The sequence below is a fragment of the Pagrus major genome, chromosome 12 (genome assembly GCF_040436345.1).
Source record: "Pagrus major chromosome 12, Pma_NU_1.0".
NCBI classification, from domain to species: Eukaryota; Metazoa; Chordata; class Actinopteri; order Spariformes; family Sparidae; genus Pagrus; species Pagrus major.
This window is the reverse complement of record NC_133226.1, coordinates 16,975,801-17,045,483: the sequence shown is the minus strand read 5'-3', so window position 1 is coordinate 17,045,483 and position 69,683 is coordinate 16,975,801. Positions and strand designations below refer to the sequence as shown.

At 40.9% G+C, this 69,683-nt stretch overlaps 8 protein-coding genes across 9 annotated transcripts in view; 6 read left to right on the top strand and 2 right to left on the bottom strand.

Moving 5' to 3' along the window:
• The window catches only part of coq4 (coenzyme Q4 homolog (S. cerevisiae)), a 10,740-nt gene extending 9,919 nt beyond the window's left edge, over positions 1-821 (top strand). The window contains exon 7 of the mRNA XM_073477436.1: positions 293-821. Coding sequence (XP_073333537.1) covers positions 293-476 — 184 coding nt within the window. The 3' untranslated portion in view covers positions 477-821. The remainder of the gene's footprint in view (positions 1-292) is intronic.
• Positions 822-5,045: 4,224 nt separating this feature from the next.
• bspry (B-box and SPRY domain containing) lies at positions 5,046-10,040 on the bottom strand. The gene is made up of 6 exons (XM_073478423.1): positions 9,681-10,040; positions 8,708-8,806; positions 7,177-7,407; positions 7,026-7,051; positions 6,808-6,932; positions 5,046-5,701 (listed from the first exon to the last, which is right to left on the bottom strand). Exons 1-6 carry the CDS (start codon positions 10,038-10,040, stop codon positions 5,166-5,168), a joined length of 1,377 nt encoding a protein of 458 aa, XP_073334524.1. The 3' UTR covers positions 5,046-5,165.
• A 3,364-nt stretch (positions 10,041-13,404) lies between these two features.
• zmynd19 (zinc finger, MYND-type containing 19) lies at positions 13,405-19,099 on the top strand. The gene is made up of 6 exons (XM_073477354.1): positions 13,405-13,678; positions 15,524-15,583; positions 15,686-15,792; positions 17,063-17,203; positions 17,706-17,886; positions 18,032-19,099. The coding sequence occupies exons 1-6, from the start codon at positions 13,628-13,630 to the stop codon at positions 18,173-18,175; spliced, it is 684 nt and encodes a 227-aa protein (XP_073333455.1). The 5' UTR covers positions 13,405-13,627; the 3' UTR covers positions 18,176-19,099.
• Positions 19,100-23,673: 4,574 nt separating this feature from the next.
• On the top strand, positions 23,674-26,316 carry tmem141 (transmembrane protein 141). Its single transcript, XM_073478082.1, has 5 exons — positions 23,674-23,814; positions 23,975-24,041; positions 25,521-25,604; positions 25,737-25,847; positions 26,091-26,316. Exons 1-5 carry the CDS (start codon positions 23,761-23,763, stop codon positions 26,150-26,152), a joined length of 378 nt encoding a protein of 125 aa, XP_073334183.1. The 5' UTR covers positions 23,674-23,760; the 3' UTR covers positions 26,153-26,316.
• Positions 26,317-32,356: 6,040 nt separating this feature from the next.
• Positions 32,357-44,634, top strand: sapcd2 (suppressor APC domain containing 2). Of its 2 annotated transcripts, none has more exons than XM_073478164.1 (6): positions 32,357-33,373; positions 36,877-37,010; positions 41,328-41,474; positions 42,015-42,116; positions 42,867-42,986; positions 43,094-44,634. In XM_073478164.1, exons 1-6 carry the CDS (start codon positions 32,584-32,586, stop codon positions 43,220-43,222), a joined length of 1,422 nt encoding a protein of 473 aa, XP_073334265.1. In that variant the 5' UTR covers positions 32,357-32,583; the 3' UTR covers positions 43,223-44,634. The 2 variants fall into 2 exon arrangements, with proteins under 2 accessions (XP_073334265.1, XP_073334266.1); XM_073478165.1 differs by having other exon boundaries at positions 32,438-33,373; positions 42,870-42,986; positions 43,094-44,626.
• Positions 44,635-49,846: 5,212 nt separating this feature from the next.
• On the top strand, positions 49,847-50,737 carry hcar2 (hydroxycarboxylic acid receptor 2-). The gene has a single exon (XM_073478422.1). The coding sequence runs from the start codon at positions 49,847-49,849 to the stop codon at positions 50,735-50,737; it is 891 nt and encodes a 296-aa protein (XP_073334523.1).
• A 1,450-nt stretch (positions 50,738-52,187) lies between these two features.
• LOC141005960 (uncharacterized) lies at positions 52,188-56,586 on the bottom strand. The gene is made up of 2 exons (XM_073478028.1): positions 56,327-56,586; positions 52,188-55,242 (listed from the first exon to the last, which is right to left on the bottom strand). The coding sequence occupies exons 1-2, from the start codon at positions 56,523-56,525 to the stop codon at positions 53,633-53,635; spliced, it is 1,809 nt and encodes a 602-aa protein (XP_073334129.1). The 5' UTR covers positions 56,526-56,586; the 3' UTR covers positions 52,188-53,632.
• A 3,021-nt stretch (positions 56,587-59,607) lies between these two features.
• The window catches only part of LOC141005958 (uncharacterized), a 10,364-nt gene continuing 288 nt past the window's right edge, over positions 59,608-69,683 (top strand). Inside the window, exons 1-16 of the mRNA XM_073478027.1 lie at positions 59,608-59,728; positions 60,055-60,781; positions 61,097-61,178; positions 61,354-61,693; positions 61,835-62,842; positions 66,046-66,126; positions 66,219-66,331; positions 66,433-66,491; positions 66,580-66,669; positions 66,762-66,805; positions 66,891-67,063; positions 67,397-67,467; positions 67,584-67,729; positions 67,810-67,954; positions 68,866-69,012; positions 69,100-69,683. The exon at positions 69,100-69,683 is cut by the window's right edge and continues 288 nt beyond it. Coding sequence (XP_073334128.1) covers positions 60,212-60,781; positions 61,097-61,178; positions 61,354-61,693; positions 61,835-62,842; positions 66,046-66,126; positions 66,219-66,331; positions 66,433-66,491; positions 66,580-66,669; positions 66,762-66,805; positions 66,891-67,063; positions 67,397-67,467; positions 67,584-67,729; positions 67,810-67,954; positions 68,866-69,012; positions 69,100-69,384 — 3,354 coding nt within the window. The 5' untranslated portion in view covers positions 59,608-59,728; positions 60,055-60,211 and the 3' untranslated portion in view covers positions 69,385-69,683. The remainder of the gene's footprint in view (positions 59,729-60,054; positions 60,782-61,096; positions 61,179-61,353; positions 61,694-61,834; positions 62,843-66,045; positions 66,127-66,218; positions 66,332-66,432; positions 66,492-66,579; positions 66,670-66,761; positions 66,806-66,890; positions 67,064-67,396; positions 67,468-67,583; positions 67,730-67,809; positions 67,955-68,865; positions 69,013-69,099) is intronic.

Here is a 69,683-nt window from a genome sequence, read left to right as displayed (position 1 = left end):
GACTACAAGTGTAGTAAAAAAGCATTATCTCAACTCTGAGAACAATGCAGAAACAAATGATTAACATGTTGTAAACATTCCTTATTGTTTTGTGGTCTAGTGATAAGAGCAACCAACTGTAAATCCTTTCTGCCGTTGTAAAAAATACCTGTGAAAATGTGAATCATTAACCCTCATTCAATAACTGACCTTCCCTGTGTTTTGGGGAACTGGGCTGTGGTTTATTTATTCAGAAATACAATATGATCTATTTATTGTTGTTTAATGCTGAAGTGTTCCTTCTTTCACCCAGCCGTTTACAGTCACTGTTCACCTCCCTGGGTCCGTGGGCTCTTCAGAACGGTAGTCGGTCACGCTGTATCCTCAGCATCTTCTACGAGAGACGATGGGAGCAGAGCCTCGAAGACCTGCGACAGGAGCTCAACATAGAGCCGCCACCTGTCATACCCAGTGCCACCAACAAGAGGAGCACCTGAGGAAGACGACGGGAAGATGAGTGACTCAGGAATCACGGGACAAAAGACTTTTGATTGCGGACAAACCCGAAATATTTCAAGTGTTGCACTGTGGACTTTTTGTATGGAGGAAGGAGGAAGGAGGAAGTTATTAATTACGAAGGAACTGGGGAAGTTGGAAACATTGGCTTCTCCCTTCTTGCATCTCCTAAGTCTTTCTACATGTTTAGGCAACTTTTAGTTTGAAATGAATCTTTTTGAGTGACGTCATTTCAACAGGTCACGCTCACACACTTTGTTTTTGAGAATGTGACAAAAAGTATGTATTTTTTTTTATCAGGACAAAAATAAATTTAAAGAACTGAATTATGGCTGTTATTGAATACTCACCAACACACTGAGGAGATATTTTGTCATTTGTTAAATCGGTGTCTTTGTGGGTAGCTTTCTAATTTTATACGGTGAAATTATCGAGAAACAGGACAGCTGTTGCAGGTGCTCGGTACTAGCACTTCAGCGTGGGAAAGGAGCACATGTTAGCTTTAAACCATGTGAGTGCGGTTGCTTCTGACTCACTGATCACTTACTGTATTATATGTGAATCAATATTTGCCTACTTTTTACGGTAATGATGACATCAACAGGAAGTTGAACTGTGCACACTGTTCGGCAGGTGTGTGAGACTAGTGTCAAAAATCACCTTTGATTTTCTGGTTAAGAGCCTTTTCCTGCTAAGTTACAATGTAAAGGTTATTTTAAGGTAATTTCACAGCTCGAAAAACACGAAGAGAATAAGATAAAGCTTTCCCGCTGCAGCCAGGTGTCAAAGCACCTGTCGATTGTGTGAAACAAAGTAAACTTGATTTGTTTTATTGCCGGACCACCAGACTACAGAGCAGCTTCTTTCTTCAGGTCGTCAGACTCCATGATTCATCCTCAGCACTCCAGCGTTAAAAAGTATTGCTGTATTTAAATTATTTTAACATACATCATAGCTGGCCCTTAAAGAGTTAATAACAGGCTTTTATAATGAGCTGTTTACACAATGTCTGTTGAAATTACAGGCGGGCACGTGTGGGCTGTTACACTGTTACATCACATACTGTAATACTGAAACCACAAAAATTTCTGGGTTTACTACATCCTGGTATAGTCATTGTTTAAACATGTCCATCCTGAAGCCACTTCTCTTCTTACAGTTATTATGTTACCATGAAGGTAGGTAATAACCTGGACACTGTTTCTCTGCACTCTAGTGTTACTAGTAATTAGTGATACAAACAATTCCTTATTTAGATATAAAATAGTTGTCATTGTGAGTCAGCGTTGTATTTATTCCTGAGGAAATTCTTTCTACCCTCCTCTGGCATGTTGCATCATCAGGTCAGTATCAGAGGAACAGAGTGTCCGGGGTCACTTTTTACACTTCCTTTCAATTTTTTTTCATTGTTACTCAGTTCCCTAGTCACAAATGGTAGAGCCATTAAAACTCTATCCCCTTTTGCATCATTCAAACTGACAAACATTCGTTCAACAGGTACCACATACAGCATGTTTTTGTCCATTTAATTCTGATTGTAGTCAGTGCCTGTTCACTCAAAAAAAAAACCAAAAGCAATATTAATGATAATTTGCCTAAAACAGTGATTTTAAGTGTTTTAATTACATGTTAATTACATGTACATTTAATGCACAGTTTTTCTATCACATTGAGTAAATGTGAATCAATCAAATGACTTAGTCTGATCGAATTAAATAAATGTAGACTTAAACATAAACCTTGTGTGTTTATGGAGTTATTACACATAAAGTTAATGGTAACTTATTATTAGTAGTATTATTATTATTGGTATTATTATTATATGTTCATTATGTATGTGTATTTGCTCAGTTTAAAATTGTCTGTGATTGTAGTCATATGTAGCTGTCTGCGGTCCTGTCGAGACACTCTCACTTTCTTACTTAACTCATATGAGTCATCATATCTGCATGACTGCATTGGTAGGTTGTGACTGTGTTGGTTTGACGTTGCTGCCCTCTGGTGTTTTTTTTCTGCCAAAACCTCTGAGAAGACTTGGATGTGTTCACAGCCGCTCTGCTTCATACAGTATTATGAACATGAATCATAAATTGGGTTTTGGCTCAAAATCACTTCCCACTTTTACTAATGTAATAAAAAAGTTACAAAACTAGTGATGTGGACTCAAATACAAGTTTAAGAGAAGACACTACAGGTGGATATAGTACAAATACTAGTAGATGTCACCACGAAACTTCCCCATTTGATTACTTAAGTTCAGACAATAATTTTTTGTAAGACAAGTTTTCTGAAATGTTATGTTCAAATATACGAACGAGAAATTATCTAATTAAATATGTGGTGACTTGCACACATTTCCAAAGCCAGGCTCTAAATATTTAATTACAGAGGGAAGTTTGGATTAATTGTTTATCCCTCCATAAATCAGAAAAGTGATAAAAGATACATTTTCACCATTTATTAGGAGTAGAATAATATAAAAATATGATATATGTGAACAAACCCCTCAATAAAAACCTTCAGAATATAGATAGGAATAAACTGGAACGTTTGGTGTAAGTAAGTGCTACTGAATCTGAGATGACCCAAAAAAACTCCTGCACACTGTGACCTTCATCAGGTTATCTTCTAAAAGTTATCTACAAGATAACCTGATGAAGGTCGTTCTACCGAAACGAAATTCTTTATCGCAAGTGAAATGAACAGTGTGCAGGAGTATTTTGTCCTGATTTTGTTGGCCCATGATCTTCTCCTACAAACCAAAGTTTTACTCTGTGAACTAATAAAATCCACTATGAAACTTCCCCAGATAATTATGTTTTTTAAATATGCAAAATAAAGTACATATAAACTAATTTACATATATTTCCAGAACAGAAATCAGAACTAAAATGAACACTTCATTTGTATTTTGCCCATTTTCTTTCCATTAAACTGAAAGAAGACATGTTATTGAAAAACAACATTTTCAAACATAATTTTTTTTAAATACATTGGCTTAATTTTGAGATTTTGGTCTACAACATAACATGTCTTTTTTTTAGATAAGTGGAAAGAAAACAATCAAAATAGGCCTTTAAAACATCTAGGTGTTTATTTTCAGTTTAGTGTTTTGGAAGTTTATGCAGATGATCACATATTTAATCAGACAGCCTTGTGTGCATATCTACACATAAAATATCAGTTTTCATGGTGATATCTATTAGTTAAATGCATTTTACTCTACTCACCATTTTTGTCTGAAAATATATAGAATTTTACAATAAAGATGTCTCAGACTCTGAGTTAGAAGTCTGCACTTCAGCAGCACTTACATACACTTTCCAGATTAATTTTTATCAATCACAGCCTGGTTTTCATTACATTTTATTCATAAAAACATGGTGAAATTTATTATTATTATTATTATTATTATTATTATTTGTCTCTTGACAGTATTTTCTGATTTGTGGGGTGACCAAAAGACCTTTGACTCAACAAATCAACAAACCTAAACAATACTGTCGCCCACTTAAATACAATTTCGAGGCACTTTTGAGGAAGTACTTCTGATTTTTTGCTACTTTGAACTTCCAGTCCACTAAATTTTGGAGGCAAATGTTGTACTTTTTATTCCACTACATTCATCTGATCATTTTAGTTTCAAGTTATTTTTGCAGATTGTGTGCTGCATCAGAGCAGACCAAAGCAGTTTATTTTTAAGTTATTTTATTTATTTTATCAAAGAAAACACAGATTCCAATAATCAAATTTGGCCAGGTCGATTAGTAGACAGTATATATATACGTTATGTTAAAATATATAAAAGTTATATAAAGTTAGATTTTTAGATTTTTTCAAAATATTTTAAAATGTATATGAAACATTATTTAAAGTATTCTGCTCTTTTCCACCAATGCCTGGTCCCCCTTGTGGGAATATGGCCCTCGGCATGCTCCTACAATACCTATGCTTTGATTCTGCCCAGAATATATGTATAATTTACTTTTACTTGTACTTTCTCGATACTTAAGCACATTTATGCCAGAAAATTACTGCTGATACTTAAATACATTAAATATCAGATACTTAAGGCCTGTTACTCGAGTAACTATGAGTAACTTTCAAGTTAATTTTAACACAACATCTTTTCACATCTCAACACTTTTACTGAAAATGTTTTTGCAAAAGAAAATACAATATTTTTCCTTGTGCTATCTGGAAGTTTCTATTGCAGAGACAAAAAAACAATTCAAACTGTAATAATTGGTTTACTTAACATATAACAAAGCAAATGATCTGCTGTGTGTTTCTTTTCCATACAACATTTAAAACAGTCCTGGATCAACCAGTGTCTGATGATAAAAACAATCATATTAAAAACAAATTTTACTGAAAAAAAAAACCAATCATTGTCAGTCAAAACAACACTGTTATAAGGTAGCACTATTATATAGAAATCTATAAACTATAAACTATAAAGAAATCTATTAAATCACTAAAAACTGTAAAAAAAGAATCAGAAATGACTAACAGAACAGGAAACAGAATAAATAGAAATTGAGGCCTACATTAATTGCACAGATGGAGGATCATATTGTCATTAGATAAAGTCGTCTCCACCTGGCAGTTCTTCACATGTTCACTTATTTATTAAATTTTTGGCCACAGTCCGAGGCTTTGCGTCTCTGTCAGTGCAGTATGGTGATACTGCGGTCAGTCACCGCACACGCCGGCACCAGTGGTGCCTTGAACTGTTGTGTGACAGAGTACAGCACGGCACTGGAGTCCGGCTCGTAAAACATCAGCGTCTGACTCGGCCAGTCCAGCAGCAGGCCGATCTTCTGGGGTCTCCTCACCACCTGCAGGGGAACATTCTTCCCCGCGTGGCAGAAGGAGTAGTCCCCGTCGTAGTGTGACAGCACCCAGGACTGACGGTTGTTGCCCAGCCGGGCCTCGTTCCCGGAGCCTTTGCGCTCCAGAGAGGCGTAGCAGACCCCCACCTTAAATGCAGCACTCTGGCCTACATCCATCACCCAGCTGTGGGTGCCAGAGGACAGGGACAGTGAGCCCAGCGCGTTGGGCCAACAGTCGAATCGTGCTGGGTCGTAGGGAGGGGACTGGCGAGGTTTTTTATGGAGGAAGGTCAAAGTGCAGAAGTCGTCAGACAGGGAGAGGAGCGGACTCACTGTGCGCTCATCAAACTTCAAATAAGGTGATCCGTAAGCTGTGAGAAGAAGAGAAAGATGGGTTTAATGTTTTAATGTCACAAACTGCTGCTTTATGAGCAGACATGTTTTACAGTTTCAAGCTTGTTCACTCGACAGACTTCCATGAGTGACGCTCCTACGTGTGACATTCCTCTCATTTTTCTCCTATCCTCAGATTTATTACAACACAGACTCCCTTCATTTGTTAAACCAGTAACACAGAAACATTCGGCTCTTTACAATCACTGCTTCAGGACGAGATGTGGTCTGAAGGTTCTGGGTGCAAAAAAATATAGAAAATCAAAAGAAATCAAAACAACAGCACACTTATCTCAAATGTAACCATGGGCTTGTGGTTTACCGTTTTGAAGCATTTTGATTACGGACGTCGCCACTGTTTTTTGTTTTAGGCCACAAGTGACCTTATATGGACGGAAATGGAGCTGTTTCAATTAAGCTTGCAACTAATAATGAGCATATGCGTGCACCACATGACATAGCAGGCTAAAACAAAAATATTACATGAAAGACTAAACTTATTTTAAATCACATTTCAGTGTATTTCAAGTATTCTAATTCAAACTTTTTGATAGTAATAACTGTATGTTTTTAGATTAACATATCTGGGATTTCTCTGAGTACCACTAGAAGGAGCTTGCGTACCACCTGTGGTAATCGTACCAAAGTGTGAGAATAGTGGGTCAATTTTCCTCTAAATGGGACCATAATTTACAAAATGAACATCATGCTGGATTGAAGAAGACTTGAAACTAGCGATTGAGACCATCAACTCATTAGGAAAGTATTTATTTAGGTACCAAATCAAGGAAGAAGAAAGGTCATTTTCTCATAAGTTACGTACAATTAAACTTATTTTTGCAAACAGTAGAGTACAGCCCCCTGCTGGCCATTAGAAAGAATGCAAATGTAACACACTCTTGCAAAGTTCCTCAGGGTGTTTCTGTTAGCATAGCATCTACTTTGGTGCTGTTATCATATACATAAAAGTATTCAGGATGTACAAAATTAGCTTTGCTCCACACATCATGCTTTATGCCAGTTGCCATTATGAGTGTATGTTTGCATGCATGTTTGCATGAATACTGAATAAAAATCTACTGACCGTTCGGCCCCAGCAGCACTGCAGTGGCCCACAGACCTCGGAGCAGCTTGCTGTCGCTGCAGCCTGGGTTCAGGTTGAGCTGGTCTGTGTCACAGGGGTCCCCGACCCCCTCTGCCTCCTCCACCCTGACAAAAACAGCATGAGGAGAAGAGATATCAGCTCTGTGGTATGTAATAAGCAAGAAAAAAATATAAGCATGTCATGTGATAAAAGATTACCTTTCAGATATTTCCTGGACACTCGCCTGAAACAGGAAAACAGGAAGAAAGAACAGTTTAGTAGGTCATGTCCATCATCAGGATACTGTAATACATCCTTCATAAGTATCCCATAATGATCCCCACTCATCCTGATAAAAACGTCTCTCACCGCCAGCTGTGTGTCGGGAGTGTGCGTCAGCATGTGCACCAGGCCCGAGCGTGTTTGTGACAGACTGGCCAAAGCCTGGCTCCAGTGGGCTCTCTGGGTGAGGAGACACTGCTCCACTCGCTCCTCCTCTCTCTGCACCTCCTCCAAGAGGCGCTGCTCCTCCTCCTCCAGGGCTTCGCGTGCTGCGCTCACCTGAGCCAGGATCTGCTCCCTCGCACTGTTCGCCGTTGTCTGCACCAAGGAGAAGAAATATTAGACGGCATGCGGTGCAGGAGGAGAAATGCATAATCAATACTATATCATTGTGACAACAGGTTAATTGTCATGTTTCTACATTAATAAAAATCTTTACAAATTTACAAAAAAATAAGAAAACTGACAAATCTGTGTCAGGGCCCAAGTCGTATTTCTCATAATCAGCAAAGCAAACACTTGACGGTGGGCGTCTATGAAAGCACAGAGGTTGTCAGTCATTAACATTTCACGACTGAATTCCCACAACCAACCATGAACAAGGCAACGGCTAGAGGTTTGATTTGCTTGTCGTAACTTGTCACCTATAAAACTACACAAGCATGACCATACCTCTGACACCCAGTGTGTTCAGGGAGGTTAATAATTACGGGTGGGCGCACTGAGAGGGGCAACGTTTGCTTCTTTGCATGGTGCTGATTAATGGACTGAATCAGCAAAACACAAGCTCTGTTTTAAGGTGTACTTGACTAGTGAACGTACTGTGATTTATTCCCTCTTAGTAATGCATCAACAACTGCAAAGTTCCCTGTTATAGAGCTCTTTTGAGTAAAAAAGGAATACCACAGCCCTTTTTTTACTGTTTTCTCTGATCATGTAGCACCACTATCAAAAATATTTGTGTCTTTCTACTGCAGCGTACAAGCCTGATGGCTTCTTGACCTTTCCTGACACATCTGTTATTTCTTTAATCAGCTGATCTTAATCGAATCTTATATGTGTGCAAATAAAGTAAACAAGTAAATAAATAAGTATTTCTTTTTGCCTTACAGAGAGGTTGTATTTCACTCGTTCTCCTCCTGATTTGACAAAAACAATAATTGATTCATCGACGAAGGTTTTCATCAAGCATAAATCTGTCCCAGCTTCATAAATGTGCTGGTTTTACATTGTACACTGAATATCTGTGGCCTTTGGATCAGTTGGTAAGACTAAAAAAGCAGTCTGAAGACGTCTCTTCGGGCTCTGGTAAAGTATGATGGCATCTTTTTGACTGTTTTCTGAATGTAATTGAAGAAACAGTGGATCCATTAACTGTTTAATAAGTGAACATAATGCTTAGTCACAGCCCTGATGCAAACCAAAGAGATCAGTTTCCACATACACAACACGTGTCTGCAATTCACATGTGACTTTTTCATAAAGACAGCCACCTGATGTTAAAACTCTACACTGTAGGCTCCAGTGGGCTGTGTGTGGGTCAGTACTGAGGTCGGCAAAGCCTCTGTGTGATCATTAGTGTGCAGCTGAGTGGGTGGGGATCAGCGGTATATCTCACCTGAAGCTTTTGTTCTTTGGCTGTCAGCGTCTGGTCGATAAACTTCTCAATCCTCAGTGCCTGCAGCTGTATTTTCTCACACACATCCACGAGCTGGTTCTAGTGAGAAAACAAACACACACACAGAGACACACACACACACACACACACTGTGGTTTTTGAAAAAGCACATGAGCATCATCAGCTGGAGACACAACAAGAAAATCCTGTCTCTTCAAATACCACACAGATGAGCAGCGAGGAAAAAAACGACATGTGGCACACCCAAGGAGGAATTATGGAGGGCACTAATCACTCTGTCAAACACGAAAACAATTTCCACACATTATCAGCCGCCATCATCTACAAAGTTGCTGATAAACGGGAAAAATACACATTTTCTTTTATTAAAGAGGCTCAAAAGCAAAGTAGAAGGATATCTTTCCATGTAAATGAGATAAACTGAGTAAAAACACACGAACACAGAGATTTTAATCAGTAGGGAAAGATCTTCATTGCCAAAACAAACTAAATAAACAAACTCTTTGTTGTCACGACTGAATAAGCTGAATAAACACAATTTAATATTGCTTTACTTTGTTTATATTTGGCGGACCCTGCCACCTTTCTAGCTTCAAACGTGACTTTCCTCTGAGCTTCAGCTTGTTTATTCAGTTATGGAAAAACATATTTTTTCTGAGTTTGTATTATTACCTCATTAATATTGTAAAACATTACAATTCTGAGTTTGAATCTCTTCTCTGAAACTGCACACTGCCCCTTTTAAAGGGCAGATTAAGAAGTTAGATGGCAACTCCATTCACATAAAACGAAAGTAACTTCCTTGCAGGTGTCCTCATAATAAAATATGTACCTTCTAGCCTTCATTTCCAAAGTTGAAAACCACCAGTATCATGCCACAGTCCAGCCAACACATTAGAAACAGGAGAAGCCAGCTGTTAAATACAGACACAGCAGGTATATAAACACTCACCCTGACTGCGGTTACCCTGGTGGCCAGAGGGGTCACGGTGTGTCCGTGGCAGGAGCCCACGATGGCGCAGTGAGAGCAGATGAGTTTCTGCTCGGTGGCACAGAACCAGTCCAGCTCTGACTCATGCTCCACACAGAGCTCACTTTCCCCGGAGAAGAACCCGGACTCGGTGTCGGTGGTGGTGGTCGCAGCGGGGGACGTGGACGCGTCGGTGTCCGCCCCCGCCTCCCCTCCCTGCTCCTTCAACACGGAGAAAATAGGCTGCTCGCCGTCCATCCCCACGGGTTTGAAAGAGGTGCCCTCGGTGGCAGAAGGCGAGGACGGGCATGTTAAATCACACGTTATGAGCTCCTCCGTCATGGCACAATAAACGCAGCAGGTGCACCGGCCGAGCAGGAGTCGCGCCTACAGCACAGCGCAGTAATACAGGTGTAACAGGTGAGCGGAACACGGAAGTAAGGCGGACATCAGAGGTCAGAGCTGAGAGGAAAGGAAAAAAAAAAAGGTTTCTGCTCTGCTGGTTTTCACCTGTTTGAGTTGGGCGTCAGCTGTTAACTGCCTTTTACGTTTTACAGCTTGTGCCAATCACAAGCAGGTAGGGCCTTTACTCAGGAGAGTAACTTCAGATACAGTTCAAGTATTTTGAAGTAAGTTGTACTGCTGTATTGAAGTGGGAGATTGTAGTTTTTCCACTCTACTGCTTCTGATCTTGAGCATTGTTGTAAAAAAAAAGTACCCAAATGTCATACTGGAGTAAAAGTAAAGTATCTGATAGTAATTGTACTGTAGTTTTGTAGTATTGTAGTAATAGTTCCTGGTAATAAATGTAAGTATCGAAAGTAAATTATGTATGTTTACATCTGTAATGTATGTCTGGGGGCACACATTTTTTGCAATGACCCCTCAAGCAAAACATTCTTATACCTAAACGACTGAATAGGTCATTTGTCAGCAATTCCCCAAAACGACAGACAACAATACCGTTGCTGCTGACCTGATCTTAATCTTACGGTTGCAGTTTGGTTCTATTCAGGCAACAAAACTAGTTGGTTAGGTTTAGAAAAAAATCATGGTTTTGGTTAAAATCACTACATTACTTCCATTACAAATGTACCTTGGTTAGTCAAGTGCCTTATGTTATGTTATGTATGTGACGTTACTATGTTAGAAAGTACTGCTGACTTCTTGTTTCACATTGGACATGAACAGCGGTCTCCTGAGTGAAAGTCCTGTGCTTGTTTAACCCGACTTTTAACTCTTTAAACTACTTCTCCTCACATCCTCCTTTACAGCTGTAATAATGACTACAGCTGTTAGAGGTTGCTGCTTTCATTTTCAGCGCATATGGTTATTTTTCTCGGCTCATAACAACATATATGTTAGTGCGATATATTTGTGATAGGCAAATATCGACTGATGATATCAGCCAATCGATATATCGATCGGGCACTAATGTGCTCGTAAAGGTTGTGAAAACATTCAATGAGCACATAAATTTGGTGAATTGCTAAAGTCTAAACTTCCAAACAAGGTGGTCCGGCTTTAATTTCACAATCACACGTAACATTAACACGCAGCATATTAATGCATACAAGAACTGAATTTTGTACAGGATTTATTAATACAAGACACAATCAACATGAATTAGATTTATTACCATGTCAGAACAAATTATGTTCATATATAACTCCTCAGCTGCAAATGTAAAGAGACTGACAAACTTTTACTGTGAAATAAGTCTTAGTAATATGGTTTAAATTCATTCATTCATAAAAAATAATAAGAATAAGAATCTGATATAGGCTGTTTATCATTATATGCTATCTGTATGCAAAACAACACAATAATCAAATTGATGTGATTAAATGTGCTTCTTTGCTATACATCACATCAGACAAAACACTTCAAATGTAAATCTATAACTTCAACTCCTTATTTAGTTAGTTTATGATTACACTTTTATTTAAGTTGTCACTTTAGAGACAGAACTTTGTAAAATGAAAACCTCAGATTACAGTACCATTGCACTGAAAGGTGATAAAGGACTGTAGACTTTTATTTTCTCCTTTAATTTTTATTATTATAATTATTATTATTATTGTTATATTCAAAGTATTTTGGTTTGGGATTTTATTTATGTTTCCTAGATACCGTTGTGAGGAAACTGGAAGAGTGTAATTACATTTTCCAGGGTGGAATAGATAAATAGTTTCATCATATGAGGGATCAGAGATGCAGCCACACCTCAGACACAGCTCTGTTTAGCAATTGAGAAACGCCCACGGTCTGGATGGGAAAAGCTCTTCCAGATTCCAGAGAGAATAACTCCTAGGAAGACTGTATATACATTACGAAAGATGGTCTATCCTTTTACATAACCTGAGAAACTGGAAAGAATTAATCAATGTGCTTTTGATCTTAAGTTCTTCTGATGACTTGATATAATCATGTTACTGGAAGATAACTTAATTCATTTAATGTGCCCATGTGACATTGTTTTAACTGTTAATTAAGTACTTTTTAACCTATGTGCTCAGCTTTTACCAGTGGATGCCAATATTAAAAGCATCCTGATGAGTAAAATTGGTACAAGAGGTTTAAAACAAAGGAAAGTAAAAGGCTTTGTTTCCTCTTCACATCACTTTCTACCCTACCCCTTTTTAAACTGAGCTTAAATGAATGACTTTTTGTTAAAGCAATAGGTGCGTTTGGGAGGAAACAGATCAAATCTCAAGAAATTCAAACCAGCACGAGGAGCGACACACCCCCACTCCTCACAGCTCCATGTCTTTGAGTAACTGGATAGGAGTGATTGGCAGAAGAGAGTCATGCCTTCTGGCTCAGACAAGGTGGGTCTCTGCACATTTCTTTTTGAAATGAGAACAGCAGAGGCACAGGGCTGCCATTGTTTCCAACATGAGAGGATGTTTTGTAATGGGTAAAACTAGTAAACATAAGACATACAGGTGTTCACAGCATGGAACAAACAAGGATTCGCTGTGCTTTCAGGGTGATGTCAAAGAAACAGCTCAATCCTTGAATACTCACTGTAAAGAGTGGGAAACAACAATAATAATATATGAAGTCAATAATAATAAAGTCAGACTAGGATTTGTTGGGAAACACTGGCTATCATCTTTACCAATGAATCAAACTCTGAATTCTGTTGCTGTATTAGAAAAACATATACTTTTACATTATAATTGAAGATATCTCAAGTGTGCTTTTTACAATTCTAAATTATTATTCTTACATTCTTCTGAAACATGTCTTTTTCTCCAGTTCATGTAGTACAGGTCCTGATCTCCAGAGGGTGCTCAGTCACTTTATTAGGTAAACTGAAAGCAGTCTTTTATGACTGGAAGCTGTGTTGGGATGTTGGTGATGAACACTTTACATTACAGCGTTGCAGTGCCAATTCAGCTTTTCCTATATAAGTATTTCAGTGCCAGTGTTTTCCTTTTTCAGTTCAGGTTTTGTTTTCAATGGAAAATTCTTAGATCCCAGAATTTAAAGTCACATCTCTCTCTCCATGTAATCCTACCCCGCCATCAAACATTTCGCGCGAAAATGGCTAGAAGTGGTCACGAGAGTGCTATGACGTAATAACTCGAACAGGCGGCCCTTTAAAATAGCCGTTTTCTATTGGTCGGCCTGATCTGACACCTCGTATTAAAAAACGTAACGTCGTGTGTGATTGGACGGCCTGTTTAGTGGCCTGGCCTGCCCCGCCCCCCCAGCAGCTCGCTCGGCTTTCCTGCGCCAGCAGCTGTGTGTCACCGAGGCTGGGCTGCTGCCGGAGAGACCCGGAGTCAGGGCAAACACCAAACCACTTAACCCAAACTGGCATCGCAGCGGGGCTGAGGGGCTGCCCCTGCGAGTATTAAACCTGAATACCGTTAGGTTGGATCCTACGCCTCTCTCCGTCACCACCGCCCGTCTTCCTGATGTCGGATTTCAAGCTCGGGATCGTACGGCTCGGCCGTGTGGCCGGGAAGGTGAGCTGGATCCCAGGGCTGCCATGTGCGGCCGGGGAAGGGCCCGCTGGGACCGCAAAAAGGCGATGGAAAAATAGGTTTTACGGTGATGGGTTGGTACTAGTCAACCGCTTTAATGCTTATGAAGCCTTCGCCGATGCGGGAGTGGTTCAGCTTTGCTGATTTTTAGCTGCATTTGAACGGATTAGAGAAGCCGGCCGCGCCGAGCCAGACTGGTTTTCTGTGTGTTCCTCCGCCGCCACCACACAGTCTCTCTGTGAAGCTAACGCTAACTAGCACGTAGCGGGTTACGCTAGCTGTTTGCTAGCGTTAAACGGAGGAATAGCGCCTTAAAGGTAAACAGTGTGGTCGGCATTTAGTTGTTACCGGTGTCGGGTTGTGTATAAAGAAAGGAGGCGGTTGTTTTTCTGTTGGACGGCTGTGTGTGTGCTGTTGACGGTCGGTAGTGTAGTTAGCAGTGCCACGCTAGCTGTGTTATTTGGATTACACGGTGAAGTGTCTGCTAATGAGGAAGCCATTGCCATGCTCCATCAACTGATTCTTTTGTGCAACGTGACAAAGCACCAGCAGGACAGCACACTTACTGAACAGCTGTGGACACAAACTTGCATCTTTTTTTTTTGTCTTAAGTTATGTAAGTGTCGCTCCACATAGATGTGACGTTAAGCTGTGGCTGAATGTTGGTCAAGAAATGCCCCTGGCTGCTGCTCACACTCCGGAGGATAGACGCTGCACACCGTTGAGCTGTGACGAGTCAGCTGCCCACCTGCTGAGTGACAGTGCCCCTGGGCCCCGGTCAGCATACCGATAACTATTTATTACATGATGTCACCACTGTTAAGATCCACACAATAGTCTGGCAGTCGAGGTAAAGTGTCACATTGCATGTTTTGACCTTTTGGTATGTGTACAACGCCACCCATGTGGTGTAGCATGGGGCTCCCGTGCTGGTGTCTTGTCACGTGCATTTGTAAGTCCCATTTACTGACATGGACCTCAGGTAGCTCCTGACTGGTTGACAGAGTCTCTGTTGCTCCTTCCCCCCCCCAAATAAACATGTTGCATCTACAGCCAAAATAATGTCAGAATACATGTGAGATGAAACCAGGAGTTCCTCTGTTCACGTGCACACGTGCAGGCAAATATACCTCCAGCTGCTTATCGTGTGTGTATCTCTCTTGTGACCCCTGCAAACATGCCACTTTGAATATATTCTGTACATGTGGCATCTATTGCATGTCAGTCCGTCCTAGGAGGGGGGATCCCTCCTCTGTGGCTCTTCCCAGAGATTGTAAAGCCCACAGAGGCAATGTGCTTGTGATTTTGGGCCGTACATATTAAATTAAATTGATTTGATTTAAGTAGTGGTGTTTGACAAACCAGTTAAATTGTGCAGATTACACCAAAGCCACATGTGGATCTGATTAATTTGTCAGGGGGATGTGGTTAGTTAATTGCCCCGGTGACTAAACTCAACATACCTCATGTTTTGGATAACATGAGGTAGTTCTGCAGGAAATATGTCAGTATTTGCAGGGAAATTGATATTTGCTAACTAGGCTGCTGTGCGTGTCAAATTATTTTATGACTAATCACTAACTGAACTCTGAACATGTGTTGTATCTATTTATGTCTAATTATGTCACTTGTGTAACATGTTGTGATTGCTTGAAGAAGAAATGTAATGGGTCCTGCTCTCACACTGGCTTTTTATCCCCTTTGGATTCCTCGTAAAACGCTCCTAAAATGTTGGTCTTAACGAGTTGGACTCCATCATAGCTGTAAGAGTTGTTGTGGTTGTTGCAGTTTTAGGTGTTAACATGAAAACATTCTCTCTCGTTCCAGACAAAATACACGCTGATCGACGAGCAGGACATACCGCTTGTGGAGAACTATGCGTTTGAGGTAAACTACAAGGACACGACTGCAAATTATGTTCATGGCGTGTATTGCTTGTACACTTTCCTGATTGTGCCAGTGTTAAACTGTTATTTCATCTACCTCCAGGCACGCATGGAGGTAGATGCAGATGGCAATGGAGCGAAGATCTTTGCCTACGCTTTCGACATCGGCAAAGGCCGCTGGGCAGGACGACCATTACATGAGCTGCTCTGGTAAGTAATTTGTGGAATGAACGCTTCATTTCTTTTGGAGGTTTTGGTGTCAAGACTGTGTTAGTGAGCATTCAAATTGTCCTTGATGGGGTTCTCCTGATCGTAGTCAACCTGAAAGTTCTGAATAGATAAATTGCTGAAAGTTTTCTGGAGGGGCCATTTTGCAGCAGTCAATAAAACTGCATTTAACTTTGGGATGCACAGCACGTATCTCACTGTACTTCTGTATCTTAAGAAACAAGATTTTGTAATATTACCAGTGCAGACTGATGCTCTGTAGCTGACCCTACTCTCCCAAGTAGCTTCAGTAAAGCTTCACATCAGTTTAGTATACTGTACTGGTGCTGTATATCTAACTCATTTCTAGTCGACAGTTGCTTGTTGTTGATCTTTCCCATAATATCACAGTATCCCATGTTTCTCTGCATTTTAGTTAAGCCTTTTAACTCTATTGTCAGTATTGGTTTTGAACAACAGAAGGTCTCAAAGACCTGCCTGTGGCCTTTAGAATTAATGCTCTTGTAGGACGAGACTGAAATACACAAAGGAGTGGCCATCATGGCTGTACCGAATGTTTTGTCAAAAGAAGCTTTAAATGTCTGTCATATTTTATGATGTCATCGCCCTAAAAAATCCTCAATTGGAGTAGTGATTCATCGGATTAAATGAGTTAGCCTTTTTTTATTAAATCAACTTGATGGAGTGCTGAGTGCCAAGCAAATGCAGACACATAATGTGATATTTTTTGTAACAAGTTGAGTAAATTACGGCTGAAATACTGTAGAATCTTTATTTACATTATATGAATGTAATTTCTGGTGCCGTTAGATAGCTGCCAGACTGCAGGTGTGTGCCCAAGCAGGAGAGAAAACGGTTTCTTGACCCTAGGAAAATGTTTTTTAGATGCTGAACACCAACAGATATGGATTTAAGCAGAATATTTCTTTAGATGAAAACACAATGTGAATTTTGTAAATGATCATCCATCTTTATTTCCAATACACATTGACTTCTGGACTTTACAATGCACTATACTTTGTGAATAATACCCTCATCTTAAAGCTGAATTAGACAATTCTAGAGAAAGATAGTTGATTATTGAGTCTCATTCCCAGGTTGTCAAATACCACCAGGACGCTGGCCAGGCCAAAGCATCAGTATTTGATGACCAGCAATAATCAACTATCTTTCTCTTATTTGTCTACTTCAGCTTTAATGAGCTGTGATTGTTTCGTTACTGACTTATGCTCTGATACACGTCCTGACCCAGGGAGAAGCACAGAGGAGGCATCGCCCCCAGTTTTCAAGTCATCCACATCAACTCTGTGACGGTGGACAACCGGCTAGACAACCTGCGACTGGTGCCAGTGGGATGGAGCCCCAAACCAGAGGAGATTTCCAGCAAACAGAGGTACAACTACAGCTGTGTGGTAGCTAAATGCTGAATTATGATTCTGTATCTCTGAAAGAACATTTTTTGTATCGGCAAAGCACTCTGATTTACTAAGGCCCAAGGAAAACAATAAAAGAAAATGGCCATTTGCTCAGAAAAAGAAGTATGGTGGTTTTTTCCCCATATTCTTGACGTTTTAGAACAAATAAAATGAGGTTTATTGACTGTGGGTCGCAGAGAATTACCATTTATCAAGCTCTGGTTGCATTTACTGGTTAATTTCTTTTTGAATTAAAAAAACGATAATTCTTGGTTATCCGACCCTTTAATGCCATTGAGAGTAATCGATAAAAATGCTGTTTATTAAGAAGGAAATCTAGCAACACAACAGAAAAGAGCGACATTAATGGAAATGAAAGTCCACTATGTAATGCTTCTTACAGTTGACATTTAAATATTTGTTGGTAAATATTTAAAACGCATGCCTGACATTTCTTCCCATGTTCTTCTACTCATCCAGAGAGCAGTCTCTGTACTGGCTGGCCATCCAGCAGGTACCAGCCGACCCTGTGGAGGAGCAGTATCTGGAGCTGAGCCGCACACGCTACTACAACGCTAACGGGGAGCTGGTGGAGGAAGAGGAGTGCTCCTGCACTTACTACGAGTGTCATTATCCTCCTTGTTCACTCATTGAGAGGAGGGTATGTACTGTAAATTTTAATCAATTCAATGTGTAATGAAATCAAAGCCCTTTCATTCCTTTTTTTTTTTTTTTTCTCCCTCATGAAGCCATCCACACGTTGACCGTACCAAATCATAAGCCCTTCCTTCCTTGTCTTCCCACAGCTCCGGGAGTTCAACATCTGCGGTCGCTGCCAGGTGGCGCGCTACTGTGGCTCCCAGTGCCAGCAGAGGGACTGGCCCGCCCACAAGAAGCAGTGTCGCGAGCGCAAGCGGGTGCTGGCCCTCGAGTCGGAGCCCGAACGATGATCTGCCTTCATCCTCGCCTGGGAGAGGAGGAGGGAGACCGGGGGTGGGGAGACAGGGTTAGACTTGTGGGAAGGGAGCGGGGATGAAGTGCAAACTGGGGGAAATTGCTTACAAGAGACTAACGACAGAGGACAATGTTGGTTGCTTGATTGTTTGACGGATTCAGGGGGTAAGAAGATGGAGGAGGGGAAGGAGAGTAAAGCAAAAGACATCTGCCACTTCCCAGAACTGGTAATTCTCCATAGCTTGCTTTTCATGTGGATGACGGGGAAAGTTTGTTTTTGTTTTTCTTTATTTTTTTCTCGAGGAGGGAGACCCTCGAGCTCTACCTGCTGCTATGGTTTTGTATGTGAGGGGGAAAAAAGTTGTCTTGTTGACGAACTGGACAAGCTTCTTTGGACCACAATACGGACAGTTGTCGTCATCCACTTTTTGTTCCTCCACCTAGCCGCTGGGTGCGGTGACGTCTGTGCAAACGGGGGGACCCAGGGGCTGCAGTACCCATCGTTCAGCTGGTACAATGGGACATGGACCTTTTCACTGTATCGCTCCCCTCTCTGACCTCTCTGGTGCACATGGCTGCTGTCTTCATGGTCATCGACACCTTAGCCGCCTCCCTGTCTGTCGTTCTCCCCCCACGCAGCCGACCACGACACACATCAGATAGATTTCACTGATTGAATCACACTACCAGTATTGAGTGTGGGAGTGTGTGTATGCTTGTGTATGTATGTGTATGTGCTGCCAATATGTACTGAAGGACATTGACATGGTCAATATGGGTAACAGGCATGGTTAATGTATGTCTTTTCTCTTCTTAAAGGGGCCATATTACACCGTTTTAAAGCATAAATTGATAAAAATAAATAAAAATATTTTCACTGTTCTATAATAAAGTAGCTGCCAAATAAAGGCTTAAATTTCCTTTTTCTAGGCGTTTTCTTGACCCTATTATTATTATTATTATTATTATTATTATTATTATTATTATTATTATTATTATTTTATTATCGGGATGCATCGATTTGTAAAATTCTGGGCTGACACGATGTTTAAAATAACAATTTGGCTGATGGCAGCTGCTGATAGTGATTTGTTTATTGTTTTCATTTTTGTTATTTATTCCCTTCTTTTTTGAGCCAGGGAAACAAATAGATCTTCATTATAAAAACTACTCAACTGCTTTAAAGTTATTTAACCCACCGTTACCCTCTTTTTGAGTACAAATGTATTAAACAACCTTTTAAAGGTTCCGTATGTAAGAATTTTACTTAACTCAAAATGTATTAAAATTATCAACAGAATGTGAAAAACAACAGTTTTGACAACATGTCCAAGACGTCTGTGTATTTTGTTGCGGAGATATCTACTGAAGCTAGCATGTCGACTCGCTAGCCCAGCTTGTCCTCCCAACAGTCCAAAGCTCCTGTGCTAGCGGTGTTAACACCAACACTGTCCCCCAGTGCTCTGAGGACCACTATCTGCAGGGCTAACTAGCTAGTGGCAGCCACAGCTACTAGCAGAGTTAGCGGCTACTCTGGTGATATGCTGCCCTCGTTGTGTTTGGAGTTCGACAGGTGGCCAATTCATACATAGTATGAAGTAGTTGCCCACAATACAACTGCCTATTTAAGATTGAATTATTAATGAGAAATGATAACTATTAAAAAATAATAGCCCAACATGATTGATGAGACAGCAAATGAACATCGGCCACTGCCTCCAGTTAAAGGTGCAGTATAAAACAATTGGCCCCATGTCGAATTCATACTCAAAACAAACAGGGCAGCTCATCACCGTAGTAACCGCTAACTCGATCTGTCGTGAGCTAGGTAGATTTGGTAAGCCGTGCATCTAGCGGTCCGGACTGGGAGCTCAGAGCACCAGTGGAGTGTTGGAGTTTACACTGTTGGCACAGGAGCTTTGGCGCGGGACAGGCCAGACCTAGCTTGTTAGCATACTAACTTCAGTAGGTATCTGTGCAACACAATACAAAAACCCCTCTAACATAATATTGATGCTGTTATTTCTTTACTCTGTTGATACATTTTAGAATTTTTCCAACTAAAATTCTTACATATTTCACCTTTTAATGTCCTCTTATTTGCCAATAAGGCAAATATCGGCAAAATTCAGTTCAATAGGCTTTATTGGCATGACATTTCACCAAAGCACAATTGCAATTACAAATTAATTGTTCAGCCGATGTCGGTGCATCTCTGTTTTATTTTCCTTTAATTTGAACAGACTTTTGTTGTTTAAGACAAGGTACAATGTTTTAATCACCTGAAGTAACTGGATTTATAACAGCCTTTTCAAAGTTCTCAAGTTCCTGTTTTAAAAAGCCGCTTCTGGTGTTATTGGTACTTTGAAAAGCATTTTCAGAGTAAAGAAACTGCTTTTCTTGTTATCACACAATAATTATTTAATTCTCTCAAGACACAAAGTATCTGTCAAACGTTTTCCGATGATCAAAAGTAAACAACACGTGAGAAATGGTCTCTGCCAAAGTCTGCTCTGACCTGTTGTTTGGCGCTCCTGTATCAGCTGGTTTAAATCCCTCCAGTCAGTCGTAGTTCGCTGGTTTTTAACAGACACCTGTCTTTCCAACTGTATTTTTGCATCTGCAGGGTTACGGTATGTGTGTGTGTTGGGGCCGGGGGAGGGGAGGGGGGGATGATTGGGGTCCTGCTCAGTTTCTTGTGTGAGAGTTTGCTCTAAGGGTTATTTTTTTGAAGAAATTCTATCAATGGAGCTATATTTATTTAAAACATTTGATTGTGAAACATGTTTTTTGTCCTGGTGATATTTGAAGGTTATAAAAACAAAAGTGGACAATGTGGGACCTTTTTATGTCACATCTTTTATGGGCAGGGAGGGGGACTGAACACTTCAACCCTGCTACTTTTGATTTCTTTCTCGATCCCGAATGAACGAATGAGTGAGTGTGTGAGTCCTCCTCGGTGTTGCCCTTCCCAGATTTTCCATGAAAACACTGCACACCATCATTGTCACTAAAATCTTCCATGTGAGAGACGTCTGGGAGTGTAAAACTTGAATCCCCCTCCCCTTTACACACCTTTGGTAAAATTTTATTCTGGATAGTGGTTTTATGAACTGAACCATTTCCTGCTTTTTGTTTTCTAAGACAAGACGGTCCGAGTGAAATTATTCTGTGTCGACTTCTCCTCAATCGCCTGCCTTCCTTGTATTACCTACAATGCACACACCTGCTTATTGTGTCCTCTTGTGTCTTAGATGAGGAGTCCAGACACTTAGTAAGCATGTAATTCACAGATGTACATGCGACTCGTTGATTGTTTATTTTGTATGTGTGTGTGCGTGCGTGTGTGTGTGAACAGGTTTTCAACACTGCACTAAAAATTTGGCTCCCATGTTAGCGTATTTGTCCTAGACGGGTTGAAGGGAGGGGTGTGATTTGGATTTGGAGTGTACAGATTGTGTCTGAAATCTTTTTTTTTTTTGTTTTGTTTTGTAAGAATATAAACATTAATCACCTAGAAATAAAGAGCTACAATATGTGAATGGAAGAACAGTTGGGGATAACTGACGGTTGCTTTTCCAATGTAAAATGATAATAAATAAAATGAACCTCATTTGTTGGAGTTGGCGTGTGGAGTCGGTTAAGTGTGAATGATGGTGACAAATGTGGGAGTGGAGAATTAGCAGAAGAATTAGCATATTTGTTTGCTAACGCTTCGCTATATCACAGCGAGGCAACACACCGAGGGCTTTAATGAGGTGCTGATCACTGATGGCAGCAAAGTGAAAAAGGCGTTGCACACTCCTGCTCCATATGCAGCTTTATTTAATTAGATAACATGTTTGTGTTGTGTAGACTATTCACAAACGTGAAAGCATATGGAGCCAGAGTTTGCTAACACTTCGCCGTCACCTCCCTATAAGCACCGTACAAACATGGAACAAATGGTTTATAACACTAAAATGTAGCTTTAAGGACATTTTAACTGCATTTTACTGTATGCTATGTATTATCTGTTTCTACACAAGAGGAGTTACACTTGTTAACAGATACATTTACAAACATATCTGATTACAGCAATATTATAGTGGTTTATAAACTATTCGTTAAAGGAACATTTCACCCCAAAATTTTCAAAATGTCAGCAAAGTGTCTTAAATGTCTTTGTATTGTAGATAATTTAGTGAATGAAATTTTGACATGTATAGTCTCCATTTTTACACAACGTCAACAAATTCTCTTGTCGTGTTTTGGGTATTAAAGGCAAAGTTCCCCCAAAAATGAAAATTCAGTCATTATCTATTCAACCCCATGCTGATGGAAAATCACGTGAAGTTTCGTCATCCACAAGTTTTTTCTAGAGCTTCACGGCAAGACTTGACTTATGCTTGACAAAGCATAAAATAGCCCAGAGCCCCTGATTTGATTAGTAAATCATTTAGTTGATCAATAGAGAACACTTTTGTGAACACTTGATTTCCCTCTTACACCACCTCAACAGGCTGCTCAGTCAGATAACATCCTCCATCACTGCCTCCCTCTGATTTGATGGTGAGCTGCATGTTTTTTCCGAAAGATGTGAACGCTGAAGTGAAAACTTGAACCATCCGACGTGTGGATTGGCGCTTCACTGTTCTTATAGTTGGTATCGACAGTCAGCCCTCTCCCTTCATGGTTCCTGGTGGTAGATTTGACTGAACTTCAGAACATACTAAAAGATTCTTCATCTCTGTGGCTTTCATCACTAATGTCTCTGAACTATTCTTTCTTTTCTCTCTCCCGCGTAACAAGTAACAGATGTCCAGCTGCTCTGCTGTAACTTAAGCCTCTGTGTAGTTATTTGGTTCGCAGCAGTAGTTGGATTCGGTCCATCTGCCTCTTCTCCTTCTTCGTCTTCTTCCCGCTCATCTCAAGTCTTTCTGCAGAGCCCTTTACCTCATTGAGGTCACTGAGGACAAAGTTCGACAGAGGGGTCACAAAGGTCAGAGGTCAGCAGGCTGTGCTGTTGTGGCAGGCTCACATGACATGTAGCAGACATATAGAGACAGGTTACAATGATGACTTTATTTAAGCACTAACTTTCATCTGTGAATCTGTTTACTGGACTTAATTGTGCTTTAACTATGTGTTTAGAAGTACAGTGCACTAACCAAAGTAAATAAGTAAGTAAAGAAGCGGTATTAGTACTTAAAGGACTGAATAGCCGCCTGTTAGCAGCAATCCACATGCTATGTATGCATCTCATGTTAATATTATTCATTAAGTATGGTTATTAACAGTATCATTTTTATTTTCTACATTTTATTGCTTGTTATGCTCATGTTTTCCCATAATTATTTAATTGTCATATTGTATGATGACCAGAACTCTGAACTTTATAGTTGCTCGAAGCTGCAGTACCACCTCCTGTCCATCGGGTGGCGCTAGTGTTTTATACAAACAGCTGGTCCTCTCTCGTTCTGTGTGTTTCTCGGTTTGCAGCACGGAAGTTCAGTATCAGCAGGGTTAGTTATGTATACACTCAGCAGCATGAGCTGATGATATTATTTCTTTAACCTCCAGTTTCACAACAGCCAATAAAATGGTGAACATCGGTCTCACCAAAGTGGACGATGCGGTGGCAGCAAAACATCCGGTGGGTTTTTGTTTCTGTACCTTTTAAAATCATCTCTGTTGATCTCTGCTGGACACTGACAGTCAAATGAATTAGCTGCTGCCTGTTGAGACCGTTGTTATGTACTAGAAAGTTGAATGAAAGTGTTTCAAGAGGATGAATGGTGTTTTCTCACTCTCAGGGTTTGGGGAGTTACGCTGCCTGTCAGTCTCACGCCTTCATGAAGGGGACAGGGACCTTTATTCTCGGTGAGTGTTGTGTAATTTAACATATTGTTAGAGACACTTTAAATTACAGTGTCATTTTAATATTGTATCATCGTAACTGAATAATCAGATTGTAAAAGAAATCACATTGGACTGTTTTATGTATTTTCACTCTTTATTTCAGTATTTCTAAATCAGTCCCTGAACTAACCAATCTATGATTTAATAATTGAGCTACATTCCTACATGTCAATACTTTAACATTAAGTAAGAAGTAAGAAGATGATCAAATCTACAGACTAAACATGATCTGGACCAGTATACACCACAGGAGGGAGCTATATTCTGCTAATGTTTCTGGCATCAATAGAACAGGATGTTCTACTTTTCATGGTGAGCACTGAACTCATCACAGAGCTAAACGCTTAAAAAAGGGGGTTTGGTTTGACTTCTGTTACAATAAAATCTAACATGATGAACTTCAGACATCTGTGATCTGTGGTTTCACACATCATACCCAAACAGGTAGAGAAAAAATATTGACATTGGAAGGACACTGAGAATAGATTTGGTTTTGTCCATGTGGCTGTTAATCATCCCCAAAGTTATTATTATTCTTGGACACATCATTGCTGTCGGTGGGAGGAAGTACCCGGATCTTTTACTTAAGTAAATGTAACAATATTACAGTGTAAAAATACTCTGTTACAAGTAAAAAGTCCTTACTTAAGTACAAAAGTATTTGCAAAATATACATTTAGATTAATGTATCATATTATTGAATTATAATTATGGATACATTAAGGTGTACATCATTTTAATGTTGCAGCAGGTAAAGTTGGAGCGAATTTACATTACTTTATATAATAGGTAGCTTCAATCAAGCCTTATCTTTATCAATAATAATAATACACCATGATTTATTTGTTGATGATATATAGTATTATTATCTGAGTCTACAAGTAGCTAGTAAAGTTATGATATGAATATAGAGGAGTAAAAAGTACAAAATGCCCTTTTGAATTGTAGGTGAATATAGGTATGAAGTAGTGTTAAAACGAAATACTCAAGTAAAGTACAAGTACCTCCAAAGTGTATTTAAGTACGGTACTTGAGCATAATTAATTACTTACTTTTCACCACAGGATTTTTTAAACTGAAATCTGGAACTTTCACAACATATGAAGAAATATACAGCCGTTTCTCACCGGAAAACCTCCAAATTTGCTTTCTCATCTGTAGTTTCTACCTGAGAAGCAGTGTGTACACGCATCACATGCAGGTGTAAGGTTATTGAAAATCAGCATCGGTGAAAGGGGTAATGCCTGCAGCAACAAAAGAAAACCCAGATAAAGATATGGTTCGGATTTAAATGTTATCTTTGTAAATAGATTTCCTCCTCCCTGAGCAAGCTTCCCTCTCAATGAAAGCAAAGAAGTGAAAATGGATATTTGAACATTTGAATATTGTATGATAGCTTGTAGATGTGTCACTGAGGTGTGCACTGTGTTGCTTTTGCAGGTGCTAGTGCTTTATTTGTCATTCAGAAGGCTCTCCAGCGGAAGCTCCCTTATCCTCTCCAGTGGAACCTCCTCATTGCAACGGGTGAGAAATTAAATGTTTACTTCAAATGGGTTTAAACACATAAGCCATCAACAGTTGTTTACTCTCTAGGCATCCGTACCTCCTCTCAGCTTACTAGTGTTTTTATAACTGTGCCTCTGTCTTTTCTCTCAGTGGGGTCATCAGTAGGAAGTTATGCAGTGACTCGCTGGGAAACGCAGAAATGCTCAGACCTTTGGATGTTGTTAGAAACAGGAAAAGTCCCGGACAGATCGCCACCGCAGGGTGAGTACAGAGTGTGTCTGCAGATCTGCTCACCATTCTGGAAAATATTGAAATATGGATGTATGTGGGAGTAACTGTTTTGTTAGATCACCATTAAATAGGAGAAGACACCCTGTTCTGTATATACGTTTCTGTCCTGGGCTGAACAGATGTATCTGTGCCAGCTCTGTTCTTGAGTCATGTTGAACCAAATACAGATAGTTCGGTGCTTTCTGTTTATCTGTGTTTGTGTTTGTCTTTCAGTGTCTCAACCAGAGGAACCAAAAGGAACTGGAAAGACAAAATATGGCGACGTTATGGATTAAACATATAGTTTTAAACTTGTGTATCTTCTGTATATAACTACATGTTTTCAGAAAATCTATAATGGTGGAGACATTCAGATAAGCTGAGTGTGAGATAGTTTATGCTGTATTTAACTCCAGGTTTTCCTTTTCGTTTTGAACATGAATGAAGCGTCATTTTTTCACTTTGAGTTTGTGGTGTTATTTAATTTCATAACAGCATTACTGTGAGGATAAACAGAAGACTTTCCTGAATTAGAGGTCAGGAATTAGTTCAGGCTTTTTGGAGGAATTCCATGTTAAGCTTGTGATCCAGTATTTGGATGTGTTAGTTTGACATGCAACAGATTTAGCAAAGCCAGCCACTAGTTGTCACTGTAGACCTCATGGGATTTTCAGCTGTGTATTGTATTCACTGGTGGCTTGAACGAACCGGTTTTCAAGTGTACGATCTAAATTACACATTGATCATTTTAATCACGTATGCCTTGGGCTGAAGAGAGCAAATCATGATTCATCCTTTTAAATAAATAAACATTTTTGGCTATTTAATAAAATGCTCCAGGCAGCAGTGTAATCCACGTGAAATCATTTACAGCTGCTGCTTTAAGCCACTGCATGTTCATTCATCCGTCCTCAGTTCAGCAATGCTGTAATGAACCCTGCCATATCTCAAAATGACTAAAAATTAATCCGCTTTGGATTTATATCAATTTGTCGTCCGCGCCAAAAACATCAATTCCATGAGGTTAGGTGCTAATTTATAATGACAGCATGAGCAGTTTGTCAGGAAGATGAAAAGACGTGAGGGAGGCGAAATGTAGTTTGTCAGTTTTTTTAAATAAAGAAATTGTCACTGGATGAGAACTGGTGAGAAGTAAAAAATAAAAGGGACATGTTTCTATCATTTAAATTTTAGGTCTACCTCAATCCTGTTAAAAGCTGACTTCTAATGATTTTACTGAGAAATGTGTTTAATTAAGGTATAAACATATTCACAAATCCACTCTGTGTTTTATTATTCAAACATAAATAGTTATAAAAAGTGTAAAATACAATAAAAATTGGAAAAAATTGTCGTATGTATATTCTGTTGATTTAGACATTAAGATCTTGTGCTTTCAAGTTTGAATGCCCTCATTTTAAGTTTCTTTGGACAGAAGTGTCTGTTGACTGGATGTCGTGTAATGTATTTTGTCAATTATGCTGATACAAAGAGTATAAAAAGCAGAGCACTGATCCGTCTGTCCCCTCATCCGCAGTCACAAAGACGCCCACATGTTCATGTAATGAGAAAAGTAATGAGTGATAAGTAAAATAAAGATAAACTGAACTGCTAATTTGAAAAACAGGGACCTTTTCTCTATATATATATATGTACAATGATAGAGCCTAGTATTTTTCTGTACAAGCCTAATATATATATACACTTACCAGAGATAAGTAAGTGATAATATGAGCATAGCACTACATGCTGCTCCATAGACAGATATAATACCAAGCTTCGTATGTGACACAGAGGGGAATATTGCTCATCCTTGCCTGGCAAGTACACAGATTCAAAGGTACTACCATTTTGAATTTAAAGTTGCAATCTATGGATGCAAATAACCATTAATTTCATTGGCATTTAATCTCAAAACTAATTGTTTAGTCTACAAATGTCAAAAAATGTGTATCTGAGAGCCCAAAGTGACGTCTTTAAATTTCTTCTTCTGTCCAACCAACAGTCCAAAACCCAAAGACCTCTCATTTATTATCATAAATGACAAAGAAAAGCAGCAAATCCTCACATCTAAGAAGCTGGAACCAGCAAATATTTGACATTTCTGCTTTTAAAATTACTTAAGTGATAAATTGATCATCAAAATAGTTGACACAAGTGCACCGTCAGGAGAGGTAAACCAGGCAAATGTTTGGGGCCTCCCACAGAAATTTGTAAAAAAGAGCCCCCAATGGCCACCCATGTTGGCACATTTTAAAAGGTTTGTATTTCGTACATTTTTTTGTTGCTGTCAGATTATTTATAACATAATGGTGATGAACGCTGGTTGGACTGGCCCCCTGGGAATTTTTGCCTTGGGCCACAACAGACTCTAGAATCGCCACTGACAGCTGGCAATTGATTTTCTTTCAATCAAGTAATCGTTGCAGCCCTACGGCCATCCTTATATCATGTCCCCTTCTGAGAGACAGATGTTATCAACTGGATGTGATTTCAAATATTGTGTAGAAGATCGTTTAAAATCTCTGTCCAGATCCTGAGGATAACGATCCTCTTTATTCTGACTCAAATCTATTCATTTAAACATTTGGAATGAATGATGAATCTATAATAAAATGTGGGCTGTGTCGTTACAGAATCTTTTTGAATTGGTAAACACGTCCAGATAAGAGAACGTACTGCTTTTTTAAACACTCCAGTTGATTTGCATAGCTCAGCTAGTTTGTACAATAAGGTGTTAGTAACATAAATTCTGCACCACGCAGTGCAGGCCAGTGAAACAATAGAGCCTTTCAAGCACGCTTTAACACCTCGGCTGAATGAAGCGACCAAAGTCCAGGCCTTTGATTCACGGAGAACGAGCCAAAGAAAGTCCTCTAATTCTGAGAGCTGGAGACACAAGCTCACGCCAGTGTAGCAGGAAACATTTTTCTATGTATGAAAAAGAAGAACGTCTGGATTGGTGATCCTCATAGTAAAGGCAAGAGAAGATTCTGGCTTTGGTTTAATCTGAATCCACCCCCACTCATGCTTCTCTCTCGCTCTTGTCCTCCCACTGTAATTCAAATCTGATTTAACACCTCCAAGATTTGAAGGTTTTGAATTCTCTTTCTGTCTCTCTCCATCCAAAAAAAAAGGGGCTTTGTGAATTGAATAAGCTCTCAAATCCTTTGTCACATGCACACTGATGCTGCTGAAGGAAAAGACTTAGAGAAACAGAGAGCAAACAGGACATAATGAGGGAAAAGACTGCATGTGTATACAGTGTTTTATACATGAGAGGACTGACCGGCAAGTTGAGCTGCAGGATCAGTACATGTCCAATAACTAAAACAAACAGCGGTATGGACTGGGCTTTTGGCACGCTTGGCAACCACTGGAACGGTTTATAAAGCCTAAAGAGTGTGTGTGTTAGTGTCCGAGTGTGCAGCCAGTTCGTGCAGCAGCGGCAGCAGTGCATGTGCGTGACAACATGAGAAAAGAGCGATGAGGAGAGCAGGAGCGAATGCTCATTTGTCTGACCCTGTGTGTCAAGTGATGACACTGAGCTGAGCTGCGACTGGACAGTGTGTGTGTCTCTTTCTCCTCTTTCCTTCACTTTGTCTTTCTTTGGTTATATAACAGTCAAGCCTGAAATGACGTCTACAAAAGCCCTAAAAGAAATGCAATTTAGGGCATTTTTATGGTGGCCCTTAAGGTCAAAACACAACATTTCAGGAAACACAACACAATTTCACAAAACACAATAGAAAACACACTGTATGTTGTTGTGTTTTGTGAAAGGTCATTGTGTTTTCTGTATGTTGTGTTGTTGTGTTTTCTGTAATGTTGTTGTGTTTTCTGTAATGTTGCTGTGTTTTCTGTAATGTTGTGTTGTTTGTAATGTTATGTTGTTGTGTTGTCTGTAATGTTATGTTGTGTTTTGTAAAATGTTGTGTTTTCTGTAATGTTGTGTTTTCTGTAATTTTGTTGTGTTTTCTGTAATGTTGTGTTGTCTGTAATGTTATGTTGTTGTGTTTTGTGTAATGTTGTTGTGTTTTGTGTAATGTTGTTGTGTTTCCTGAAATGCTGTTCTGTCTTCTGTAATGTTGTTGTGTTTTGACCTTCAGGGCCACCATACATTTTTGTATCCCAAAAGTGAGCCACAGTTGATGTAGATCTCTACTCTGAAACACCACTGTTGGACAATTGAACATGTGATCATCTAGTTGGCCCGTCTCTCTAGCCCAGGGCCATAATCAATTCCAGCAAATTAATGTGTTAACAAGAACAACTGGTGTGTGATTGACTGTCACATTTGCTGTGAGGGCATTTATTGATTGTGTGTCCTCTCTTTCAGCCTCTCCTCTCATAGAGAAACATACAGTGTATTTGAATAACATAATGGGGAAAATATGTGAGTCAATATCTGGTCTGACAGGAAAAATAACCGTACGCATGAAGCAGTCAGTAAATTACAGGGAGTCCTTTGTGACAGAGTGACAGTATCTTCAACATTAATCGCCGCTTAAGCTTTTGACGGGATGAGACAGGACATAAGAGTTCAAGTCTGGGCAGGTCAGGGATAAACATGGGTCTGAGCAGGGACTGAGAGTTTCTCTGACTCATCGCTGAAGACAGAGAAACAGAAATGTCAGAAATGCTTGACTCTGAGAAAGTTGTGTGCAGGGATGCAGCTTTCCAGCCCAACTTAGAGAAACCCTTAATATACATCACATTACATAATATTAAAGCTGATTCAGAATGAAAGCGTCTTTTGAGGAAGAAAAAAAATCTTGAAAAAGGATTATTGTTGCCACTGTTGTCACTTTATAGAAGCCGAGTGTAACCAGGTCAAAAATGATTAGTTTTAGGCTTTAGTTTTAATTTGGTACACATCAGTGGTTGCCTAAAAGGCATAAAAGCAAGTAACTAAGATTATTTTCATTTCTAGTGTGGGATTATGAAAAATATTTAAAAGCTTAAAGGATAAGTTCACTCAATAATAAAAAATTGAGTCATTACTCACCTTGATGCAGATGGAAAGTTCGGCGAACAGACTACATTAGAGTTAGAATAGTTTGTAACTAGATTCAGCCTGTAAAGACGGACTAGTGAGTAGATGAGTCTCAGTGTTTGGCATGATGACCTTTAATGTCCCCGACAATTTCTGTCGTCTCATTTAGCTACTTGTTAGCAACCGCTGTTTTTATGACACGTAAGCGCTTTATAATTCAATTGTGGGACATTTAATGATGTATTTTATGTTGTAGAACAAAACGTGTAGGCTAAATATCATAAGCCTTTGTTAACCACAGACCTTCTTTCAGGCATTTAACCGAAAACCAATTCAGAAAACCCATTGACTTGAAACGAGGGAACCGGGATCTTTTCCATCTTTTGCTAGACAAGTCACACCCCGTAAATGAGTGAATGTTTACGTCAAACCGGTGAACCCCATGGGAACTCATTTTTGGAAAAACTTTGTATGGTAGTGAATGCAGAAAGACAAACAGTTTTTTGATCCCGCTTCAGTTGAAAACATATGATATTTGTCAGTTCAAAAGATCATTTTTCAACTTAAGAAAGTCGCAGTTTCTCATAAAACTAACGAAATATGAGACTGTGAAAATACGTAATTTTAAAGACTACACAGCCAAAAGTTGCGTGAGTGACATTGGCTCGTTGAATGCTCACCAAAACCCGTAACTTAAATACTGTAGAGCTGGTCCTGTATATTAGCAGCTCCTAAAACTGAAGAACTCCCCTTTCACATAACTGCAGTTGTCAATAAGACCAGGTTTATTGTGATTGTCATCTTTTCTGGTACCTTTTCTGTGCCGAGTTGGCGGCCATGTTGGTGTTGGTGTTGTGTATTGAACGAGATGATGTTCACTGAGCAGTTTAACACAAAACTAGATGGCATTTTATGTTAATTATGACATAATGGGACTTTATTTACTTGGAAAATTATCTCTTAAATTGACAAACAGCATATGCATATATGCATTATTCATGGCACAATTAAGGCTGGATCCAAAAATGATTTGTCTTTCTCCATTCTTAGCCATACAAAGTTTTTCAAAATGAGGTACCATGGGGTCCAAAGGAAGGGTCATGACTCTGTATTACATTGTAAAAGACATTTATTATACATAAACAACGTAAATGAGTGAATGTTTACTTCTTGAATTTACTCCAGTCACGTTGCAACTTAATTACAGAGTAAAAAGTGTATTTAAAGATGTGAAACAAAGGGATTGTGTCCCCTGCTCTGACTGTGTGTGTGTGTGGGGCTGTAAAGTGATAGTGGACACAGCTCTTTCTGATTATGTGGAGGGGGATAATATGAATAACGTCTCAGCATTAGTAATAACAAAAGCGCAACTCAAACTGGGGCTTACCTCAGGCCTGCACCAATGAGCGCCGAGCTCGTGCACACCGCATCCAATGAGTGGTCCCGGGACGCTCACGCACAGCAGTTTGAAGGGCGGTCCTGCGGAAAAAGGAAAGTATGGATCAGACAGCGGCGGAGTTTCGGTGGGAAGGTCCGGACTCCAAAATACCGTGAAATACCGGGAATATTTCAGGGTAAAAAACATTTTAAGGATATGTATTTCGCTGTTTGGTAAGCGGATATTCTTTTTTTTTATTCTTCCGCGTGCCGAGTGGTGTGTTTATATTAAGTTAGCCAGCTTGTTTTGGCGTGTTTTTGATTGATTAGTCAGGAGAGATTAGCAGAACATTCATGGCTTTGATAGCGACTGACCAGGGCTGCAAGCTGAACGGAACCGCGGCCGTTTACGGCAGAGTTGGGCCGAGAAAAGAGGTGTTTCAAGGCATGACAGGGGACTTTAAAACTGCCAAAATGCAGCCGAAAGAGACGGAGTATTCAACAGATGGCCTGCCCAAAGCCTTCCTACACAGCCTGAGGACCCTGTTTGACATTTTGGACGACGGGGGACGGGGTTATGTCCACATCTCTGAGATAGAGACCCGCTGGCAGGGCGCAGACACCCGGGAACTGCCCGGCGGGGTGCTGAGCTGCCTCAGGAGGGTCACACCACCGCATGGCTGCCTCACCTTTGAGCGGTTCGTCGCGGGGCTGAGGTACTCCATGCTCAACCCGGAGAACAGCTCACATTTCAGAGCCCAGGCTGCTGTTCACCCGCAGCAGGCACCAAAGCAGCACCAGAAACCCGCACCGCTGTCCACATGCAGCGTTGGGACACGGGTTGAGAACAAGGTCCGTCCGCTGGGGCCGAGCAACGTGACCAACACCCAGCCACACCGGTCGTCCTCCCTGCAGAGCCGGACTAGGCCGGAGGAGGGGGCCGGGTACCCCATGTGTGGACCGGCCCCGTACAGCGCGGGCTTCGAGAGGTCCGGACGAGGTATGGAGCGCAGTTCCGTGGCTCCGGGGGGCGGGTGTTACCGGGCCGAGCCGGCCCATGCCACCAAACCAGCACAGCCTCAACAGAGCCGGGTCAGGTCCATTGAGTCGCTTGCTCTGGAGTCACCGCAGCTCCACGGATCAGGTAAGTGGTACCATGAAACACACATGTAAATCATAAATGGAAATTATTCAGTGAGTTCATGTCGATAAGTTGAACCCGTGCCTGCCTAGATGGAGATTTAACAGCAACACACCCTCAAACTAAAACAAACACTAACTGCACAGCTGGGCTCGTCTGCCATCATACAGTATCTGCACCTCAAGTTATTTCCACCGCCCTTTTATCTACTTTTTATATGAATCTGTGGCCAGTAAAATGTCAGGAAACAGTGATAAACACCCATCAGGATTTACGAAAGTCCAACATAAGGTCCTTAAATAGTTTATTTTGTCTGACCACAGCCCAAAAGTCAATCATGTTCACAGAAAAACAGCACATATGAGAAGCTTTAAACAGCTATTATTTTGACATTTGAAAGGATAATATGATTAACCATTTTAAAAAATGGTTGTCAAATGAATTTTTTTATGGACACAGAGCCTCACGATACTTGATTTTTGGGGTCTAACCTGGTACTGATATTAGGTAATGAAAAATTCTGATAGTGATTTATTGGTTGCAGTAATCCCTCAAATGTGGTAATAAACTGCTTGTGACAAAGATGTGTCACAGAGGCAGGATATTTAGCAGAGTAACAATAAACCTCACTGACTTCACTAGGAATTCAATGATTATATATTCCCCTAGCATAATTTTCTGCATTATAATCTTTAAAAAAATAGTTTACATATCAGGGCATATTGGTGGCAACATATGGACTAATACCAATATATCAGTCATAGAGGATGAGTTAGATGTAGAGCTACTGTGTTGCTGTATACCTATTAGAGGACTTGAGACTGAATTCTCATGAGCAAGCTTCATTCTCATAGTCTAATTTGATTGGATGCAGTGATCTGTGTCGTACACACAAGTGCAAAATATCTGCAGAGGGAGCCTTAATAAGGTAAAAATGGTGACATGTCTTTGCATGCTTCTCAATGGGGTCAACACCCGTCACTGTTGGTTTTTGACAAAACACTTCTCGGGTATCAGTATTATGTCACCGCTTAAACAGGCCCTGTTTAAGTGCCTCTGCTGTGATGATGGGTTCCTAGCTGAACAATTACTGCTGTTAACCCCAGGTCAGGTTAGAGGTCGTGTCAGAAATTCCTGCAGAAATTTATCTGTCTTGAGGGTCTGCCTCGTGGAAGGAAAACAGTTATGGCCCCTGACTGGAGAACGGGTGATGGTCAGTTGTATGCATGTTAATTTGTTCAGTTTTTCCCTTGCTGAGCCGGATGTAGGTTACAGGAGTTACTGCTGAGAACTTCCCAGTTGGCCTGCTCGTTATCTTGTTCATACATACAGGCTTTCACTCATAACTCACTCTTGTTCCTCTTCTCACAGTCATACGAGTCTTTCTCTCTCTCACACACACACACACACACACACACACACACACACACACACACACACACACACACACACACACACGCACGCACAGTCAACTAGAGTCTGTCCGAGTTTGTGTGATCTCTGTACAGCCAGGCCTGTCTGGAGCTATAAGAGTGACACTCTATCTATCGAGCCCTCAGGGCTTTCATTGCTTACACCACTTGCACTTAGTACAGTGGTTTTGTTCAGATAGAAAGACGGACATGGTCAAACGTTCACATACTCTTGTGCACTTTTGGTTAATTCAAATGAAAGGAAATGCTACAATACACAATAATGCAACAACAGTTCCCTTTGTACACAAAGCAAGGTGCATGAAGAGTTTTTTCACAGGCTATTTCATATTTTAATGGTGTATTTTATGTCGTGGAACAAAACGTGAACATCTCATAAACTTGTGGTAATCACAGACCTTATTAAAGTCTGGTGGGAAGCTTTTCCAGAGGAGGCACCATATCATTGTCCATAGTTGTGGAATGAGATGTGTGTAATAGTATGTCCACTTACTTTGTTTGTCCACATACTTTTGGCCATATAATGTAGACAGACAGACTGACCACCAGTGACCATGCTGTAATCTCTCACATGCAGCCAAACCCTGTTGGATTAGGCCAGATTACATCAGACAGGCCGGGGCTCACTGAATCGCTGCAGTGGTGAAATCCTCTCCAACACCCTGGACATCACCACAAAGTCCCAACGCTCTCTGTCACTTTCAATTGATTTGGGAAAACTATAGTGTTGTGCACTTAAAATCTGATAAGGATAAAATACCTCAGATGAAACCAGGCAGATACCAGGGAAAAATACCACTGAGATGCTTTGCCAACTAAGGTTATGCACTGTTTGGAGAGCCTGGAGGCATCTTTCACTAAATCAGACCTGCCTGTCTTTAAGCTGCTATAGGAAACACCCAGCGAAAACATAAACACACAAATCATTTATATATGGTTGTCTTTGGAATAACCGAAAACTGTGTTAAAGTTGAGTTTCATTGTTCAGTCATGAGCTTGGAGACAGCAGATGACAAAACACTCTCCCCATAAGGTTCATTTAGTGGCTGCTTTGGAGTTTTTGATCATATCTCATGATCTTCTTTGGCTGAAGGGGTTTGCTTTGCTGTCATGTGACTGTGGATGTTCAAATTCCCATTTTTGCACCAACACTTTTAACTGTCAAGGTTGCTTTAGTTTCTTGAAGTAAACTGATAAGGTTTTCCTGTAATGTTGAGATGTCTGAGTTGTTATCTCTACAGTGTGTTTTCCCTCAAATACTTGACATATTTCTGTTTGCTCCAACGAACTCATCCTCAGTCAAGTAAGCAAACAAAGGAGTGGGATTGGTTTCACATCAAATAATCAGTGTGATTTAAACAGCCTTTTTAAAACTACATTTTGTAGCTACAATAAGATTTAGAATAGTCTGCTGAGTTCAGTGTGCACAATAAATAACAGTTATCCTGGCATGTTGACACCAGACATTTGAGTACAGCTCCCTCCTGTGGTGCACACTGGCAACCTGAATGCATTATCGGGTCAAGTGAAAATTTTATCTGTAGTTTTGTTGGTCCACTTCATCACTCTCTGTTTCCAGATGCGGAGGCACTTTACACAGTAAAATTTAATCTCACATTTTCTAGATAAGGGGCTGATTGATAATGCAAAGCTGAAAGATAGCATAGATAGCAATACAATACATTTTGAACATTCTGACTGTGACCATATGCAATAAAGGTGTGTCAAGGCTGTGACAGAATATTCGGAGTTACCTTGAGTACAAACCTTGAATACAAATTTGGTACACTTCCATATGCAACTATCTTGGTTGCAAATGTGCCCAAAAATCTGTCAAGTGAAGTTCAGCCAGTGAAAGTTGTACATTGTGGTTAGAAGTACCTAGTATTCCACAACAAATAATTGAGCATTTTCAATTGCCTAAATCATTTCAGTAATTTAAAATGTTTTCTTAAATGATTGTACAAAGTGTGTTATTCCCTGTACTGTCTGCAACCAGTGCAACTGCAGTAATTACAGAATGCATTCCATCCCACAGTGTTCATTCAATCTGTCTGTTTCACATTTGTCTAGGTGCTGCGAAATCAGGTTTACCAAGATCTCAGAGTGAATCTGCAACAGGATTTACTGGCAGCTCAAGGCGTCACGGGCGGAGTCGGGAAGAGCAGAGGCGTCATACCATCTCCAACGGAGTGGACTATGGAATGGTGTGTACACACACACACGGACGTACACACGCACGCACACACTCACACACACACACACAGTCTCTACAAAGTGCCACGCCTGGGTTTCAGAAAGGAGCGTTTTTGGATGTCAGTGGTGAAACATCTTTTATTTATTACTGGTTAATCAACCACCCGGTCATGGGTTGACGTTAGTGGTGCAAAGGTCTGCTGTTGATCTACCTGGTTTCTATTATTCACCTGCAACCCACCTCTGGTTTTCACGGGTAAAACAACAGCCTCTGCAAACTTAATAAACATGCACATCACTGGTATACATCTGTAAACATCATATGTCTGTTGGAGTAACCCAGTGAAGCTCATACTTAGATAATAAGAACCATACTTGGAGCGATATGTGGCTGGTTTTATTATAAAAGATGTTGCTGCAGCTTGGAAACTCGTCTTTTCAGTTTTGTTTTCCAGCTCAAACAGATTTCAACAGAGTGTGGTTGCAATCAGTGGCTACGCCTACTGAGATCATCACTTCTTTCCACTGGATGAGAATTAATGTAGTTTTCAGTCAAATATGGCATGTGTTGGTTGTTGAGTGTTTGGTCGAGTTAAGAGACTATTCTTGATTTTTTAAAAATTTCTAGTAGGTAAAAAATAGGGATTCACTGATTGTGTAATTCTGAGCTGATACCGATGTTTAAAATGACAATTTGGCCTATAGCCGATGCAGATACTGATGTTTTTCCATTTTTTAAATATTTTTTGTTATTTATTCCCCCTTCAAAAGAAATCTTCATGATAACAAATAACTGAGCTGTAAAGCTATTCAGCCATTCAGTATACTATCTTTGAAAGAGCGCAACCTTTGTTTATAACCTTTGTTCATGTGAAAAATCATTTCTTTTTTTTGGAAAGCAATTGCTTCAAAAGGCTTTTTAGCCTGATACTGTATATTACTACCTACTAAATGAGAAGAATTTTTCAGGAGTTTATATATATATTGATACGATATATTGGTGCATCCCGAGTAAAAATGTAGAGGTGTTATCAGTGAGTTGCTGGCAGAAGATTAATCAGAAACCATTTTGATAATCGATTAACAGTTGAATGAGGTTTAAGCTCTGATAATGGGAATTCCTGCTGCTGTTCTTTTTCTTACATGAATTGAATATCTTCAATGTCTGAACAGACTATGTCAAAACTGACAAAAGTTGACAACTACTGAATGAACGTGTGATATTACATAAGTAACTAGCAAAGTTTGATGGAGAGGAGATTCAACCAAACATTCTGCACTGGTCGGAAAATTTTACTCTTGACAAGCTGAAATTATTCTTCTTTGGTATCTATCATCGTTTTAGTTGTGTTGAGTTGGGTCAAAGAGTAGAGGATCAGTAGTAAAAGACTTTGAGAGTGAGACAGAGGTCTGCTTGGACTTGAACTCTGATAATTTGAAGTTTGACTGGATATAACAGAGATTAAGACTTTTAAAGATATTCTTTATGTATTATGTATATATATATATATATATATATATATATATATATATATATATATATATATATACATATATATATATATATATATAATTGAAGCAGTAAAATTCCTGTAAAATGTACCAAAAAAGAGGTTTTCTAGTCTAGGCTCTTCTTCTATTGGCCCCCACATTCCCCTCCCATCCCTCTGCCCGCTGCCTCCCCCTCACTCTGCCCCTCCCACCCTCCAGTCCAGAGCTCATGCCTCCCTTCACTCTCCGTCTCTCCCCCTGCCTCACCATTTCTCACTCTCTCGCTCGCCTCCTGTCCCTCTTTCTCTCCCTGTTTGTGTTGCCGTCTCCGTCTCTTTTCCCCCCTCGGCCTCCTGTGTCTGGAGAGGCTGCTGACCGACTCCCCTCCTTCTCCCTCCCCCCCTGCCCCTCTCCTCCTCCCCCTTCCCCGCGGCCCTCCCACCCAGGCCAACTTGGCCCGCTGTTGCCCTGATGGTAGTGAGCCGGGTCGGGCCCAGGGGCCTGGTAGAAGTAGAGGACTCGTTCAGCCGGCCCGGCCCAGCCTGGACAGCTGTGTGGGCCTACACCACCGTCTTCATCCCCCTCAGCAGTAGCCTCTACAGCAGCAAGGCCCTGCACTTTTTTCTCTGGGTGAGTAGGACAGCAGGGAGGGAAGACGAGGGACAGAGGGTCGTAGAAGACTTAGGACATTAAAGTTTGTCTTTGAGACGGTTTTTTACTGAGTGAATTTCAAGATTTGAAGATGTGCATCAAGTTGTTTTGATATTTAATTGTGACAGTTGCGACATAGAGGATCAGAAAAGTTGTGGTCAACTTCTGTGTGTTGAATACAATACTTAAAACTTAATTTGGGCTTTTTTTTATTCTTTGGGCTTTGTTTGTTGGCTCTAACCTGCTGTGGTATTGTCGAGCTTTAGGGTTTGAACTTGGACTGAGGCTCGATGAATAATTAAGTAGACTGCAAGAGCTTACTGACAGCAAGGTGTCAAGTCATTTATCAAGAGAAAATGACAATTTTTAGCTGGTTATATTCTTGGATCTAAGTTTTTACTCTCTTTCCTGTTTTCTGTCATTGTAAGTTGAATATTTTTGGGGTATAAACTGTTTTTTAGACAAAAACAAGCAATTTCAAGAACTTGATGGCCATTTTTTGGTGTTTTCTAACATTTCCATAACTAATACAATTGTTTAAATTGAAAAAGTAACCGACAGATCTATCAATCATTGAACATAAATAACCTCTTTTTGTCAGGATTTTCGGTGTATTTGTTTGGTTGCTTCAGGTTTTGGATAGTGCTGAAAAGAGCCAATTACTTAATTGGCATTTCAAGTCATTGATCAAGCAGAAATGCCAAATTCTTGCTGGTTTTATTTTTTTGAAATTTGTTGATTTTCTGCCTTTTCTCTTTAATATAAAGCCAAATGTAATATATTTGGGTTTTATATGGTTGGTTTGACAAAACAAGCAATTTCAAGTCATCACCTTGGATTCTGGGAACTTCCGGGCATTTTTTGCTTTTCGATAGACAAACAATTAATTAAATAATCAGGAATATTCAACAGTTTGATCTATGTCATGTAAACAGTTGCAGCCTTGGTCTGTCCTTGTTTGGGGGACTTTTGGACGTGTGCCTTGCCTCTGAGCTGCTGTTGTATTGAGCTTCAAGGTTCGGACCACACTGTTCGGTGGTGCTTTGTAGACGCAGTTTGAAAGGCTGTTATGTTCTTTGTGTTTTTAACTAAACAGCTTGTGCAACCGGTGTCATGTTATTGTATGTGCACAGTTGTTGTTGTGTGTATTCATGACTGCTCTTTCAGCCAGCACTCAAACATACATGCACACAGACTTTTTCCATCAAGCCATTTGCTGCTCTGCTCCCTCTCTCTGATTATTTCCTGTTCTTTTCTCCCTTTTCTTTTCTAAATGGTGGGTTTTCCTGCCTGTGGACGACCGCACATTCATGCTGCCTGACACCAGGTCATGCTTCATTCTAGACACGGACCCTCCGACCCCCTCCTCTTCCCTTCAACCCCCCTTCCTCTCTTCTTCTGTGTGTACTCTCTCTTCACTCAGAGCAGAATAATGTTAAACAGGGTTCGAGTTTAGACTTCTTCGAGTTCCTTTGTCCTTTGTATAGTTTACAAACATGTATCCCAGCTGCTTATGAGCTGCGGCTGTGTTTTAAACTGATGAGCGATGATCAGAGGAATGTACTGAGCTACACAGGGGACAGAGGGATGGAGCGACGGGCTGGATAGAAAGATGACACACCAGGTGGCTGAATGCCAGCAATGAGGCCTGGACTGTGGCTGTGTGCTGCATGGACAGCCTGGTCAGCACAACTCAATGCAGCCTTGCTGGGGAGTGCACACACACATCTCTCCCTCTTTCTCTTTCACACACACACACACACACACACACACACACACACACACACACACACACTGTGGCAGCCATAGTTGAAGTGGCTCCGCTGTTTACCCCATTCTTAGGTTGCTGTGTGGTTGCCATGACGCTGGACTGATTGCTCCTCTAAACATTGTTCAGGATGGGAGAGAGTCCGGCACAATTGCCATGGCGCCATTGTCTCCCTGCCGGCACAAAAGAGTTTGCTGCAGATGCCCTGGTGAAAGGATGGAGTTTGTCTACCACGCAGGCTGCCAGGAGCCCAGAATCAATCATTAGATTTAATGTTGGCAGCGATCTGAACGCTCTCTTAGTGATGGCAGTGGAAACATGACAAATAAATGTTTTGTTTTTTGTCTGTTTTTAATTGCATTTTCCTCTTTCCTGTCCCCCCCTTTCACCCTCCATTTTTAACTTTCAACTCTCACAGTTGAAGCAAATGAAAGAGCTGGAGCAGGAGAAGGACTCGCTGCTTGCGGGCCTGGAAGTGGTGGAGCGGGCCCACGAGTGGTACCAGGGTCAGATCCACAATGTCACAGAGAGACAGCGGCATGTTGGCCAGAGCTCTCAATGCACGGTGAGTTCAGGATCTAGTCTAAAACTCATCAAAAGTGATGGAGATGTTACCTGTTGCTGTATTTTGTTTGACAATGTCTCGTCATAAGAAGATATTTCTGACACATGTAACACAGATTTTCTAAATGAAGCAAGAAAAACAATTGGGACATTAACAATAAACAACAGAAACAACATATATGAACTATAGATCTGTTTGAAGAATTATATAATTTGATCTAAACTGAAGTATGAACCGGAGGTTGCAGAAGAATATATAGTTTGATAAAGCAAGTATGTAATTGCTTGGGCTCTCCTTTTCCCCTTGACTGACCCAGAAAAGTAAAGTACTATTCAGTATTAATTTATGTCTCTTTGTGTTTTTGTCTGAATCATTTACGTTTTCCCAAATACTTCCTTATTTCTTAATTTAAGTTAACCTCAGTTTACCACAGCTCCTCCTTAGTTTGTTCAGTTCCTCTTTGTCAAGACATTTTCATCAAAACTTTCACTACTATCTTGAATTTCATACTAATGGTCTGTTTATTTTCTCTCCTCTCAGGATTTCTTCACAGAAGCCAATCAGAGCCGCATGAATGTTCTAATACCCAAACTGCAAGAAGTCAACCGCTGCCTTAATGACCTTATTACCTGCACTGGGATGGTGAGAGTTGCCTGCTAATTGACTTTTAGCATTTCTGTGTGATTCTAGTAAGACCTAGGAAATGAGATCGGCAATCTAAAAATAATGTAAATACGGTACACAATAAGTGGTGTTGATGGATGACTGTTTAGATGCTATTGAGGGTATGGATGGAAGCTTTATAGATGATTTCATTCTTTATTTTTGCCGCGTTACTGAGTCACTGTTAGGATCCATCTTGGCTGATGTCAGTCACTGTAGCACAAAACTACAACTGCACAATGTTTTGAGCAAATCTGTCGTAATCAGACATTTTCATGCTATAATAAGCATCTCAAGAAATATGATGGGGTCATGGTATACTGTATTACACAATTATTATTATTATCAGTTGCAATGACTCGTAAAGGAATGAAAAAATAGGTTTTTGGGGGGGTGCTGAACAGACGTGATGTATATGTATATATGTATTGTATATGTATGAATGCAGCTGGATTGGATCAATATTTTCTCCACATGAAGCTCTGACTCAAAATCGTGAGCCTGAGAAATTCAACTTTACATCGCACAAATGTCACCAAAAACAAACATTAATATGCTTACTGATTCATATGATTGTATAAAAATGTAAAGTGATTCTCACGACTGCCACTTTTATCAGATTGCCTTTTCGTAGCATAGCTGTAGAGCATCTGGATATGGGAAGTTGGGTATACAACAGTGTATCTGGGATGGTTTTTCTCTTTAACACTGGTCCCTCTTTGTTTCCAGCAGCCATTTCCTTCCAGTGCTGCTCAGACAGCAGCGCTCTCAGCTAACCCCCAGCCTCCAGGTCCAGCTCCTCCACAAGCCATCCAGAGACTGAAGGACCAGAACAGACTTCTCACACAGGTTCAACATTCGCTACATGCTGTCTATAGATACTAGTCACTAATAGTTACCAGTCAGTGTTGTTGTTTTAAGGCTGTCACTTACTTCATTTCTTCTTCCTCATGAAGGAGGTGACGGAGAGGAGCGAGCGGATCGCCCAGCTGGAGCAGGAGAAGTCTGCTTTGATAAAACAGCTTTTCGAGGCTCGAGCCCGCAATACGCAAGACACCAGCACCATGGACTCCACCTTCATCTGAGAACACTCCACCCAACACCATAACATCATCGTGTTCCAGCTACGAATCATCTGGAGCAAAGCTTCTATAAGACTGAAGCTGACTGTTGTTTACCCACACCTGTAGTAGCAGTGATGCACCTTTAGCCATGACACCCTCGACTGCAGCAGCATGTGAGCACTCCACCTCCACCCCCACCTCCTCCCCAAACCATGCACTACCTAGATGTGAACACTCCAGAGAGTCCAAAGACTCTTTCACTTGCTGCGTGAATCACTCGAGCTTAAAAGACTGGAACACTTTCACAAAACCAGTCGGGTCTCATGAGATCCCATCACTCCATTTCTTGCAGGATTACAGCATCTGCGAGATCTCCACTCCCACTCCCAGAAGGCTTTTTCACTTCTGCTGCTCGACTGCACAGGCAACGGAAAAAAAACTAAACTTGGTGGTCCGAATAGGACAAAACGGGGGAGGGGATTGGTTTCTGTTGGAATAAAATGCCATATTCTTACAGTTTAATATGAAAACAAATCATCAGCTGCTTGCTGTGACCTATCACTTACATTTAAGTTTGGTACTTTGATCGAAATGATAAAGAGACACACTTTGCCCACGTCTTTCATTTCAGTATTTCCTTCCTTTTAATGTGTATGATTTGTTTACCTGACATTTGGCTTTCTGGTTTGTAGAGTGTTTACTTTCAAACACTGAGAGACAGGAATTACTGAAAAAGAGCAGTTTTTATATTATAGGAGCATGTTAAATGTTAAGATGTTTTTTTTAAGATTGAAAACAGAGATGGGAGGACAGCCGACAAGCCATCGAGATGTAGAGGCGGAGATGGATGAGAGAAGTTTGGAAGTTTGCACGTAGAGGTGAGCTGAGGAGGATAATAAACACGGTAGACGGTGAATGTGTCGGAGCTCGAGCTCCTCGGTTGGGAGATCTTCTGATGAAACAAATCATCACTTTGGCTATCCTGTGCTACATCCCCTGTATGTCTTTTACAGTGGATTCTTTGCATGGGTCGTGTTTTCAGCTAAAAAGTATTTATCTTCTGAAGAGATTTTCTGTTTGAAACCTGGAGATTAAACGTTAGCACAGAAAGGAAAAACACAATAATGTCCTCGTAAGTGTCTTGTCCAGGATGGCTTTAGACTAAAACTGTAAAAACATTCAGCCATCCACAAGTTTACAAGAGAAATTATTAGTTAGTGGGTGGTGGTAGATTAAAAACATCGTAGTTTTATAATGGATATGTATGGTACTGCTGGGATGACCGCACTTAACATATAGTTGATGTCTGTTTCCCATTTGTTTGATTGTATTGTTTCTTGCTGCTCAAACTGCATTATGTGTGAGTGAAACTCTTTTCCTTCTGCTTTCTATCGAGAGAACTCAAATGAGATGTAAAAGAAAATAAATAAGACCAAACAAACCCTGGTTGCTGTTCTGTGGTTACTTGCAATGTGTTTTTCTCATGATGTTTGGTCTAAACATATATTTAAAAATAAAATACAGTAGGTGGTTTTTAAAATTGTTGAAGACAGCAACCTTTTAAAAAATATGTTCTAACTTTAAGGCTTATTTTGTTTAAAATATAAAAGCTTTTCAGGATAATTTTATACCTTTTTCTGCAGGTTCTGTGCTGGATGATGCATCAGTTTTAATCCAAAGAATTTGTGAAGTTGATTATAACTAAGTGAGCTCACACATCGGTGGTTTAACTTTCATTTTTCTGCTTTCACATTTAGATGTGAACAAGATGGCTGTGTGAACTATACACAATTTAATAAATATGTTCCTTTGGATGTCAGTTAAGAGCAGAAAGAAAGAAAGAAAGAAAAAGAAAGAAAAACTCAACTTTCCATGAAGAATCAGCAGATTTTCAGGATGATCTGTCCTCATTAGTTCTGTTATGACTCCCTGTCATTAATTAAAGAAGTGTCCCTTGATAGTGAGGATGATCTGATGTAATTCATGCACCACTTTTGCTCTTCACCCTCACATGTGATTAGCTCAGCGTCGGTTTTAATGAGGAGGATAATTGGAAAAGTGGACAGTCGGTGAAGTGAATCATGGATGGATGCAGAACTAACTAGTTTTCATTCGTAACGACTCACGAATGAATATATTTATTCTTCAACTGTGACGGTTTTTCACAAATTAACCTGTGTTGTTAACTGCAAAATTCTATACTGTATTTTCTTAATATACAATTTGACATCCTTCTGTCATTCAGAGATGTGGTTTGCACATTTTTCCTTCACTTAGATGTTTGAGCCTCACAGTAGAGAATGATGTATGAAGAGTTTGATGCATGAAGGCTGTTTACACATACCTACATATATCTGAGTTCAAGATCTATCTATCTATCTATCTATCTATCTATCTATCTATCTATCTATCTATCTAAAACATTCAGCGATGTGAAATTACAACCTCAGGTTATTACACCTTCTGTGGTTACTTGCAGTGTCTAAACATATATTTAAGAATGAAATAGGTGATTTTTAAAATCTCTTTAAACCAAATCAGTCCATAAAAAACACATCAAATATAGATTGCAGAATTTACTTTTCATACATTTTATGTTATTTCATGTGAAGACAGTGACCTTTAAAAAATGTATTCTAACTTTCAGGCCTAGTTTAGGTTTCGTGCTAGGTGATGCATCCGTTTTGAACTAAATATGTCTGTGAAGTTGATTATAATCTTAGGCGACAAAGTCACACTTGTTGGTTGGGGGTTTAACTTCTGTTTTTCCACATGTAGGTGTGAACAAAATGCAGTCCATCTATCAAAATCTGTCATCGTGTTTATTTAAAACCTTCAGCGATGTGAAACTTCAGTAAGATCTCAGGAAGAAGAGGGCCTGTGTGGATGTAGGCAGCTGCGTGTTTTGTGTGTGTGTTTCTGCTCTGATGCAGAATTTAGCAAACCTGTGAGAATCTTCTAACTTACAGGAGGAAGACACATCTCCTGTGAACCCGACACCAGTAAAAACAAGTTCAGAGACTGACACGGAGGAAAACAAACCTGGGTCGAGTTTCAATCAGGTGGCTCTTTGTCAGGCTGTTCAAACACACAGAATAACACACTGTTATACTACATCAGCTGCAGTACATTAATCAAGAAGTGAAGGATGGTTAAACGGTCGACAAAGAGTATGATATATTGACTGTAGTAGCATTGCAAATAGCATCTAATAAAACAGTAGTAAAAGGTCAAAGGTCACCTGGGAAGTCATCCAGAAACGCTCAAAAATGACACTCTCAGTTGATACCACGAACAACCGAACACACACAATAAAAACACCATTTAAAACGTGCTGTTAAGTGTGAATCGTGAAGTGATTTGCAGGGATTCAGGTCCCTGTTCTGCGTGTTGGGTGCGGCACAAACCCCACAGACGGACATCACACCTCGACCGGCGTCAGCCTCATGTAACATATTACACACCGTTACATCAAATTGAATCAGAAGTGATTTTCTGGACTGTTGCATCAGTTGTTTACTGCCGATTTTTTTTCCGTCAGGCTCCATCGGTTCGTTGCATCATTGCCAATCGGTGTGAACAGATGATGGCTTTCCACAATAAACCTGTATTACATTTCAGTGACCTCACTTTCACACTTTTTCACATTTCTCATGCTCATCTTTTTTTTTATGACTATTTAATTTCTTTATTTTAAAAGTTTGATGGATGTACAGGGGGCCAAACAAGACATTGTGGCACCCAGTGGGAGATCCTCAGCCTCCACACCCTCGTCTCGATGCTGTGATTGGATGATCAGACCGGAGCAGGATCCCTGAAGCGTTAGTGTCATCTTCAAGAGTTTTTCCATTCATTTTGAGGTGAGGGCTCAGTGTTTGCTCACCCTCGGACAGATGCACACAGGAGTCACAAGGACACCAGTCACTTTTAAGAAGGTGCTGCGGGATCCTGTTAAGCAGGTGAGTGACATTTTTGGGACACAATCATAACTCCTGACCTCTTACATCAACTGTAATTTTTGTTTGGTTTAGTTTTAGCTCTTCTGTCTTGTAGCTGTGTCTTTTGTTCTGTCACTGCACTTTATTAGTGCTCTGCAGAAGGCAGGAGTCTCTTTACAGTTGCACATTTACATGTCTCCCTTAGATACAGAGATAGTGGAGTGAGCCGCTTGTTGACATGGAGGGAACATGTAAGAACGCTCGCAAACAATTCTGCCCTCCCATAAAGACACTTTTAGAATACTACCACCATCACTGTGTGGCCTGTGACATTAGTGTGTGAAACAGGAAAGGGTTGTGGAGTCAGTGTTACAGTAGATACAGAGGTAGTTGTGTGCAGAAGTTATCAGTTCACCGGACGACTAGATACAAGTTTAAGGTAGGCCTTCATTTACCATTCAAAACCGCATAGAGACAAATTATACTGTAATATATGGTGTGCGGTGCACGTCTGATAAGAGTTTAGCGAGTCACAGTTCATTTCAAGTCTGGTGCTGCTACTCAAATTTCCACTGTGTAGCTGCAGTGAGTCATTGAAAACTTCCTGAGAGTGCATATGTGTGATGCAGTACTTCCTTATCTACTTTTTTAAAAAAATTTTTATTTTCAGGATTTCATCTGAAGCTGAGGTAGGTGACAATGAATTTTAACACATTTAGACCAACAAAAATCTGATCAACTTCACATATGCAGCATAAAAATGAAGCAATGTCTTGCTGTGAATCTTCCTCGAGGTTTTTCCTTCTTAGGCTGTTTCATTTGGAGGATTTTTAGAAGCCATGAGTGGTGAAAGTTTCCAGTAATTTATGAGAAAGAAAAACATTTTATAATATTTCTTGTCCCTTTAATCATCTTGTAGCCCCCTTTAGATTGATCTAATGCGACTGGTACGTTTTTATTTTCTGTTATCGGCGGAACAACTTATGTTTTATTCAAATGTTTAAGCTCATGTGCTCTAAAGTCATTGCTTTATGAATTTGTTGCGTGCTCGTTAGCCTTACCCCGTCTCTCGCCCAGCCAGAAGTTTTATTGAAATAGCCCTATGATACAATGATACAATACAATTTCTAAGATACAATATTTACATGTCTCAGTTGGATCTATGTAAAGCAGAGTGGTTGGTGCTTCATGCATGAGTGTGAACTAAGGTTCTCACATAATGAACAGAATAACTTGTTTGAATCTTTGTGCTCCTACTGTTTGTGATTGATAAATAAATGCATGATACTAATTGACAAATATCATGTTTATTGAATCCATTTATTGATTAGAAACTACAACTTCACTTCACACAGCTACAATGATATCTGCGATGTAGCAGCTGTGTGCTGCTGTGTGTGTTTCTGCTCTGATGCAGAACTTCACAGACCTGTGAGAATCTTCTTATCACTTTAATCATCTTGTGACCCCTTGTGGGGGGTCAGGCCCCCTGATTAGAAGCCACTGGATAGACAGATGTTTTCTAAGCAGCACATTAAGAAGTCCCTCACCCCATTACATTTGTAATTACAGTCTTGGAGGATTGAAGGCAGCTTTCGAAAAGTCCCAAAAAGTATTTTTATATTGAAAGAGTTTGACCAATGCTGTTTTCAGTCTGTTAATGTCACCTGTTTGACTAACAGGGCATCAATACAGTTAAGAAAATGGAAAAAAGAAAACTGTAGTGTGTCTTGTCTTTGTCAATCACTTTGGAGTGAATGGCTCCAACAAATGCAAACAAGAAATACAAATTCAGTCCGAAAAGCCTTTAATTTTGCGTCGCTGTCACACACGTGTTTGGGCTGAAAGTCTGAAAGAATTTAAATTAATCAAATTAAAATACAAACACAGATACTTAAAAAGCAAATGATGAGATGCCCTGATGGCTTTAAAGTTTAAGGCTCTGAGCTTGTAATCTGGAAGTCCCCAGTTTGAATCTTCACTGGACCTTTGTTGCATGTCATTACTGGTTTCTCGCTGTCCTCATTTCCTGGCTGCTAATAACTTTCTAATAAAGGCAACAAATGGATCCCATTAAACTTTAAAAAATGTCATCAGTGTCTTAAATGTCTTTATCTTGTAGGTGGTTTAATGTATGAAGTTTTGACATGTGTAGTCGCCAGTTTTACACAAAGTCAACAAATTCTCCATCATGTTTTGGGTATTAAAGGAAAAGTTCACCCAAAAATGAAAATTCAGTCATTATCTACTCGCCCACATGCCGATGGAAGTTTGGGGACTTGTTTTAAAATGTTCAAAAAGGACTATAAGATAATATGAAATGACTCCATACAGCTCGTCCGGCGTAATCCAAGTATCTGAAAGCCCTGAGGTCTCAGATCGGTTAGAAAAGATGGTATTTACACCCTTTTTAAAGCAGAAATCTTCACTGTAGCCGCTAAGCGAAAGCGTGCACACCCAGTTTGAAGTGGGCGCATGACCTCGACCACGCGTCAAGGGTGTAAGTTACATTTAACCAGCTAAAACAAGACCCCATCTACTTCAGGTGTTTAGAGCAACACTGTTTTGCTGTGAAGCTGAAATGTTTTGTTCTTTTGTTCTTCTTCACTGTCTCTTCCGTTTCTAACACCTGAACCTGATCTCTTCTGTTTATCTGACAGATCTTTGTTCCTCTGATGTCCTCCAACGGCCTGTCTCTCTGATCATCATGGAGGTTTTATACATCAACTCCTCGGTGCTCTTCGTCTCCCAGAGACCCCTCAACTACACCGGCACTGAGAGGACGGTGTATGAGCGTTGCAAAGACATGCCCACTGTTATCATTTGGTACTTGGGCCTGCAGTTCATTAACATGTTCCTGGGCATCCCGGCCAACCTCATGGTGCTGTGGCTCATCCATAAGAACAAGGGGGACTCCTCCACCTCAGATATCTTCATCATTCATCTGGCCGTTCTGGACGTTCTCTTCTGTCTCATCCCTCCACTCGAGCTGGCCAACATAGTCTTCCTAACCACCAGTAGCACCTGGTATGTCCTGCGGTTCTTCTACGGCATAAAAGACACCTCGCCTCTCTTCCTCTCCTGCATCTGCCTGGACCGCTACATGGCCGTGGTCCACCCCATCACCTTCACCGAGCTCAAGGACCGACAGCACCGAGCGGTCCTGGCCTTCATCGTCTGGCTGATCACTCTGGCCTACGCTGCTGCTAAATGTGTAGGCAACATCGTCAACTTCGAGAAGGTCTTCACGGCGATGATCCTCGCCACATTTGTCTTCATGGTGTACTGCAACATCGCAATCCTCTGGGTGCTTAGGCAGTCTGGGCCCGGCAGAGACGAGATGCATCCTGTGAAGAAGAGAGCCTTCAAGATGGTCCTCATCATCCTCGCCATCATAGTGTTCAACTACTTCCCGCCAGTCGCACTCTTCCCGTTCCAGCACTACTTCTCCCCTGACGTGTTTGAGTGCTACATTCATTACGTCGCCTTCGGCCTGATGGACTTCAGCAGCAGCATTCAGCCGATGCTCTATCTGTCCAAGGAGAAGCAATGCAGCCTCAACTGCTGCCAGAGCAGCACCACCACCCAAATCCCATAGAGATACATGTTTGGCAAAAATTTTCATATGAGTGTGACGTTGTAGTGAAACATAGGATAATAAATTGTGTTCTTGCTTGATCCGATGTTGAAAAAAATGCTGACAAATTCTGTGCAGAAATGTTGTGTATTTTAAGGCAAAAGTTGGGAAATATACTTTCTCTCCAGTTAGATTAGAAGTTTGATACCACTCTGTCCCTTGAATGCGTACTGCTAGCATTCAGTTAGCTTAGCTTAGCACGAAAAAAACAGGGAAACAGCTAGCTTGTATTCGACACACCCGAATACATAGGACAGACAGGAATTCTGTTTGTGCAGATTAATTAAAACCTACAGTCTGAACACAAATATTGTCATGGATAATCTACAGACCTCCCTGAACCTCTTTCAAATGAAGTAATTGTCCCCATGAAAACAGCTGACAGTGTCTTCTGTGGATAATTCAGAGTTGCAGGAAACGTTCTTTATTCTTTATTATTAATTAAATCTCTTTTTTCTAAGTTTCCAATCTTCTGAGCACCACGTAGGATATTCTATTCACCTCTTTCCTTTTGGGGAAATCTAATTTGGCATGTAAAACCAAGTCTGTCTGCATGGCCTGTTAGAGACCACCAGAGGGAATATAAGAAGGTTTTTATCTGTAAATTTTGGATGAACTGGCCCTTTAACTTAACTTTTTTAAGCAGCTCCTCCATACTCAGTGAGGCCAACTGGTCAAATATGTGTTTCATAACATGGTGTAAAAAACCTGCATTTAAAAATAAAAGCATTTGGCTTTATAGACAGACTGCACACATCTCAGCCATTATCATTGTATTATTCTACTTATCACTATTGATATCGTTGTTTAGTTTCGGTTTTATTGATACAGTTATGTTCTCAGGTCTCTCTTGAAGTGAAATCTCAATCTAAGTGAGAGTTACCTGATAATAAAAGTTTCTATGAATGTCTTGTGAACAGATTAAATGGGCTCAGTTTTCCCTCAGGGTATAGATGTTGGGAACCACTGCATTATACACAGGCACTGATCTAAAAAATGCATTGTTTTGCTTTTATGGTTGCACTGAGCATGTATTGGGCAGGAGTAGCAAGCTCAAAACCTGCATGGACCAGTCAGTTGGCAGTGTGGACTGGGAGCTGGAGAGGTGCCAGCACACCTTCTGGCATCTGACTGCAGGACAATCTCTTGTATGTTTATAGGTGCTGTTTGTATGTGTGTGTGTGTGTGTGTTCTGGGCCTGTTTATTTATAAAATAACAACAGAGCTAAAAAGAAATTGAAGGTGATCAATATAGTATGTCATCTTGTTCTTCTTCTAAAAAATGAACGCACATAATGTATTTGTACTTTGTATTTAAGTGAACCTACATTTTAAATATCCTTATTTGCCTTTTATTTCAAATAAAACATGCCTGTAAAGTGTAAATAAGACACGCGACATCTTTTGGTTACGTTTTTCTTTAATTTAAGACACAGATCACACAAAAGTCAGCAACGATAAGTTCCTAGTAGCAAACACTCCTGTGCAGGTATATCGACCAGTTGCCACAACAAACAGCAGCCCTATCATCATTAACATGACATTTTACTCCGGTGTGTGTCAGTTTACATAATTCATGATAAGAGATGAGTTTCCTACAACAAATCCTCTAGAAGCTCGACATTCGTTGAGATCAGCATGGCTTACAAAACGATTATTAATTTATGACTGAGAGCCGACCAATCGATACTGAATATTTGCAGTAACATTATTACAGCCTATAAATACATTCTTGTCAGAATCAGACTGCTGACTGTGTAGTTAAAGCTATATACAGCAATATATTAATGATCTTCACTGATGCAGCACACATTCCTAAACCTCCGGCTACTACAAAGTGTATAAATGTGTGTAGAAGCATCTTAAATCTAAAAACAATTATATTATTTTCTACTGACTCCTGTGGGGTATTTTCTTCACAAGGAGGTCAAAGCTCAGAATCTGGAAACATTACTTATTCTCTTCCTTTAAAGCATTTCTTAAACATACCACAGACACAGTGGTAACATACGGCAAGTTTAAAAGAACAACTGTTCTTTAAAAAGGTCCCATTTTCAGTCCGTGACTCTTTACACCGTTGTGAGAGAGACGACTACAAGAGGAATATTAGAGTTTATCAATCAAGATAAAATAATCAGTCATATGGTATTGCTAAATATTTGGACCTACTAAAAATCACAGCAAAGATTAGACGACAGTGTATTGCACTGTAACACAAACATCACATACAGTTGTGAGCTTGAAACGTGGAACAGCAGTTTGACAAGTGATCATAACTCAAGGTCCGCTTACCAGGCTTTACTGGAGCTTTCAGCAACAGCACACAACCGTAGCGGTCAAAAACAGGCCTGTGTTAAAACAGGAAGTCCAGTTCAAGTTGCAGAGTAGAGATATATGTAACATTTCCGCATTTGAATATCTAAAAATGACTAAAATTTTGTTATATATTTACCCAAATGTTTCCAACAATGTTCAAACCCAGAAAAATCTGTTATTTTATTCACGGTAACGGTGCGTTTGATTTGGTCCTTTGCTGTACAGCTTCCGGGGAAAACATCAGATGACATGTAGGTCAGTAACTCAGCAAATTTGATTAAACGTAACGTGAATAAAATATTAAGAAATCATCTCGGTGGTGGTTTAACATGATCCCATGCTACTAGTTACAATGTCACCAAACTACATTTTTTGTTTTGATTGAATGTTTAAAGGCTTATCAGACTCTAAAAACTCTGCACAACACTTTGTTATACTCTGCTGATGTAGACCACAAGATGAGTCTGAAAGCTCTGATAAAAGCTCGTAAGGGGGACCTTGATTTAACAGCACACACAGCACTCATTCTCAGCATTTACATTACTCATCTCCAAGAGTTTGGTTCTGATTTCTCTCAGTGTCTGACAGTGTCTCCGGAGCTGAAGCTCGGGCAGTTTCAGCCTCGCTGGTGCTTCCCTCGCTCTGAGCCTTCTGCTCCTTGGCTGCGTGCATCTTCAGGTGCTTCTTAAGGGAGGAATGATCTGTGTAGGTCTTTCCACACTGGCTGCAGAGGTAGACCTTCTCTTTGGTGTGGACCAGCTCGTGTCTCTTCAGGTGACCCGACCTGCTGAAGCTCTTGCTGCAGTACGAGCAGCTGTACTCCTTCTCCCCCGTGTGAGTCCTCTGGTGCAGTTTGAGGCTGCTGGCCACCGTGAACTTCTTGCCACATTCGTTGCAGCTGTACGGCCTCTCGCCTGTGTGCATCCTCATGTGGATGGTGAGGTGGCCCGCCTGGCTGAAGGTCTTCTTGCACAGCTCGCAGCTGTAGGGCCTCTCTCCAGTGTGAATCCTGTAATGCGTCTTGAGGTCGCCCAAGCCGTTGAACCTTTTGCCACACTGAGCGCAACAGTACGGCTTCTCGCCGGTGTGGATCCTCTCGTGTATACGCAGGTTTCCTGCGTTGCTGAATGTTTTGCCGCACTCCTGGCAGCTGTAAGGCCTCTCCCCGGTGTGAGTCCGCAGGTGGACTTTGAGCTGGTTGTGCTCATTGAAGCGCTTCCCGCAGTGCGAGCAGGAATACGGCTTCTCTCCAGTGTGGACTCGTTTGTGTATCCTAAGCTGACTGGGGTGGGCGTATGTTTTACTGCAGATGTTACAGCTGTAGGGTCTTTCTCCTGTGTGTGTGCGCTTGTGGGATTTGAGGAGATCAGCCCGGCCGAAGCGTTTGCCACAGTAGCTGCAGCTGTGCGCCTTCTCGCCGCTGTGAGTCTTCATGTGAGCGTTGAGCGAGGCGGCTCGACTGAATGTTTTGGGACAGGTGGGACAACGCAAAAAGTTGTCACGAACCTCCAAAAACTCATCTGCAGGAATGGTGGGTGAATCGTTTTCCTCATGAGTCACTACTTCATCCTGTCTGCTCACTCCATCAGGATCTATTTCTGATTCAGGGTAAAATCTCAATGCATCAATGGACAACACCCCAATCTGCTCCTCCTCCTCTGTCTTAATGAACTGTCCATCCTGCATGTAAGTGTCAGAAACAATGGTGACTTTAACCTCACTGTCACTGCCTCTGGAGTCTTGCTCCAGGCCTGGAGATGGCGGCAGAGGTTCATACGCATCGTGACTGTCAAAACTCACCTCTGTGCTCTCGTTTTTTATCGGCCTCATTGTCAGATTGAGGAGGGATGAAGGCTGCGAGAGGTCAATAGCACCGCTCTCCTCCAGGCCAGGCTCCGTTTTTACAGATATTAAGGTTTGGGTGGAGACACTTGCCCCTGGTGTGTCCACACATGGTCCTTCTAGATCAGTCTGCAGTAAAAAGGAGGCAGGGGATACGCGCTCCCTCATCTTGTCTTTATGCTTCCTCCTGCAGCTCTTCTTGTCACTGCTGCGTATGGACATCTTGAAAGAGCCCTGGGTGGAGGTGATGGGACGATCGTTCCATTCGGATGTTGAAAAGTTTTCAGGAGCATCTTGTTCATGAATATCTGTCAGAAGTAAACATAAATAATGAGTAAAATAGTACAAACTGTGGGTCATATATACATATTACAGCTGGAATGTTTGATTAGGGAAGACATAAAGCGACAAAACAGCCTGAACTTTTAAATTAATCAACCACAATTTTGATACTCTACTTCAGCAATTTTTTGAGGAAATAAAATATCAAAAATGTTATGATCCTGTCTGCTTAAATACGAATATTTTCTTGTTTCTTTACTCCTCCATGACAGTACATTGAATATCATTGGGTTATGAACAAAACAAAACATTTGAGGATGCCGTCTTGGGCTTATAGAAAAGCTTAATGCCATTTTGCACAATTTCCTGACATTTTAGTGACCGAACAACTTACTGATTAATTAATTATTATCATCATTATACAACAGATTAAGTGACAAAGTTGCAGCCTTAAACTCAACTGACTTCAATGTTGGCGCATTATAATTTAAAGCTGCAGAAGAAGCTGTAAACACAACACACGCTTTCATTTGCAGTCATGTTTCTTGATAGCTGATAAATGTAAGTCCTTTATCTATTTATTATTATTATTATTATTATTAATTAGAAGTGATGAAACAAACGCTCTATGTATATTCTTAAGGCTGAACTAAATATCCTGAATACATTTTATACAAGAGGATATCTCAGATTATATACTTCAATATGTGTATATAAAAAAAACTTGTCTGCAGCGTGTGATTGATTTCCACATTTTGAAACATGCAGTTAACTTTATATTGTAGAATTGATAAATAAAGGACTTCCTTATCTTATCTTATGTTGTTAGTATGGGCAGCATATTGTACAATGTAAACAGTACTGTTTACACAGCGGCCCCCCTACACGTTCACAGCCCTGTGTTGAATGTAGTGCTTGCAGTCTTTTGCTTCTGCTGCTGCTCTTCATTCATGTGTAGGTGAGCACACACATCACACAGCACAGGCACATTTGCTGACACTGCAGGTAGAGCTTGAACAAAAGGTCAGTGTCTGCATGAAGCTACACTGCCCACCGTCGCGACAAACACACCGACACCCTCCATTATAGACCGAGTGTAGACAACCGTACCTCTGGCAGCAGACTCCGAGCTCTTCTGTGCAAGCAGCAGCCGCTTCAGGCCCTCGTTCTCCGACTCGATCCTCTGTATTGTGCCCTGGTACTCGGACAGGGTCCGGTCCACTGAGTCCAGGATGTCGCTGACTGTCGCTTTGAAGATCTCATTCAGAGAAGACTCCAGGAAGATTTTCAGGTCATTTGACTTGGACATGTTGGACCGAGCGGCTGCGGGTGTAGACAACTCACCCGTCGGTTTGTACTCGGTTAAAAGTATCTGGAAGAGAGAAAAAAAAAGAAGAAGTGGGTGTGTGCGGCTCTGCTGCTGCCGTGTGCGGAACAAACAAAGCAGACACGGTCGCACGAAAGTGACGACACGGTGAAGCTGGCTGTGTTTTGCATACGGCCGCTCACAGGTCTGTGGCGCCCCTGCTGGCGTGGAGTGGAACCGTCGGGTCCTGACACAGTTTATAGAAATAACCACGGTGATAAATTTAGTTTAAATATCGACGAAAACAACTGCAAAACTACAGCAACACTGCTAGATCAGGTCACTACTGCTACTAGTAGTACTACAACTGCCAAATCAGCTTCTACAACCACTAACCAACAACTAAATTTAACTAACTGCAACTGCAAGGATGCTCAAATAAATGCTAGGTAATGCTAATATTTTAATACTACCGGTTATCTGAATGCTAATCGTGCTAATTACGCTGCTCACGATGTAACTTTGGTTATATGTCAAGACTAAAGCTAATTACGCTCATGCTAATGATATAAGTTAATCGTTTTAAAACGTTGATAATAACGAATAACAACGTTATTGTATAATATTAGCTACTACTTTAACTACGTTAACTAGCTAACTGGAAGTAGGTGAAACTAGTTAATGTCCTCTGCTAGCTAATGTGCTTAGCATTAGCTAACCTAACTAACTGCAAGCTAGTTAGGTTAACTGGAGCACTCAGCTGAAAAAATAGTTAGCTAGAATTTAAATAAATTATTAGCACTAACAACAGATGATACTCATGCTAAATACTTTTTTAATACTAGTGCACCAAATAATGATTTTCAAGGGATGCTAATCATTTGAATAATGATATTTATTTATGCGAACAGTGATACAAACATAAATGCTTAAACATTTTTATCATTTTAATTTTTTTTCATCAATTAAATAAATGCAAATGTGTAACTCCGACATTAAATAGTCAATTAAAAGATGTATGCAGTCTATATAGTATTGTGATTACAGGTAAGCCTTTATAAAAGCCTCTCATGTCTGTGTTAAACAGGCTTTTTTGCCCACAGCCAGACATCTAGCTAGTTAACCAATAGAAAGAGGGACAGCTAATTCCAGTGCAGCTACTGACTGGTGCATATTGAATCTGAATACCTTCTGGTTTAACCACATAATTCCTGCTGTGCTGAGCCACTCCCCTCACCTGAACTAGTATGTTTGCTTGCATGCCTTCAGGCCAGTGGGCGTATGTTGAGGCCTCTCAGGTGTCTCTGAGCTCTTGAGTCATCTGCCAATCACAATGTGCCTTTTCTTCCTCTCTGTCGGTACTCGGCAGCTTTCTCCTTCTGTCCGTCCTCTAAATTCTCTTCTCTCCTTTTTCTTTCCCCTCAGCCATATCTGCTGTTAGACGAACAGGAAAGAGGGAAATGGAAATCTGATTCTGATCTTTCCAAAATGGACAGGAGGCGCGAAGAAAAAGGAGTAGGACCTGGTGCAGACTAGGACTTGTGACGTGCATGCATCTCAATGCGACACCACAGACTAAAACTCTGCTCGGCTGAAAGAGAGCGGATGTGAGGCTTGCTTGTTGTGCGCTGCAGGTTTAGACCTAATCAACTGAGGGTTATTTGTATGCTTGTGTGCATGTGTGTGAATATGTCCGCGAAGGGCGAAGGCGCAGCTCTTTAACAGCGGTATAAACCCAGTATAACACAGTGGTGTGTCTCTCCCTTCCAAGACTTAAAACCTCACAAGCAGGCTGATCATATGATGCTGCTTTAAAGAGCCTGGAGGGGGTAAGTCATGCTTCACAGCTGAAAATATTCCTGCTAATGAGATCTTTTTTTTGTTTTTTTAGTTCTTTGTGGTTTGAAAATGTTTAAATGTGTCTCTGTGTCATGTTAGCTGGTGGTAATGACTGACTAGAAGGTAGTGTTCATCCTCTTTATATAAATTCTATTATTACACATGCGCATATTTATAAGTCATTTCACAACTTTCATTTTACCCAGTGTGGCGTTGTTCCTCTTTTGATTTTATCCTCTGGTATGTTTTTTCTGCTATTTCTGCTTCTCCTTTAGTATTGTATTAGCTATTCTCTCACGCCTGTGATGTGCTGAACTTTGCATGCATTGTAAGCAAGTTCTCCTTGTATGCTTCACAAAGGGTGAACTGCAGTTTCTGATTCTGATTTGTTCTTGTTTTTTTCTTTGATGATGGCGGGGTTAGGCGTTTCTTTCTGTCATCTGAGCATTTCTTCTACAGTTTATAACATCAACAATGCTGCCAAAGATAACAACACATGCAGAAGATTAGCCGTGTTATCATGCTGAACACTCAGTATTTCATCAGAGAGATTGAAATCTCTGTACTGTAGAGTATCAGAATGCTGTAACTCATTTTAAAATTCAGCTTATCACGATTCTCACTCAAGGGAGACAATGCTGCTTTTAAAATCTTCAATATAAGCTTTAGTATCTATAAATCTTTTGTTTCAATCACATTACAATTCATTTACAGACGATCCTCTTTGTCAGTCTTCGCTGATGTTGTACTGTGGCACTTGTTGCACCCTGACAGGAACTGAGAAGTGAGCACCCACACAGGAAATGTGGTCAAGGTCTCTCCCGGATGTTGGTTGCATGACGTGAATAGAATAATTTCGATAGACGCAGAAGTAGAGACGAAAAAGTGTGACAGATAGAGGAAGAAATAAATGGAGGTGAGAATAAGTAAGGCAGAAAAGAAGAGGATATGAGATGTGATATTTTGTTGTTGATGGTCTGTCACTGGGAGAGATGCCCTTGGGCTGTGTTGACAGCACACAGTTCAAATGTTGATTCTTTCACGGTTTATCCTTCACCCCTACAGTAGTGCAGCGTGGTGATAAAATCATAAACAACACAGGACTGTTTAACGGCTCGCCAGAGACAACCCCACCCTCTGCCTCCGTCTTAATCCCCACCTTATACCTCTACTGTATCTCTCTTTCTCTCTTGCTCACTTGCTCGGCGGATTTTTCTGTGTCTGTGGTCAGGAAGTAGAGACTTGGCTTTGTGACATTTCAGTGGAAGTCTTGCACTGCACATTTGCAATGCCACACCAAGAAGCTAAAAAACATTGACAAATGAGCAGCACTGGCTAAAAAAGTGGATTATGTTTGCATACAAGTGGTGAGTGTGGTGTGTTTTCATACTATCAGGGCTGTAAATGATTTAATTCAGTTACTCTATCTTGTTTTTGCTTGGAGTGTTGTTTTTAATACGTTTGAAAGGACTCTTTCTCATAGATGAATAGACGAAACTACAGAGCGGCTCTAAAGACATCACTGTTACGCTACAACCAAATATAGTAGAGTCCTATGAATGGCTTTTTTGTCTATCAGCTAATCAGATGCCTCTTCCTGGAGGCTCCCCAAATGTTTTTTTCTGTAACTGTGGCATTCAGAAAGTTCATGAAGAATCAATTTAACATTAATCGCTCTTTTCTCTTCTCACAGATCTTTCAATGGCTCCAATGGAGGTTGTAAGACGCTTCAGGATTTCACATTTATGAGACCATACAAGATGGACATTTTGTAGCAAGGCATCATTTGCAGCTACAACACCTTTCACCCAAACCCACAAACACCTCGACAACGGAACTGTCTGCGATACATGCTAATGGCGGAGGAAAACGTGTGCTCCTCTCTGCCAGACATCACAGATTTAGTCCTTCAGCAGCCTCAGCAAGAGTCATGGACCTCTATAGACCACCAGTTCTACAATGGAGAACAGGAGGCCATTGTGTGGGGCGAGACAGAGCTGCAGATAAACCAGGAACGAGAGACAGACGAGCTCAGACGAGACACTCCTGAGGAGGCAGAGCAGTGGGAGCAAATCATATGGCCGGTGCGCCCCATGAGCTGCACCAGTCCCCCGATCTCCTTCGCCACAGTGCAGTGGGACATGCCCGATCCCACAGTGCAGTGGGACATGCCCGATCCCACAGTGCAGTGGGACATGCCCGATCCCACTGCAAAGGCGTCTACACTCATGACTGACAGCAGCGTGGCAAATGAGCTGGACTCCGGCAGCGTGACGACTCTAGACACCACTTCCCCCTCACTTCACCAATCTCAAGGCGTTGATGTCAACCTTTTCACACAGGAGGTCAGAGAGGAGGAAGATGGGTTTGATTCACAGTTTCTGAACTCGGATCAAGAGAGGACAGGAAACTGCTCAGAGGTAGGTACCGTAGAGAGCGAGATTTGAGGTTATGACGCTGCTATTGTTTTTTCTGTGTGAAGACACAATTTCCTGTGGCATTAATCCTCCCTTCTCAGAGAGTTGACTTGCCTCGCCGCCCCAGTCTTCATCTCTTTAGAGACACGTGTTTGGGTTACATGTGGCTGTAGTAAGTTGAGCAGAGGTGGGTGGAATAGAGTGGACATAATGTTGGTCAGATGAGTCTCAGGTTGCTTATGCGTGAACCCACTGGCAATCACAAGCTTTCTTGCACAGCTCATGTTCATGATCTATGGCCTGTGTTGCAATTTCCAGCCATGTGATGCTGCAGATGTGCAAGAGCCAGCGGCACAGGAACAGGAAGATTCAACTCACGAGCTGTTAGACAGTAATAACGGTACGTGTTACTCGGAGCAACATCTTAATTTAGCGTTAAAAAAAGCGTCATTTATTTCCATTTGTTTCTCAGTTTGAGAATACAAATGACTGATTCTTCCCTTTTTATTCGAATAAATGAGTCCTGTTTTAACTGAAAAACTGCGATATACTCCGTCTTCTTAACAATCTTTCAGAAGCCCCACTGCCGACAGACTCAGAGGAGGAGAACGGACACTCAGCAACTTCAGATCCTGCTGAAACTGTGGACTTAATCAATATTCTAATAGAGATTGATGGCTCAGAAGAAGAGGCGGACAGCTTTGTGGACTTAAAACCAGAAGAGGAACAGGAGGAGCCCGGCGTTCTGCTGACTGGACAGGACGACTCGGAGGAAGAGCGGACTCCACTGAACAGCGTTAAAACTGAAGAGGAGAGCGAGGAAGGAGACGAGGTAGAAGAGGAGCAGAGTGTTACAAACGTTTCCTGTACTGAAGAAAGTGATGAGGAAAAAACTGTCAGTTCTCTGAGTGATGTGTGAGTATCATAGACTTAACTTTGGAAAGGGGAACAGGAAGTGTGTTTTAAGGGTATATCCATTCATTATGTGAATTATGTCACAGTATAATGTGACGTTTTAGCACTGACGACTTTGCTTCTTTCATTCACACTTTTCAGGGAGGTTTCTGCAGAGCTGCTACAAAGTGACGATTCTGGACCAACAGTAAACCCAGATAAGCTAATTGATCTGCAACAGTCAGAGCTTTCAGAGGAAGGACAACAATCAGGGAGTGAAGAGGACGTAGAGATACTCGAACGGTTACATGAAGATCCCACAGGACTGACTGCGGAGCCAGAAATGTGCAAAAATGTAGATCAGAACAAGGACCCTGAACAGTCAGAGGCCGCTCACGATAATGAAGAACAGTTTCAGGCGGAAAATGATGCAGAGAGGATAGAAAGCTCACAAGAGATACTGGACCTGACTGAAAAACTGGAGGAGACGAGTTTACAGCATCAAGATTGTGACCAAACAACCTCACAGGAGCCGCAGCCTGAACAATCTGAGTCCGAGCGTCTGGAGATGACCGCAGAGCCAGAGGAGATCCAAGTAGAGGAGCAACACTCTGAAGACCAGTTCGGACAACATCTGGAAGAGACACCACAGATGGAATTGACAGAAGCTGAAGAAATTCAACCTGAAATTGCCCACCAGCCAGAGGAGTCTACTCCGTCAGAGCAGACAGATTGTATCGAAGCTGAAGACCCTGTAGTGGCAGAGCAGCAAGAACAGATGGAGCCGTCAGAGCAGAGCGAGCAAACGACCGACTCGTCACAGCCAACGCTCTCTGAGCAGCTCGAGCATCCAGAGGAGATAGATGAGTCCGAAATAACGGAGCAGCTGCCTGCTGAGACTGAGGTCACACAGCAGACAGCCGAGGCAGAGTTCAGTCAGGTGGACAAACAGGCTGAGACGTCACATCAGGCTGAAGAAGTCGGACACTCTGAGGATGGATCTGTACAAACTGTTTTAACCAACGGAGAGCAGCCCAAACCCCCTGAGACAGCGGTGTCTCTTATGAACGGAGGGGAGGTGGACAGAGAGAAGGCCCGCTGCCTCGCTGAACGGCTGTTTAAGCTGGACGGGATCCAACGTGTGGACGTGGTGAAGCACTTGGACAAAGAGTAAGCATGAACATATATTTCTTTTTCCTGTCATTAGACCTGAAGAGCGACGGTGTTATGAGCACTGCAGCTAAACCCACCACTGTTCAGTGAAGCTGCAGAAGGCTTTTAGCGTGGCATGTCATAGAGGTGCTTATTGATACTAGATAGTGATAGAACATTAATGAATGAATGATGTTTGTATTTGTGTGTCATGAATCAAACTTACAAAACGCCATAAATTCAAAAAGTGCTCCAGATATGTTTTCAAACAATCAAACAAGTCCAGAAATAGATACCAATTAAATCTTCAGACCTTTTTTATGGACAGCAGTGTTTTTCAGTCCTGCTCCTGAGAACCTCCTGCTTGTCATGAAGCTCTGCTGAGCCTGATAACGACCTATTCATTAGAATCAGGTGTGTTGGGTGCAGGGAAACATCTAAATGGTGCTGGACAGGGGATCTCCAGAACCAAAACATTGATCTACAGCGATGGAATGTGACTAAGTAATACTGTACTTAAGTATAATTTCGAGGTACTTTTACTTTACCTGAGTATTTTCTGCTACCCGACAAAAATTTTGAGGCTAACATTGTACTTTTTACTCCCACCGCATTAATTTGATAACTTAAGTTACGAGTTACTTTTCAGATTCCATGCTGCATTTAAATTAGTTTATTTTACCGACAGTCAAATTTAGAAAAAAACAACCAAAAAGACTCATTCTGATAATCAGAAAAATACTGAATATCGCATCCGATAATCGTCTAGGCAGGTAATCTGTCGACCCACAATATACAGTATCTTTATACATGCGAATATATGTATTATTTACTCGTACTTTTGATACTTAAGTACATTTAATATCAGATAATTAAAGACCTTTTCTCAAGAAATACTAATATGGGTGACTTTCAGTTCTATGATATCTTTACTTTTACTCAAGTATGACTTTTGAGTACTTTTTACAGCACCGATTATCAACAACCCTAAATACCAAACACTTGAGAAGCTGTGTAAAATGTAAATGAAAAAGAATACAGTCATTTGCAAACAAAATGTGTTTACCAAGTGTTGAACCTCGCCCCATCCCTGCTTGTGAATGACTGAGCCTTTCGAGGATGCCCCTGTCATGATACTACCACCTGTTACCAGTGAACCTGTTTACCTGTGGACTGATCCAAACAGGTGTTTTTTGGAGCATTCCACAACTTTCCCAGTCTTTTGTAGGTCCTGTTTCAACTTGTTTAAAATGTGCTGCTGGCATCAAATTCAGAATAAAAGGCATATATTTTATAAACATTACTGAAGCTGATGAGGTAAAACATTAAATATGTTTTCTCTGTACTGTGTACATGTTAAAAAGGGATTGACGAAACATCACATTCTGTTTTATTTATGTTTTACACAGCGTCCTAACCTTTTTCAGACAGACAAAAACATTTACTATATCGAAAAAGTCGGACTTGCTTCTTCTCCCGGCTTTTGAAACAAAGTCAGCAAACTTAAACGCATCAAAATTAAACAGCCTGTCCAATTTTTGGTAATCTCTACGTCACTGTTTACAGGATCTAGAATAACCAGTTCTCAACTGTGCAACTAGAGATTTTTGACTTTTATATCAACAAGATGCAACACGACTCAGGTCAAAACCTCAGATGATGAACTTTAATTTAAGGCTTTGACTAAACATGTTACATTGAGTTACATCACAAAATGAACCATTGCTGTAGATATACAGCATATCCACCTCTTCAAAGACTGAGTGAAGCCCACAGAGATCTGTGTGATTTATTCCACAGCGCCATCTTCATATTTGTTCTGTCCTCTGACATGTAACATTAAAGGTGACTGAAAAGATTCCACACATTAATATCAGCTTGCTTGTCGTGGGTAGGGCTGCTCAGCTGGTGAAAATGTAAACGTCTTGTGCGGTTTAGAGATGTTTTCAAGAAAATAACCCCGGTGATGTCATCAGGGGTGTTTTGGAAACAGACAGTTAAAAGTCTGTGTTACAAGCTGAGGGCGTAGAGGTAATGAGTGTAACTTCAGATGGCTGTGTTGTGGGAAGTGTAGGATGAAGTGGTTATTGTTATCATTATATTGAGATTTAGTGGAATAAAAATCTTTTTGTGGTCATATTACAGTTAATTAGTTTTCTGGACTTTTTGACAGTTTGAGTATGAGTAACTGTGTTCCTCTAAATGCTCGGCCATCATATTCAAGAAGTCACATGATTTATTGTCTTCATCCAAACCACATTATCCTCTTTTGGTAATTGCCTCCAGTTTAGATAAAATGCTGCGTGAGAGCGCCAGTAGTCACTCACTCCTTTTACACTATACAAATGTTTGCATTTTCAAAAATTCCTCTCTCTGCTGGAAACAACAACAACATCAACATCCCCAAAGTTAGCCTGCCGAAAACAGGAACTTACCCTAACCCTAATCTGGTTGCTAACATTCAGAAAGTAAACAAACTAGCAGTTTTAATGCCAGGGCTCACCATCCACAGCAAGTTCCCCCCAACAAACTTTTGCAGGTACACAGTTGCTGATTAGTGATATTTGCACCGCTCCAGATGGTTATGATTGGTTTAAAGAAATACGAACAAGCCAGAGCGTTTTTTCTGAATTATCATGAATTATGGGCACGACTTCCGCCACGTCCTGTCACTTATGCTGCGTTCACGTGCTCCGTGGTTGGTCCCACTTCCTGAGTTGGGAAGTCGGTCTTTTGATTGGTTTATTCATGTGCGTCAAGTTTTGCTTTTGATTGTTCAGAGCCTTACACAACTCGTCTTCCAGTATTACAGATGACATGTGAGCCAAACATGCTCTTCTTAGAGCAGTTGGTAGTGACTTGAGTGAATACTACTAACAATATTATTATTGCTTAGCCCGCTTGGCTTACACTTTAAAAGCCTTGAAAGTGCCAATGCGTCAGGCGTTATGATACTTCATAACTTGCGCTAGTCCTGCCAAGCACTGGAAGTATCACCCATAATAGTTTTCCCAGAAACCTCCCCAGCAAACTCGTGGATAGCAGTCTGATAATGGGTGACCTTTCTCTCTCTATGCAAGACTAGAGCATCAGTAATCATCCCCCAAATATTATCCCATGATTCATATCAAGATACTGATTTAAAGATGTGATGCTTCTGTTTCTAAGAAATAAACTGTTGATAACACTGACACAGACTGTATTTTGTTTCTGTTTATTAGTAATGATTTCAGTCATGCTGTCGGGGAGGAGTACCTGAAATTCTTTGACTTCACCGGGCAAACCCTCGATCATGCCCTGAGGTAAGAATTATCTTGATTGCACGCACTGACATCACTCACTAAACACGCTCGTATAATATCTCATAAACAATATTCATTTTATTTTCACTCAGATCTTTCCTGAAAGTGGTGGTGCTGATAGGAGAGACTCAGGAGAGAGAGCGCGTACTGCAGCATTTCGCCTGCCGCTTCCATCAGTGCAACCCCGACTCCTTCTCCTCATCAGGTGAGCCTCAGTCATGGGTTACTTGATATTTTCTGATCAAAAGATTCAGCAGCTAGCACTGTGACAGATGCATGTGTCTATTTTCCTTCTCATATCCTCAGGGGCTGCGCTGGCTCTTACATGTGCTTTGATGCTTCTTAACACTGACTTGCACGGACAGGTGAGACACATATATAAGAGTAAAATATAATGAAACCTTAAATTATGAACTCTGTGCGGTATTTTCAATGTGTTGTGTTTGTTAACAGAATGTGGGAAAATCCATGTCCTCCTCTAAGTTTGTGTCCAACCTGGACGGAATGAATGAGGGAGAAAACTTCAGCAAAGACCTCTTGAAAGTAAAACTGTCGTTAATTTCTGTTTCATAAAGCAAAGTCGTATCTTTGTCGGTGAAAATGATTTAACCTTTTCCTCTCCGTCGTCATTTCAGAGTCTTTACAATTCCATAAAGAGTGAACCGCTGGAGTGGGCCGTGTAAGTGCACTGATGAAAAAAACACACCATCACATTCTTCATATACATAATCTCACACTTAAGAATCTGTATTTGCATGTTACAGTGATGAGGAGGAACTGAAGAGCTCCGTGTTGGTGGACGAAGATGCAGCAGATGAAGCACCGATGCGTTCAAAAGCCAACCCCTTCCAGGACGTCCCTCATGACAAAACGGCTGCTGTGGTCAAAGAGGGATTCCTCCAGAGAAAGCTCCACGCTGACATAGACGGCAAACGCAGTGAGTGAGACACGGACATAAATAATCACCTACATCTGATTTATTTTGCCTTTTGAGAATAGACAGGATTTAAGGGTGCAGTCTGTAGTTTAGTTAAATTGACCTTAAATATCAGCACCAACAGTAGATCCTGTCAGACTTTATGCAGAGGAACATAACAGAGAAAAAAAGATTGTGATTAATGTCTTTGAGGTAATGAGTTAAGCAGCTTCAGCTTCTCATCACAATGGATGAACGCTGCATTGTGATAACTTCTTGGCTCGTTTGTAACATGAAGTGCTTTGATATCACTCCTGTCTAATCTTGAACCTGCTGAATGTTTGTGTGCGACAGCTCCGTGGGGGAAGAGAGGCTGGAAGACTTTCTACGGAGGGCTGAGGGGAATGGTCCTTTACTTACAGAAGGTCAGTAACTCAATTTTATTATTAACAGTTTGTTTCCCTACGTCATGTATAAATTAAATTGAGTGTATTTTATTATTATAACAGGGTAATCTCCCCTCTTTGTGTGTGTGTGTCAGGATGATTACAGGCGCGATCAGATGACTAATGAGGAGGTGGTGAGCGTGCATCACTCTCTGGCCGAGCAGGCAGCCGACTACACCAAGAGGCCACATGTCTTCCGCCTGCAGACGGCTGACTTGAGGGTTTTCCTCTTTCAGGCCTCGTAAGTCACAGCACAGCGTGCGCGTGCGTGTGTTTATGTGTGTGTGTCAGAGAGTCCAGCAGTAACAGTTTTCTCCTCAGATCCAGGGTGGAGATGAATTCATGGATCAGCCGCATCAACCTGGTTTCGGCTCTTCACTCCTCACCTCCGTTCCCCGCCGCCGTCGGCTCTCAGAGGAGGTTCTTCAGGCCGATCCTCCCCGCCTCGCAGTCCGCTCACACTCTGGTACGTACTCTTTCTAATCCCCTTCTAATTACGAGTTTTTTATGTATGAATGTGTTTTTCAGTATTTTTTAATGTTTCGGGTCAGTGTCATCTGTGAATCTAGCAGATTTTTTGCCCAGTAAAGCAATGCTAAAGTACTACTAAACTACTTTAAGGAACTAAAAGATTCCTTCAGCCATTTGTTGTCTGCATTTCCACCAGTCTTAATCCCCAAAAGATCGGGGAAAAATTAGTCCGGCTAAAAAGACGACAGCTGATTTAACCCAACTAAACTTCGGCCTCCTCATTGGTCCATGTTGATGTGTCAAAGCAAAATGCACAAAAAACAAAACAAAAAACCTGTTTTGCAGCTGCAGATTTGTTAAAATAGTGGTTGAAATTAAACGCTTAGAATGCTCGATGAATCAGAAATATTCAACGCTGCAAGTCCCACCTCCAATGTTCCTGTACTTTTGTAAAGTACCACACCCCAAGCAGGGACTTTTTGGCGGGTAAAAATAATGTTCCCAGATCTTAATGTAGACCCTGGTTTTTGCGGTGGAGACACAATGAGGTTCTCCAAAGGTTCCTAGTCCACAGAGAAAGTTTCTTTGGTGCAAATGTGGCTTTAATCACAAAAATGCCTGTTACTGGATCCAACTTTAAATCCACAGTCACAATGCAGTGACAAAGGTTGTTTTCACAAGTCATTACCATAATAAACATATCCAGAAATTTAAGATAAAGATAAAATTGCAGTGTTTGCCATTTGAATGGGATGATCCCTTCCAGCATAATCTATGAAATTAAGGAAGAAAAGTCTGCAGCTGGAGGAGTAACACTGGGCTAGTACTTTCTGTCCATTCTTTCTGTTTGTTCTTCAGCAGGATTTTGCATAAAATTGATTTGCATGAAATCTGTTCCCTGTGCAGGAGCGTCAGCTGCAGTCTCACACAAGAATGATGGAGTCCTTCAAGGCCGATCTGTCGTACCTGCAGCAAAACCAAACGGAGGGCAAAAAAGCCAAAGCCAAGGAGCTGGAGGATCATCGCCTCAGAGCGGACTACCTGCATTACGAGGTAATAAAAGTGCTCTGAGTGAAAGTGTGTGAATACAAGTGTATAAGAGCCATCGGTGATCCTGTGTCTCTTGTTCAAACCCTACAGATGTGTCGCTATGAGCTCTACATACAGGCACTGGAGGCCTGGAAGAGCGTAAAGAAGACAGACGATGATGTGATGAGCATCGAAAGCCTGAACCAGTTTGATAAAGCCATGTGTGCAGACTCTGCGGGGGACGAAGAGGAGGAAGAAGGGCTGAAGAAGTCCCACTCCAGCCCCTCTCTGGAGCTGGAGATGCCCACTCCGACGGTGATCAAAGTCAGACGCAACATCTCAGAAAGACGGACTTATCGCAGGACCATCATTCCCCGATGGAACAAAGAGGTCTGACAGGTGACTCAGAGATAACACGACTAGTTAACGACCCTTTGGAAATGCAGATTTATACAGTTCTGCTGGAAGCTCAATAGACTTCAGTCTTTTAGTTTGGTTTAGAATTTTCTGCATTTTTATTTTGTGCACTTTTAAAAAAAAAAGAAACCTCAGGGAATCCCTTATCCTCATTCTCTGATTCATTGGACTCAAAATGTCTGTACCCTAATTTATATAGTGTTATTGGCACCCAAAGTGGTACAAAGTCAGCTAAACCTGGCCTTCATTTGTAAATTTACTTTGGGTCAAAATGTGCC

What these genes read in the sequence shown, in the direction of transcription:
- hcar2 (XM_073478422.1), top strand. Translation starts at nt 49,847, where the DNA reads ATGGAGGTTTTATACATCAACTCCTCGGTGCTCTTCGTCTCCCAGAGA.
- sapcd2 (XM_073478164.1), top strand. Translation starts at nt 32,584, where the DNA reads ATGGCTTTGATAGCGACTGACCAGGGCTGCAAGCTGAACGGAACCGCG. An exon ending in ACCGCAGCTCCACGGATCAG is followed by an intron (nt 33,374 to 36,876) that starts GTAAGTGGTACC and finishes ACATTTGTCTAG; the next exon opens with GTGCTGCGAAATCAGGTTTA. An exon ending in TTATTACCTGCACTGGGATG is followed by an intron (nt 42,117 to 42,866) that starts GTGAGAGTTGCC and finishes CTTTGTTTCCAG; the next exon opens with CAGCCATTTCCTTCCAGTGC.
- LOC141005960 (XM_073478028.1), bottom strand. Translation starts at nt 56,525, where the DNA reads ATGTCCAAGTCAAATGACCTGAAAATCTTCCTGGAGTCTTCTCTGAAT. An exon ending in CTCGGAGTCTGCTGCCAGAG is followed by an intron (nt 55,243 to 56,326) that starts GTACGGTTGTCT and finishes TACTTCTGACAG; the next exon opens with ATATTCATGAACAAGATGCT.
- bspry (XM_073478423.1), bottom strand. Translation starts at nt 10,040, where the DNA reads ATGACGGAGGAGCTCATAACGTGTGATTTAACATGCCCGTCCTCGCCT. An exon ending in CCAGGGTAACCGCAGTCAGG is followed by an intron (nt 8,807 to 9,680) that starts GTGAGTGTTTAT and finishes TTTTCTCACTAG; the next exon opens with AACCAGCTCGTGGATGTGTG. An exon ending in CCAAAGAACAAAAGCTTCAG is followed by an intron (nt 7,408 to 8,707) that starts GTGAGATATACC and finishes TCCTTGGTGCAG; the next exon opens with ACAACGGCGAACAGTGCGAG.
- zmynd19 (XM_073477354.1), top strand. Translation starts at nt 13,628, where the DNA reads ATGTCGGATTTCAAGCTCGGGATCGTACGGCTCGGCCGTGTGGCCGGG. An exon ending in GAGATTTCCAGCAAACAGAG is followed by an intron (nt 17,204 to 17,705) that starts GTACAACTACAG and finishes CTACTCATCCAG; the next exon opens with AGAGCAGTCTCTGTACTGGC. An exon ending in GTTCACTCATTGAGAGGAGG is followed by an intron (nt 17,887 to 18,031) that starts GTATGTACTGTA and finishes GTCTTCCCACAG; the next exon opens with CTCCGGGAGTTCAACATCTG.
- tmem141 (XM_073478082.1), top strand. Translation starts at nt 23,761, where the DNA reads ATGGTGAACATCGGTCTCACCAAAGTGGACGATGCGGTGGCAGCAAAA. An exon ending in CGGTGGCAGCAAAACATCCG is followed by an intron (nt 23,815 to 23,974) that starts GTGGGTTTTTGT and finishes TCTCACTCTCAG; the next exon opens with GGTTTGGGGAGTTACGCTGC. An exon ending in GACAGGGACCTTTATTCTCG is followed by an intron (nt 24,042 to 25,520) that starts GTGAGTGTTGTG and finishes TTGCTTTTGCAG; the next exon opens with GTGCTAGTGCTTTATTTGTC.